General features: G+C 27.0%; 2 protein-coding genes and 2 pseudogenes across 3 annotated transcripts; all 4 read left to right on the top strand.

Moving 5' to 3' along the window:
- Positions 1-193: 193 nt before the first annotated feature.
- Positions 194-4,047, top strand: LOC132934159 (uncharacterized; annotated as a pseudogene).
- A 14,611-nt stretch (positions 4,048-18,658) lies between these two features.
- On the top strand, positions 18,659-19,560 carry LOC132937494 (peroxidase-like). The gene is made up of 4 exons (XM_061004316.1): positions 18,659-18,744; positions 18,863-19,039; positions 19,114-19,303; positions 19,370-19,560. Exons 1-4 carry the CDS (start codon positions 18,676-18,678, stop codon positions 19,558-19,560), a joined length of 627 nt encoding a protein of 208 aa, XP_060860299.1. The 5' UTR covers positions 18,659-18,675.
- Positions 19,561-22,432: 2,872 nt separating this feature from the next.
- Positions 22,433-32,853, top strand: LOC132949219 (uncharacterized; annotated as a pseudogene).
- A 9,813-nt stretch (positions 32,854-42,666) lies between these two features.
- LOC132934858 (peroxidase-like) lies at positions 42,667-55,658 on the top strand. Of its 2 annotated transcripts, XM_061001245.1 has the most exons (12): positions 42,667-42,910; positions 43,094-43,113; positions 49,565-49,672; positions 49,750-50,011; positions 50,096-50,322; positions 50,394-50,558; positions 50,637-50,833; positions 51,116-51,678; positions 54,505-54,658; positions 54,777-54,953; positions 55,028-55,217; positions 55,284-55,658. In XM_061001245.1, the coding sequence occupies exons 3-12, from the start codon at positions 49,582-49,584 to the stop codon at positions 55,478-55,480; spliced, it is 2,223 nt and encodes a 740-aa protein (XP_060857228.1). In that variant the 5' UTR covers positions 42,667-42,910; positions 43,094-43,113; positions 49,565-49,581; the 3' UTR covers positions 55,481-55,658. The 2 variants fall into 2 exon arrangements, with proteins under 2 accessions (XP_060857228.1, XP_060857227.1); XM_061001244.1 differs by lacking the exon at positions 43,094-43,113 and having other exon boundaries at positions 42,667-42,881.
- Positions 55,659-72,089: the final 16,431 nt, after the last annotated feature.

Below are 72,089 nucleotides of genomic sequence, written 5' to 3'. Positions count from 1 at the left end.
AATACCATTATAATACCAAACTTTATTATCTATATAATCTATATTATTAATAAATTAAAACCTACGCTACCTACGCTATCTGCCGACAACGCAATGCCCACTTTGTTCAAGTCGTTTTTTGTAATAAATATTATTAAAATATAATAATATGCTAGGTACCTACCTACAAAATTTACTAGAATAGTACTTCGTGATGAAGTCTGCCAGAAATAAAAGCAAGCTCACCATGAGTGCCAAACAACTTTAAGAATTAAATATATGCGTGACTTGCACAAAGCCTTTAGACACTACTTCAAAATTTTTGAATTGCCTTTATGACGTATGCAACAAGCGTATTGATTTGTGTTTTGAAAAACCAGGTGAGATGTTCTAAATATAGTTTTAAATTTTAATCATTAAACATATTATTATTAATATTCATCATAATATACAATATTAATGATAATAATATGTAAAGTTTGGTCAACAATTTTAATATTATGTAATAATAGTATTAATTCGTGTACCACTAGCTGACCGTAAGCTGACGGAGTAGATTATATGAAATTAAAATGTTGAAAAAATGCCGAAAATAGTGTGAGTAACCTTAAGGGGGCTGAAGCCAATGAAAAAAAGTGACTTTTAGACCAATAAGCTAGACAAAACTGGAAGAATTTGATTTGACAGATTTTCATTTTGAAAACGGATTATGATTGACCAACAAGTTTACTAGGGAATGATCGAGGCGATTTTGAATATATTTTTTTTCATCTGTGATATCCAGGAATAAAAATATCGAAAAAATATGATATTTTGTATTTATACTATTCATTATATGACACTAACAATAATTGGTATATTCAAAATCGCCTCGATCATTCCCTGCAAGTAAATATGTTGATCAATCATAATCCGTTTTCAAAAATAAAAACTGTCAAACCAAATTCTTCCAGTCTTGACTAGCTTATTGGTCTGAAAGTCACTTTTTTTCATTGACTGGAGCCCCCTCCAGACTCCTTATGGTTTATTTTATGATACGGAATTCAAATATATTGAAAAAAATTATAACAAACAAAATTAATGTTTAGAGCGGTCAAATCTACATTAGTTTTGACTTTTGGCAAAACCGGCTGCAGCCCCTTTAACTCTTTATCGGTAGGTAATATTAATTTTTTATGAGTACTTGAATTTAACAGTTTTACGATAGGATACCACTATTCATTGGATATTTTACAATTCTAAAACGAATAAATTCTTGAATTTTCCACCAAATTTGAAAATTATCAATTTTTTTTTTAATTTTATTTAGTTTGATTATTGACGTACATTACAAAGACATGCCCGATAATTACTGTAAAGCAGAGCGCGGTTCCCACTTTTCCACCTTTTTGTTAAATTGGGTGCAGTTTATTTTGAATAATATTCTATATAGGTATAGTAAAAAATACCAAAATATAATATAATTAATATTATCATGTATTCCAAATATGTATACCTATACATAGTACATACCTACTTATTATAGATAGTAAATATGTCATTAAAGAACATATTTTATTAAGTACTTATATAATTCTATATAAATGTATAACTCTTATTTATGGAATTATGTTTATAAATAACTTTTGGAATTTATCGGTGAATCGTCACGATCTATTTAATTTGCGTGTAAAATATTAAAAACACATTTTTAAGGAATGGATTGGAATTTTTTGTTACAAATAATAATAATTATATACTTGTTGTATGAATAATACCAAAGACTGAAGGATGCATTTTTTGTATGAATAACTGCAAATTTAAAAACATAACATTTAGAATATTTCAATGCAATTAATATTGCATTCGAGTTCAAAAAAATGCATAGAATTACTTATATTTGATTTACTTTATAACAGTTGTACCTACAAGTTTATTTATCATGTTTTTATTGTTTATATAGGTCAATTCGTATGCGATTGTGGAGTGGTAACTGACATTTCAAAAAGACTCATAAATTGTACATTATTTTGTGAACAGTTCGATGAAGTAATCACAAGTTTTTTATATACCCAGCTTGTACCTATTGTTTACTCAGGGTATGGGTGCAATTTAATGGAAAACAATAACTAATAGTGGAGGGGTACCTAAGTAGGTAACATTTTAACACGCAGTTTATAACTACATTTAATAATTAATTAATTGATTTATTGAAATCACTTCAGTACTCCTTAGCATTAAGTCACACTCATCCACCACTCACAAATTGCACCTGTATAAAATATTATCTGAATAAATATATTACAATTTATAGTATATCAATATAAATATGGTTTTAATTTTTCATTCATACTATGCTGTTGTCTTTAGAGTATTTTAAGAAATAATTATATGGATGAAGAATACCAAAAAGAAGAGTATGATCAATCGAAAGTCCCATGTCCAAATTCCGATGATGTAAGTACAAGTACCTATATATGAATAAGGAATTGTAATATATATTTGTTTTTAATAAAATACAAATCAAGCATAATTACGTTTGACGCAAACGTCTAAACCAAAATATATGTAACGGTGTGTTATTCTTTTTATAAAAATGCATTAATTGATTTTTTTAAGAATTTTAATGTATTTAAATCAAAGTTCGATTAAGTAGTTCTTAAGTTATATATAATTTAGGGCCGTCGTATTCATATAGTCGAATGCTTAAGAATAAGTATTGCTTAATCTATTTTTTTTTTAAATTATCAAATTTAGCTTAGGCAATACTATTATTCTTAAGCATTGTCGCATTGAGTATAAATAGAATACGGCTCTTGCTTTTTAGTATACTAAGATGATTTTAAAATGTTGGTTATTACTATTCATCTAACAATATAAATAATTTGTAATAATGATACTAATAAATACTACATAATTATTAATTATTATCTACATCTATCTTATATTACATATAGTTTATATTTTTGTAAAATCATTTTTAAGGGTTATTAATTATTATCATTGGCATAAACATTTTAATAACTCAAAAACTATACTCATTAGAATTTCCACTAAATAATTTGCAGTAAAAAGGGGGTGGGGTGTTTAATTTAAAAAATAGATGTTTGTATCGTCACAAGCAGGAGCGGATTCACCCATAGGCCACCAAGGCACGTGCCTAGGGCGTAATATTTTTTGGGGCACAATTTTTTAGTTAATTTTTACTTTTTAATTTTTCATAATTTCATAATTATATTTACCTATATTTATATTTTATGTTAATTTTTTTTTTGTATACAACTTGCATGAAACTGAAGAATGGCTCACGTATAGTCACGTCGCAGTAACGTTTTAGTTTATAAGCTATGATATAACTTTAAAATTAACTAGAATTAACTTTCACTAGATATAAAATTAAAAAAATTAAAAACTATAGTTTAGTAGACAATAATTTATATGTTATAGCCATCCAAGCGAATATACTAAATATGTAGGTCGTATAATACGATATGGTTATTGGTTATTATTATTTCAATGTTGTCAATGGTGGGTGGGTGGGGGGGTGTCCGAATCTTCCGGATGTTTCCACAATGTTTCTACAATATTTCAAAACATTATGAGCATATTTTTCCAGAAAATTGTATTATTTATTTATTATTCATCATTAACTATTTAACTAACCACCTATTTTATAGGTACTAATAGAGAACCTAAATTACCAATTTAAATATGGCTACAATATTGGGAATTTTATTGACATTCATTGATACAAAAAACTAAAACATTTGAAACTAAAATGTCCGTTAACAGTTCAAAACAAAACAAAATATTTTGAAAATTTTATCGTGTATAGAAAATACTAATATAAGCAACCGGTGAAAATTTCATGAATATACAGTAATTTGTTTTTGAGTTAGGTAAGCTAAAAACCGATTTTGGGTAAAAATTCACGTTTTTCCATAATTTTTATTTTGTTTTTTGTATGATTTTAGATTCTGAGTGGAGCGAACAATATACAATGATACTATATCATTGAATTCAAGTTTAATACAATCCATTATACATTGACCCACTTGAAACCTACTGTACAGCAGAGCGACATCCACTTACTTAGATAAATTTGTATAATAATATTACGAATTTACGTTTTAAGATAGTATCAGTTAAATCGTGATAACGAATTACACTGAGATAGATATGGATTTGGGAAGGTATTCCTAAAAAAAAAATGAATTTGTATTTGTGAAACTGATTTTATTGTAAGACAAAATGTTTTTATACATAAAAAACGAACGGTTAGGTTTTTAATGATAAAATAATACATGTTGAAAAATCAGCCAAATCCCTCCTCCCGCCCCCCCCCCCTTGACAAAATCATTTGACCGCCACTGATATACCTAATAAGTGTTATAAAATATACAAATCAAAACACGTAACATATACGTATATACGCCGCAATGACTTCGAGCGTCGAACTCAACCCCGTATCCACGAATACCTACAATTACATACTCAGGTAAATTAATTATAATATTTCATAATATATTTTTATTTATACATCATTATACGATATGAAATATAATAAAGTATATAGTAGAATAATTATACGTATCTACCCTATAGACTAATGAAATAAAATCACTAATCAACGTTAAATAAAACCAGAACGAGTAAACACATACTTATTTAATATGTTCATCCATAATATATCATACATTTTATTACGTAAACCAATATTAATTTATTATACCGTTTAACACATAAACTTTAGTAGCAGAGCTTGTCGTGGGGTCATCAACATCCCCGTCCATACAATATTTTACGTAGAATATCACCTTATAAGTTTACACATTTACATTTACCCTATACACTTCATTTTTCTATAATTGTTATTTTTCCTTTTCCGTTTATCTTTTCGTATTTTTATTCTAGGATATCTAGGGTAAGTTCAAAATATAATATAGTTTATAGAATATATACCATTATATACCAACATATTATAACTAGCTACCTGGTTATAACGCATAAGTAGGTATAGTTTATACAAACGATCTGGCAAAATCAACAGAGTGGTTCAAATTGTTTGCACACCTTGGCTAATACGAAAAAAAATCAAAAAATATAAATATTTATGTTATTTTTTTGAAAATATGTATTGCAATACGTAAAATATTAAACAAATGTTATTTTTTTTGTAAATATGTATTAAAATACGTGAAATATTAAACAAATAGTTTTATTTAACATTTATTTTTAAAATTATAGTCATATATAAGGTGGGTAAGTGGTTACCGCTCTGCTGAACATTATGTACCGTGTGGGTCGCTGTAATGGATACCTATGTTAAATGTTAATTCAATGATATAAAATTCGTAAGTATACGAAAAATGATTATTACCATTGATTGTAGCTATTATAATAGACTATTATTGTGCAGATATTCTAAATCTAAATAAAATGTACTGAACGTTAAGTTAAGGTCATTCGTGTATATTAATCTTAAATTTATATTATAATATCGGGTATAGCCGTATAGGTAATGCGCCGCGCGTCAGTGTGCGACACTTCCAACACCACCGTCCGCACACTCTATCACCTGTGCCCGCAATCAAATTTTCGTAAATTAATTATATTATTAACACTATGTATATTACTGACCTCCCACCAATTATTTCCAAGACCGACGACCGGCTAACGACGGCCGTCGGTTTACGTACTCACTCCTCTTCTCTTCCTGCCACCAACGGTGACACATGGGCGCAAATTATTATTGTATATCAACGTTTTTCTTATGAAAACATAGAGTAGCGATCGTTGAAGTTTTCTCGGTGATGCCCGCGGGAAGAGCGTTTGGTGAAACATGGTGATCAGAAATATGTCGATATCGACGGGTGTCTGATCCCTTTTTTTACTATGCACGTATTATTATTATTTTTTATGTATCTGGCCGGTACAATCCGTTTAGTGAATTATACATTTATATATATAATATACGTCCTAAGCGAACGACCTGTACAGCCTAGAGGAGCTGTTGGGGATTATAATTTTATTCTTACTAGTATTATTACTAAAAATATCATCGTTTTGGTCAAATTTTATTACTGTCTTTGTTATTTTATAAGTCCGAGTTTTACGCCCGTTAAGCTTTCTAGACACCAACTTAATATATTTTATTTTATTTACCTAAATATTGTGTATTGAGTTCTATTTTGTAATTATTATTACTGCAATACCTGTGGTTCCATCCTTTTGTCCCGGGGCCTGTCATTATATTATTACAGTAAAAGAAATCCACGATGCTCCGGCCCTTCGTGCTCGTGGTTGGCGACCTTGCTCAAAGCGGTGGGCAACCACATGACTCTCGACTCGATGAGCAATATGTCTCGAGTTGTCACAGACCTTGCCAGGATTTTCGAAAAACATACAACGAGTCTCAAAATATAATTTATCATAATATAAATAGTAATAATAACATTTTCTCATAGACCACTTATAATGGCATCTGTATAATATAATTATATTATATACAATTTTTCCGATCGCGTAATTAATGACGACGAGAATATGATATTATTTATAATATAAAAGATTATAACGATACCGTCGATGTTCGGTGCAAACTATTTAAGTGCGCACGCTATAGTCACGGCATTGCCGCAGCGTTGCATTGAGAATTATAATGATTATAAATTAGGTATACAATATTATATTATATTAATACTATATTACAATATTATCCGCTATGCATTATGTCGTGAATATTAGGAAACACAGTACGTCTATACTTACGTGCTGGATTGTACAATATAATTTTTTTGCCCAAACGGAATAATGCCTGCTTTTTTTTCAGAAATTAATCCACCCAATAATATTGGTCACGGACAAAATTTCAACCTTCACATTGATTGCTATAGTTGTGATGGCGTATTTGCGTCGCAGAGTTGGTGTAAGCCCGTACTGTCGTCCAGCGTCTACTGCTGTCGCTGAACGGATGCTGGAGTGCGGTTTCATCGATGCGGGTGGTGATTTTCTGTATTGTTTAAGTTAATTTAAGTAAACTGGTACCATGTACATGAATGTTGTCTCTCGAGTAATGACCAATATGTCTCGAGTTGCACAGTATATTATAAAAATAATGTAGGGTACCTATATTTTTTATTTTTTAATTTTGTGCCTCCTGACCTGGGTCAGTCTCGCTAAGTCTTTGCTACAGTTCTGCGCATCATAATGTATACATACTACATAGGTAATCGGTATGAGTATTATACCTACATTATAATATACAGTATTATCAACAAGATTATTTTAAGTGGTTTTTTGTTATTATTTAGTATTATTTTACAGTAAGTATTTACGTTTTAGGTCACACGTAATCGAAATAATTGTAACTTAATTCCGTTGCAATCACAATTTTCTCTCCACAGCTAAATCGACCATAAGTCATAACATTAAACATATTATGTTCTTCCGGCATTCTGTATTTTTTAAACTGCAGTCCTTGGTGTTAGTATTGTTGGGCACGTTCTCAGTAGTCACTATACTCACGATATAGCCTATTATAATATTATTACTATAGTCGGTAACATACGGTTTCACACTTCCACCTTCTTCATCGGTATGTCCTGACATTGTCGTATTCGTCAATTTTCAATCGATCGTTTTTGATCACATATAACTTGTATTATTCGTGAGTATAAAATATATGATATAATATAATATAATATACATTATTATACATTACGTCCATAATTGAATATATTATAAATAATATTATCTATACATAATAATCAATAATAATACGTAAAAACATTAACATGCCATATTTTGTATTAAGCATAGTGTATATTATTTTTCACTATTGTTATAACATAATACAATATAAGTATTGCATATAAATGTATAATACATGCCATTATACAGGGTGTCCCACTGAGATCTGACAAATGAAATAACTTTTGTTCTAATTAATATTTTTAAAAAATTTCTTTTTAAATATAATTCAGACTATTGCGCTACATTTTTAGTATACATTTTTTATTTTTTTATTTTTTAATACTGAAAATAAAAAACTTAAAAACTGATAAAAAAAATGTCCAAAATGTTCATATAAAATAATTTCAAAATGATTTATATTTTTTGAAATTATAATGTTTTCTAACATAAACTAGATCATATATTACTTAACAAGAATATTGATATTAAAAAAAACGGTAAAAAATCAGCCACTTGACTTAAATAAATGTTTTTACGATATAAATTTTTCTGAAAATCAGATTTACAAATTGGCTATTTTGGATATTTTGGAAATTTTTTTTATCAGTTTTTAAATTTTTTATTTTCAGTATTAAAAAATAAAAAATAAAAAATGTATACTAAAAATGTAGCGCAATAGTCTATGAATTATATTTAAAAGAAATTTTTTAAAAATATTAATTAGAACAAAAGTTATTTCATTTGTCATATCTCAATGGGACACCCTGTATATTATACTTATTATAATATTGTTATTAACTTTTTGAGTCAATACTTTCTTATCATAGATCGCTCCAATTTGGCAATTATTCTATCCAAAACCATGAAATGATGATGACAGCTATAGTAAAATTCTAATAAGTTAGGTAGTTGTGTTAAAATATTTCATTGCCAAATTTAAGTCTAAATGCAGCTATTTTTTTTATATTATCATCACTATGTTACGGATTGTTATCTATAACATGTATATGAATATACGAATTAATACGTGATAAACGATAGTTACATTACCAGCTATATCGTATTTCATAATATCAAATATTTCTTAGATTTTTTCGGTATCAGAATAAAATACGCATCACAAGAATAACCTTGATATAAATATTTATCTTCATATATACTATCACTAAATATCCGCTAAATCTGTGTAAACCACTTATCGTTCGTCAAGGCTCACACGGCGTTCGAAACTGTCGTTTTTTAAGGTTTTTTTTTTCTACGTATCTTCAATAGATTGTATATTCGTAAAACTAAAAATTATGTTATGGCGAAGCGGTCGGCTATACGGGTACGGTGGACCTAGCTCGCAAATGGCATAAGTTCCAGTGACTCTTCGGGGTTTCGTGAGGAGAGTGTCCGATAACGCACCCGCCTGGCGTGCAGCTACCACATGGTCTCCAAAATTCCTACAGTGCTAACCCCCGATGCGATTATTTCGGTAGCGACAATGCCATGGAACTACATACGAATCTATTCGAAACGAAAACAAAAAAAAAAACATTTCATCTGTCCGTTGTGGACGTCGTATTTTTTTCCCGAAATGTATAAATTATTATATTTTATTATAATATCTGAATTTCCATAATAAATATAAAATATAAATATAATATAATATATAATATATTATAATTATAATATAAATATAAAAAATAATAATAATATAAATATTATTATTAATTGTGACGTTTTAAAAACATAAACGCGTACGTTCAAATCACCTATAGGGTATAAGTATATACTGTGTGTCCGTAGGTTGTCCATTTATTATGTCAATTATTCTTATAAGTGGCTAGTTATTTTATTTTTCAACTAAATAAAACAATTAATGTATCATAAGCAAATATATATGACAAATTTGTATTTAAATTTAAGTTTACTATCCCCGTGCGCAAAGGTGTGAATTCGAATGCGATTACGCGATGTTATTGGTCATAGACCTTTGTAGTGTATATACATTATGTTTATGTGTTCATAATAAGACAAATAAAATAATTTACATAATATTTTAATTTTTTAAAAAAAATTCTTTCTACTTAATTCACAATGCAGTGATAATAAGCAATAACATGTTTGGTGTATACCAGCTAAATTATATTAAATCCAGAAATGTGTACTGATTTATTTTTATCAAAACTCATTATGTACAGAGTAGCTGTATACAGCGTGATTGAACAAAATAACATATTGATACAGATTTATATAGGTGTTACACAATTATACATTTAAACAAAATTGTATGTGATATGTGCTATGAAGGGCATTTAAATCCGAGCCCTACTTAAAATGTATAACTATTTTCCAGCCCGCTGGGATGGGTTAAAAGTTAGAATCGATATATATATATATAATATATGATGCAAAAACATAATCAGGTAGTCTTTGGTGTAAGGTATAATAAGTGTCAAAAATTACATTTTTGGCTAAAAGTATGATCAGAATCAAACATTTTTATATTTTTATATTTTTTTCGATACACATCACGTAAGTCAACTATAACAACTCATATTAGAGAATTTATTTTGGTCCAAACATTTAAAGTCACATCATATTGGGTACAAAAGTACAAAACACGCATGTCTAGTTAATATTTGAGAATCTGACATAAATAATTTAAAATGGTCTGAATATCTTAAGTTAAGTTATTATTGTCATAATTATTATATGTTTATAATTTTAAATGCATGCCCTGTTAGTGTAGGTCATATAATATAAAAATCCAACTAACCTAAGTCGCTCAAAAACCACGAATAATTCTACGAATTTTACGAACGATTTTAAATTTTTACATAAAATTGAAGATAAAAGTATAGGTACATTACATGTATATGACATCATTATCAACGATTTTGAATGATTTTTCAATGTTTTTTTTCTCTTCCTGAAAACTAGGCGTTTTTGACTTACGTAATTTATACCATATACACCAAATATAATATATTCATGAGGTTGAGCTCAGGTAATACATTTTCAACATATTTTATTTCTATTTCTTTTAAGTTCTAGTAGCAAATACGACAAACCGAAAAAATACGCATTTAGGTACCTATGTAATATTACATCAATCTACCAAGAAATTTATGTTTTTATACTCGCGTATAATAATGCACTTTTACTAGTATTTGACATAACCAATGGTTGTCGGGCTGAATTATCTGTAGAACATTGTTACATAGTTTTATTGTGTACGTCATCGACGATAGTTATCTTATAAAAAAACAATACAATAAACTGGCGAGTAATAATAGCTTAGTAAAATATAATATTTATCAATAAGAAGATAATAAGATATATCGTATATCGTTTAAACACGTAGTACCTATATTATAGTGCACACGAGTGATTACTATTATATAAAATTGTGTGTGGTCTTAAAAGGAAATATTTAAAAAGTGTGCAAACTAATTATTGCCTTTCTGACAGCCGTAAAATGATCTGCAGGCTGTGACGACCAACTTCACGCTAAATCTATAGTAGTGCACTAACACAATAGTAAAAGTATTTGTGTTTAACTATCGTCTATCGGATGAGCAAAAAACACGATAAATATGTTATTTTGGTTAGGGTAGGCGATTAAGTGAGCATATAGTTTTAATATTATACAAAAAAATACTGACACATATAGGTACAATCAATATTGAATACACGCAGATCCATCCAAGATGACTAAGTTTGTAAAAATTTAAATTTTAAATACTTATTGAAAAATAATGTAACTGCCTATGTGACCAGTTCTGGCGCAGTTAAAATTAAATGTTATCGTAACTACGACAATCACAATATTATGTTTCTAAACAAACGACGGCGGCGCACGCGTCTGTATTATCATAACCGCGCTGTCCCACGATGCCATTCACACAGTGGCGCAACTAGGGCTGAAATGTTTGGGGGGGCTGTAGCCCCCACCTGACATTACATGAAAAGTAGCCCGTGGAGGCGATGCCCCCACACCCTCATATATATGTTCACTTAAAAATATAAAAAAATTAATTATTTATTTACTCAAGTATTTAATTTACCTTATTTTTTAATATTTATATTATAATTTTTAAACATAAACAATGATATATTTTGCTTGCTAAAAAATAAGCTACTTAACTTAGATAAATATTTTTACCATCCAAATTGTTTTTATAATCAGATTCATAAATTGGCTATTTTGAATTTATTCAAAAAAATTTATACAAATTAAAAATTTTTATTTTCAGTATTATAAAATTAAAATAATTTTTTTTTTTATTACACGTGTAATGCAAGTGGCCATAAATTATATATAAAAAAAAATTAAAAAATATTGATTAGAACAAAAGTTATTCCAAGTAACACCCTGTATTATTATAAAATATCAATGCACTTATAAGTTATAAGTATAAAAAATAAAATTGTATCACCTATAATAGCTAATACAGTAAAACCAATAGGTACCTACCAGTAATTGGTCTTCTAATATAATCAGTTTGAAAAGCTATAAGAATAATAAAAAAAATGTTTATATAAGTGATTTAATTAGGTATACCTATAGCTAGTGATTCTAATAAAAATTAAAAGGTCAGTTTAACATTTGTCACATAATATGAGCTATTCGGTTTAGTAGTTTTTGAGTCTATTAACTTCGGATAAACAAACACGGGTTAAAATATAGTTCTCAAATTTCAAAGTTTTAAATAAAAATTATTATATCCAATCAATTATATTATATGACATTATGACATTATATTATATTACATTGTATAACCTGTGGCAAAATGTGTATATACTATACTAAGTATTTATAATCATTAATCAATGATAATATATATATATATATATATATATATATTTGATATACGTCCCGTCGTTCAGTATAATAATTGTTGTAGTTCCTATATTCAAAAATCGTTCTTAAATTATATCGAGCAAACGGAAAGATTCATCAATAAAAGAAAAAAAGATTCATTATATTTTGATAAAATGGAAAAATGTTCTCAAAGAAAAGCCACATTAATTTTGTAAGCTCCCCAGCTTATATAAAACAACATTTTTCAAAAATCTTACTCAAATTTATGAAAAATGAAAAAAGAATTTGCCTCTTTTTGAAAACAAAAACGAAAAATTACATATAGGCATGGGTCTTAAAAAAATCAAGAAAAAAAATATTAATTTATAAAATTTGTCTTGTTTGATTAGACAATTTACATGCCAATACGCCCAATTGGCGTCATTTTGGAGGTGGCAAGGTGGGAATTTGTCACTGTCTGATTTTAAAAGCAGCCCGATGTGTCGGTGTCCGGTTTTCTATTATATCATAGCGCAAAAACAAACCTTTATTTATAGGAAAATATTTCATTACGTTGGTTTACTTGGTTCTAACCAATTATTGTCATAATGCGATAAATTGGTAATTACTAATAGTTGGAATATAATATAGACGCATATATGCGTGGACGTGCATGAAAGTTGGTAAGTACCTACCTATGTGTGTGTTTTATGAAATGAAATGAAACATAATTATTATTAATATGTTCTTGCGAGCGAATCGACCGGTCACCTGTTGTTTTATAAGTTACCTATGTTTGGCTGGTCAAAAATGTTGCTCCTCTATTAAAAACTAAAATGACGCTACTGTGCATCCAATTATAAGAATACCAATACGAAGATGGAGTAGGTGATTTGAACACTCACGTGTAAGTATCTATATAATATAATATTGTGTTAGTCATAAAATATGATTATTATTTATTAGCAGGGGTTGGGACTTATCACTTATATCATTTTCTTATTTTTATGGTTATTGACACAACATGTAGCAGAGTGCTATGGAAGTGTATGTAATATTACAACACATTCGATTCACAAATTATGAAATTTGAAAGTGTTTTTTTTTTTTTTAAAATATGCTTATTCCCAATTTTTTTTAAATTATTTTTGCTTTTTTGCATTTCTTTGCATAATTATGATTTATGATGATACACGCCAGTACGCCACTAACAAAAACCTAGATATTTTAGTCAATTTCTGTTTTTTTTTGTTTTTATTTAAGGTAAAACTATAATCTATTCCCCGTAAGTTGACCCACTTTTTTTTTTTGCGCACACGGTGTACATGATGTATAGAATATGTTGTGACAATATTATAGTTCACTATGTATACACGTGGTGTTTCGCGACGTGAAACTGTAGAACTACAGCAGTGAGCTATATTGTCACATAACGTTTTCACCATCATACTCTTGCACCGTGCGCAAAAAAAAAAGTGGGTCAACTTACGGGAAATAGAGTATAGAACTAAAAATAATAGTTCTCCTATACCAAAAGCTTACCATATATACCAACCAATCACAGAAAAGTATTTGTTAAAGAACTCATGAACTTGCATAAAAGTTTAGCATGATTTAAATATATTATTAATTTATTCTTATTAATTTAATTTATGTCTTATAATTTATAAACCTTACCTACATAAAAATCATTATTGTATAAAACTATTAAAACTTTATAGATTAAACTACAAATTGTATGTTTCTATATGGGATACTGTCAAAACGGTGCGCAAACGTATAAAGTTGTTATATTTAAATTTATAAATATTAACTATTGATCTCAGTATCTCACTGTATATAGGTACATGTTAATTTATTACGTTATATAAATTCAATATTTTTTCATGAACATTTTTTTGAGCTATTTATAGACATTTGACATTTTAGGTTCTAAGTGTATCAATAAATATATTGGTTTTATACAATGATGTGTGTGTTTTTTTTCTGCCTGTCGTCAACTCTTAGGGTAGTAAAAATGCTCCGATTTACTATAGTAAGTTCTTACGCATCTTTTCTGATATAGAAAAGTGAATCAAGTTATTGCATTCTGGAGGTCAAAATTGAAAATTCTCAGTATTTTTCGAAATTGTCAAATGGGGGATGGAGAAATTCTCCAGCCCCCCAAATGAAGCCATCGATAAACTCATATACCCTATGAGAGAACTATCTGATAGCTAACTAATCGTTAAAGTAGGTTGAATAGGATGGTACCGACTTAAACCGACTAGTATTATTATTATTTATTGACTATTATAATAGTTAGAAGTGAGTAGTGGTACTGGAGAAAAGGGCGGGGCGTGCCGCGTACCGAACGGCCAATACTGCGGACTGTAATCTAAATAATGAATAATGCTGAAAGAATATAGTGATGATCGAGATGACTGTGCCGAGAACATTATATCCTACATTTATTTTTTACATAATTTTACATCGGTACGGCTTTAATACCATTATAATACCAAACTCTATTGTCCATATAATCTATATTATTCATAAATTATGATAACTGCTGACAACGATGCCCACCTTGTTCACGTAGTTTCTTGTAATTAATATTATTAAATAATGATATGGTAGCAGGTACCTACAAAATGTATTACAATAATGAATAAACATACAATTTTTTAATTACAGAGTACCTTCGTAATGGAGTCTGCCAGAAATAAAAGCAAGCTCACCGTGAGTGCCAAACAACTTTGGGAATTGAACATATATGTGACTTGCGCAAAGCTTTTGGACACTACTTCAAAATTATTGAATTGCCTCCATGGCGTATGCAACAAATGTATTGATTTAGGTTTAGACAAACCAGGTAAGGTGTTCTTAATATTCTGCTTATCGGCTTATCTATAATATTATATACATAGTTTTAAATTTTAATCATTAAAGACATAAGATAATATTTATCATATATACAATATCAATGATTGTAATATGTAAAGTTTGGTCAACAATTTTAATATTATGTACCTAATTGCAATAGTTTTAGCTCATGTAGCACTAATGTAAGCTGACGGAGTATAGATTATATGAAATTAAAATGTTGAAAAAATTCCGAAAATTTGTTAAGTATTTTTCAGTTAAAAATTTATAAAACATTTTCTTTTCATAGGTGAAAGGTTACTAACATTTAAAAATTTAATAGATGATTCCCTACAGATTTAATATTAATTTTTTATGAGTATTTGAATTTAACAGTTTTACGATAGTATACCTTTTTAATGGTAAATTAACGAATTCCCATCAATCAATTTTTTTCAATTTATCAATTGATATTTTACAATACAAAAACAAATAAACTCTTGAAATTTTCACCAAATGTTTATATTAGCATTTATTTTTTATATTATTTAATTTGATTACTTAGTTCTTACGATCATTACAATCACATGCCCGACAATTACTGTAAAGCAGAGCGGTATACCCATTTTTCCACCTTTTTGTTATATTGGGTGCAGTTTATTTTGAATAGTATTCTATATAATATTATCAATCATGTATTCTAAATATACCTGCAGTACATAGGACATACCTACAACTAGACAACCTACTTATTACGGATAATAAATATGTCATTAAAGAACATAGTTTATTAAGTAGATACTTATAATATAATTCTATAAAAAAGTATAACTCTTATTTGTTTTATGAAACTATGTCTACAAATAACTTTTTGAATACATCAGTCATGATCTATTTAATTTGCGTGTAAAATATTAAAAACACATTTTGAAGGAATGGATTCGAATACAACCTTTTTTTTTTGTTACAAATAATAATATATAGTTATACCTACAACCTATGTCTTATTATATGAATAATATCAAAGACTGAAGGATTACATTGAAATACTTGGATTAAAAAAGAAAAATTTTATACAATACAGTAGGAGCCTTGTATTAAATTTTCAAGTATTTTTAATCAACAAATAAAGTTTTATTGACATTCATAGAAAAAAAGTGAGTAAGTGGATGTCGGTTTGCTCTACAGTAGGTTACAAGTGTGTCACTGTTAAGGATGGTGTAAAATTTGAATTCAATGAAATTTATCAAATCAATTATTAGTGACCCCTTGCGGAAAAAGGAAAATAAGTACGGTCTATTGTGTTTTGAATAAAAGAAATGAAATAGGCGGAATATTGGCACTATAAATTTTTTTATTTTCAGTGATTCAAAAAAGTATTCAGAAAAAAGTATTTTTGATACCTGAAATGGCTGATTTGCAACTGTGTAATTCCCAATTAATTCCAAAAATTAACATCAATCACTGGTCAGAGATGGTCGTAACATTTCAAAAATAACTTTAAATTTAATAATCAATAATCAGCGGAAGTACCTTCGCTGGATGGTTTGTTCCCTCATAAAACTCAAGCCATTGCATTTAATTTTATTTAAAAAACAACACAAGGCTACAATTATAATATGATCCAGTAAAAATATTTAATATCGTTTTATAGTGAATTCACTAAGTACATAATCGCTATCAACTAGTATATTTTGATTTGTTCAACAAATATTTAACTAAGCTATTTACAGTTATTTTTAATTGATTGATGTAAATAAATAAATAACTGTTATAATATTATGATTGGCCCCATGTAATTATTCCATAATATTTAGGATTGATTGTGCAAGTGATTGATACATATACTAAACGTTTTATTTTAAAATTATATACGTGTCTAACTTCGTTAAAGATGTAAACAATCTTTGGATTGTGATTGTTAATGTTTTAATGTAGTGATTACATTTAAATTTTATTATCCTTCTATGATTTTTCTTCATAACGTTTTTGTTTGATATTATTATTTATTTTTTTTACCAACCATCACAAATATTTTTTCCATTTGTAACCGCAATACCATTCTTATCAATTAATTTATTAATTATGAATGCTTTATTCATTTTTTACATATTAGGTATAATTTTATTATTCGACGTACCTATAATCGCGGAATCAATTTCGCGGGGATTCTCGGGCAACGCACGTAACAATGTCACATAATAGGTACGAGGCACTAAACAATAAAATAAGACATAAGCATCTAAATATTATAATGTTTTTATTTTAATTATTTAATTTACTATATGTGTAGACTGTAGGTGGTGTTGTTAAAATGTATATGAATGTTAATGTTATTCCAAAAATAATTTCCATTTTAATTATATTGATACCTACAAGTTATAGTACTATTATAATTTTCATTTTGGATACCTGATTTAAATATCTATATTTTTTTTAAATATTTTTTTCCGATGAGTAAATTTTAATTTTAAACATTCCAAGTAATGTGTGTAATGGCAACAAGATCTTTATTATAATATAATAAATCGGAAATTGTATTATAATATGACTATACATTTTAAAATGTCTTAACATAAATTTGAATTAATATTATATTACATTTGTATATCAATGAAAAATAATTATATATAAGAAACATGTTCTGTTGATTAATGTTTCTAAAGAGAATCTTCGCATATAGCCTACTTATAATTATTAATTTGTATGAACCTACGTTTTTGTTAAGTTTATATATGGAAGATACTTAGACTGACTCTATCTAAAACAAATTAAATTAGCGTTGTTGAAGTACGATAGTATGTGCTTGTCGGTTCCTTCTAAATTAGAATTACTCAAGATTCTATATAACATGTACTATTTGGTTTAAATAATCGTATGGGCCACTGTTTTTTTTTAAATGTAAGAAGGTAAAATTGGTGAAATAAAACTCAATCACTGTTTTAGATCAGAAACAAGTTTATTGGTACACGCGAATTGCGGTGTTATAAATTAGAAAAATTCTACTGTCACTTCAGCACAGATTCCTTCGTTGTTTGACCTATCTACATTTAAAAGTTACTAAAATATATTTGCACCTATACTACCTATATTATATTAAATACAATTATATTGACGACTGTCTACATTGTAGACTCAACAATATAATATGACAACAATAAATACATGTGCCAACCTAAAAATTGATAATGTACACAAGAATATATTATTATGTCGATTGCTGTGCTTTTGTTTCTAAAGAGAATCATCGCATATAGCCTACTTATAATTACTAATTTGTATGAACCTACGTATTTTTTAGTTTATATACGGAAGGCTGAATGATCAACGCAAGTCTTTCACTAAAGGAACATTACAACCGACCAACTGGTTTACTATTAAATTAGATGGATCAGCTTGTCAGAGGGCTATCTACGCAGAATACACAAAAAATTGATATGCTATTTACTAAAACGGTTGGTTTTTGAAATACAATCAATATAACGCAATGACATTACATTACATAATCCTTTTAACAGACTATATTATACGTTTAACTATAATTTAACATTAGTGATTCAAATTTTTTATCAGCTTACAAATCACTTATACAGTGTTTATCCAAACCACGCGTTTGGAATGGACATCGTCAGCTTGGATATACAACGAACCCGCGATCATGGTATACCAAGCTACACAGAATTTAGAAAATATTGTCGACTAAAAGCTATCAGAAGTGTACAAGATTTATCCAAGATCATGGTTGAAGGCGTAAGTTTAAAAGTATATTAAATATTAAATAATGATATAGTACTTACTTTATTCCTGTATATTATAATATTTAGTCAACTGATAGACTATTGAAGCAATACAAACATTGGAGAGATATAGAGCTATTGGTAGGTGCATTGTTTGAGAAACACGAAGAAGACTCAATGGTTGGCCAAACGATGAGATGTATTATTAGAGAACAGTTTATAAGAACTAGAATGGCAGATAGATATTTTTACGATTTACCAAATATATTCAATGAATGTTAGTATATCTGAAATATTTTTAATGATTGATCCTGATTTTAACTATTTTTTTATAATATTTAAGATCAACTGACAGAAATCAGAAAAGTGACGCTTGCCAGAATCCTTTGTGATAACAGCAATAATGTCACAATGATGCAGAAAAAAGTATTTTTGATACCTGCAATGGCTGATTTGCAACTCTGTAATTCCCAATTAATTCCAAAAATTAACATCAATCACTGGTCAGAGATGGTCGTAACATTTCAAAAATAACTTTAAATTTAATAATCAATAATCAGCGGAAGTACCTTCGCTGGATGGTTTGTTCCCTCATAAAACTCAAGCCATTGCATTTAATTTTATTTAAAAAACAGACATTAGGCTTATTATACTTTTTAGATTCTGAGCGAAGCGATGAATGTATTGATTTTACAATGATGTGTGTTTTTTTTTTTTTTTTTTTATTTTTTTTATTTTTATGTCTGTCATCACCTTTTAAGACAGTAAAAGAGCTTGGATTTTCTTCAATAGTAACTTTTCTGATAGGAAAGTGAATCTAGTTGGTACTTTGGGGGGTCAAAAAATTTCCCAGTAATTTTCACAAGCGACGTGAAAAACAAAAGAAAAATTAAGGAAAAACGGGAATTTTTACGCAAAATCTGTTTTCGAGAAAATCGATTTTGGTTTTTAGTGTAACTCTAAAACAAATGACCGTAAGGACATGACATTTTGACTGAATGTTTATATTAGCATTTTCTATACACCATAAAATTTACAAAATATTTTGACTCTTTTTGAGCTGTTTACGGCCATTGTCAGTTTTCAATTTTTTTAGTTTTTTTTTCTATAAATATCAATAAAATTTTATCTGTTGAGTAAAAAAGCTTGAAAATTTAATAGAAGGCTCCTAGGTTATTGTTTCAAAGGCAGATGAAAAAAATTAAAAATCCTTGGTCACAGTTTTTATTTATAAGCATTTAAAGTTCAAATTATGACAAAATACGGAAAAATCACAAAAAATAGCAAATTATTTGGAGTTGAGAATTCATAAAAATTTTTCTTTTTAAATCTAAGATTTGAAAATGTAATATAAGATTACTCATAAGTTTGTCTACCTTTATCAAAAAAAAAAATGTCTAGAAGAAACTTAAATTAAATTTTTATGAGCTTCTGAAATTTATATTTTTACAACATTTGATATTTACTCGATTTCTCATGTAACAATTTTCTTATTTTATTGTAATTAAAAAACGAATGACTGTAGATACTTGAAAATTTCACTGAATGTTTATATTAGCATTTTCTATACACCATAAAATGTTGAAAATATTTTGACTCTTTTTGAGCTTTTTACGGACATTGTTAGTTTTCAATTTTTTTAGTTTTTTTTTCTATAAATATCAATAAATTTTTATTTGTTGGGTAAAAAAGCGTGAAAATTTAATATAAGGCTCCTGATATATCGTTCTAATAGTAGTTTAATAATATTAAAAATATATAGGCACAATTTTTTTTTATAAGCATTTAAAGTTCAAATTTTGACAACATTTATCATATTTATAATTAATTAATTATTTTGTGGTTAAAAATTTATAAATTTTATACATTTTTAACTTTTATGGCTAAGGATTGAAAATTTAAAACAAGGCTCCACGTCGTAAATAGGTTATATATAAATTACTTTATTCACAATAATATCATCAAATATACTTGGAAAAATCATAGGCTGACTGACCGTTTTCGCTCAGAATCGTTTTTCTTATACAATGATATTATATCATTGAATTCAAATTTAACACCATCCATTACAGTGACTTACTTGTAACCTACTGTACAGCAGAGCGACATCCACTTATCCACCTTTTTTTAGTATAAATTGCATTAGTTCTAGATTAAAAAAAATAATTAATAATCAGCCTTTAATATAATCTTTTTTTATTTTACCTATATATCTTGTTTTTAATAATAATTTGAGTCTAAAATTTGCTATGTTACACACTTGTAAGACGGAGACAACAAATTTCACTGTAATGACCCATTAAGGCCAATAAAAAAAAATTATTTTTGTCTGGCGCAGAAAAATTATAGTCAGACCAAAATACAATCTTGATAAATTTTAGGTATGCATACTCCGCAACATCTTAAATGACGGCTCTGCTTTTGCCGAATACTGGTTTTTATGTTTTGTATGAATAAATATTGGCTCAACAATATTTAATTTTTAAAGATGGTTAAAAATTGAATAAATCTTAAAACTCATAATTTATTATTCAATCTTTATCATTAATATTCTATCTTTATTTTCTCTTCATTGAATAAAATATATTTATTTCCAATAGTAATTGGAAATTAAATGTATCTTATAATGTAACATTAAATAATTTAACTATATTAATATTTATTTTTTGTTAATGTGATAATTTGCGAACATGATATTTTATGATATTTGTAATTTTGTGTATATAATTTTATATTGACATGTACGTCAATGCTCAATAAGGCATACATATAATATTAGGTACTAATTGCAATTAAAAAGCATTTATAGTTGCTGTAATAGTTTGGTGGATATATATTTTGAACTTAAATATACATATATACACATTATAATTAATAGGTACTTATAATCGACTTAATTATGAGTCTATATTTAATATTTAATAAATTACATTTTTAAATGTTGATAAAATTTGTAAGTATATAAAACTTTCATTAGTTTATTATTCAGTAAAATTTTCATGTATCTGCGGTCATTTGTTTTAGAGTTACACCAAAAGGTGATGACAGACACAAAAATAAAAAAAATTAAGAAATAAACTTTAAAAAAAAATCACATTATTGTAAAATCAATACATTCATCGTTTCAGGGCCGTTTAGGGGGGGGGGGGGTGGTGGAGGACACTAGGTACAACTGCTCCGGGTGTCAGTATTTTGTGAGCACCGAAATTTTGTGGTCATAAATTTGTTGACTTGTGAATTATTAAAATGTTATAATATTAATTATTTTAATAACAGTATTATATAATATAATTTAGAATAATAGTATTATGCTGTTTGAAATTTATTATTCAAACAACCAATGTATTTATAGCAATATAGCTATCAGCGATCGAAAATTATTAATATACCTAATAACAGTTCCCAAATGTGTTATGATAATACAGGTAATTCGGCGTATTTTGCTATCGTGTGCGGCGTGCTATTTTACAGCACAATTATTACTTATTACTTATTAGGTACCTACTAGATAGTTATAAGCAGGGCTAGGATTTGTATGCAATAAAAAACGGTAAAATATGCGTTTTATTTACCAAAATATGCAAAAATATGCATTTAAATTTTTATAAGATAAACACAAAAATATAGTTACAAAAAAAATATTTTTTTGTTGAAATACATCAGTGATTAGCTGTTCGTCTTTAGGGTCACGTTACCAGTTTTTCAAATTTTTCATAATTCTATAAAATTTGAAAATTAAATTTTATATTTTAGTTGCCACTTCAATTATAAGACTTTTACACTAATCTACTACCTGATACCTATTTATGGGGGAGGGGGGGGGGGGGGGTTGATAGGGTGTATTATATCAAAAAAAAACGACTTTACGGGAATAACGCTCAAGCTTTGTAGAATTGTCGGATTCTGATGACTTTTTTTTTATCTGAAAGAAGAAGACTTCCTACCGCCCACACCAATCTCTGATTTTGTATTTTATTTCAAATAATTGTATTAAAAAACTTGTAAAAAAAATGCTTTTTATCTTGTATTTTTTTAGACATATTATAAAGTTTGAGAATGAAATATTGAAAAACAGAGATCGATGCGGGCTGTAGAATATTTCTCTCTAGCAATTAAATAAAAAATTATGAAATTTGGTTGATTCTATAAGGTGGTATAATTATTCCCGCAGAATATATTTTTGGGGACAAAATGGCATCGGCATCGGGCACCTTAATATAATATAATTGAGAAAAAAAAATAATTTAGAAATAAATTTTATAATTCACATTTACTACAAGTGTTACATGCTACGATCACATATTTTTTCAAATTTTCGAAAATGAATGTCAAATTATTTAATCTTTTATCGCATACCTATTGTACCATAGGATTGTATTTATAAAAATAAAATTTATGTTTGACAAAAAACCAAGTATTATGAAATTTACTATAAAACATTTATTTTTCGCATTCTTATAATCAAAATGTACAATAATATTCATTTTAATCAATATATGCAATAATATGCATTTCATCCAAAATATGCAAAAACATGCAAAATAAAAATACCACAATTTATCTCATCATGAGGTGTTCGTGGACATTACTGACTAAATCAATAATCAGAAGTCGCAAAAAAAACATGCTTTTGCATATAAATCCTAGCCCTGGTTATAAGTCATCAAACTTGAGCGTTTCGAGCCACAGTATTTGTGAATGATGCCAATGTGATGACTGATTATTGAATATAAGTCACAATAAATGTTTTTAAACATTAAAACAATTTTAATTATCATTAATACTTATTTAAATGTCTATATTAATTTGAAATTATTAATGTTTAACAAATTAATTATGATTTATGGGTAACATATAAATATTTTCATAATATTATATAATTAGGTACCTAAGGTACCTTAGGTACTATATCATATTATAAATTTGTATTATTGTAGTTTATTTTAAGTCAAATATATGTTAAAATATTAAAAAAATTAAAGTTTAAACTGATAAGTATAATCATAAATAGAATTATAAAGAACTAGATAGTTATTTTGTTTTATAATAAATGTAACTAAAAGGATCTACATACATAATACTATACATATAATATTATAACAGTTTATTTAACAAACCCAATTTTATGTTCTAAACATTATCAAATTTGTTTTTTAGTATATGAAAGTGGGGGGCGGGAATTTTGTGTATTACAACTCCCACAGTTTTTACTATAGAAAACTGTCAGAGCCCAAAAGTAACAGTGAAACTAATAAGTGTGTAGTGTGTCCCCTGAAATCAGATGTATTTTAGGCACTGCAGTCTACAATTCACGTGAAACCTGCCTATCAGTTAAACCACCTAAACCATTTTTATGTAAAAACGTCGGTTTACTACAGTTGTATATTCTTCCGAACTGAGTCCTAATTGGCCGCCTTCGTCCGCTCGGTACTGTCAAAACATTTGGCGAATTAGTATACACGATAACCAACGACAGTATGATTTATTTCAATAGGTCTGCAGATGTAGTAACAAGTATTAAAAAATGTACAGTCTACCAGGGGCTAAAATACTATGTCCCCTGAAAATCAAAGTGTGTCCCCTGAATCTGTGTCCCAAGTTTTATAACGTGTTTTTTTTAGTTTTGTAGAAATAACAAACATTAATTATTTAATATTTTAATTTACTAATTATCTATTCTGTTAAATTAAGTTAACTACCTACTTATTTTATTTCTATACTATGGACAAGTTTGTTATAAAAAAAAGAAGAAATGATAATGGGGAATTCAAAGTGTTCTAAGCTGTGTCTACTGAAATACAATATTGTAAAACTTTTTTTTAGCAACTTTAGGCATTTGTCTCAAATAATTATACCCCTATAATGGTTATGTACATTGTGAATTATAAATATAAATTGATAGTCAAAAACAGCTTAATGAAAAGTACCTATATTTATAATAAATTAAAATAATATTGTTTACACTATACAGTATCCCCTTTCTACCCTATAAATTGTTTTATTCATTTATTTCATCAAATCGGACTTACTTTTCATACATTTTCGTGTTGTTATAGAATGGCACGTAGTTTGTGCACAACCATTTGGAAGCTAGTACTAACGCAATTTTTTTCGCGTCTTTATTACCAGTGCTCTCTAACGCCATAACTGTAATGTACTGAAGGGGGGGGCATGACTTTGGCTGATCCCACTGTTCTTCTAGACAATACCTATTATCCGATAAAGTGAAACTTTATTTCATTCCCCTTACCTAATCGCGTAAATTAGTAACATCCACTATACAATCACTACCCCGCAGTATTATATAACTCGTATTGTATATTAAACTACCTATACGCATTATACTATACGTACCTAATATATAGTAATAGGTACCTATTGTATATCAATAGAAAATAGTAATTAATCTGCACAAATCAATAATATTCTTGAACATTTTTATGAATTATAATACGCAACAAAATTATAAATAAATGGTTAGAAAACAAATAATAATTTAACTTAATTTAAATAAATCTGTATATAATTAGCTCGAAGTTAACACGTTAAATTTGATAAAAATACTACAGTTAAGTTGAAAATTAGTTACAAAAAAAATTAACGAATTATTTATCTTAGTTACTACGATGCTTGGTACGATTTTTAAACTATAAAGAAATGTTCGGAAGTTAATTTGTTTGTTAAGTGTCAAATAAACATACCAAGTAAGTATCACTTATATAGTTGAAGATTTCAGTCTTGACAATATGCATTTGGTATGTATGGAGGTTAAGAAAAAAATGCTGTTACTCTGGTTCGGTGTATCAAAAAATGCTCCTATCAATGTCCGTATTCCAAATCGAAGTGTCAAGAATATTTCAAATCATTTATCGTTATTGTATACCTTTGTACCGAGTGATTTTTCAAGAAAATGTAGAGGGTTAACTGAAATTTGCCGGTTTAAAGCAACTGAGTTTAGATTATTTTTATTATATACAGGACCTGTGGTCTTAAAAGATATTTTAAATAATGAATGTTGTTTTCATTTTTTTGTGTTTACACATCAGTTTTAGAGTTCTCTTATGTCCTGGTTGTTCTGAAAAGTTAGTGAATTTCAGTGAAAAACTTATTAAATACTTTGTTGAAAATGTTAGTAAAATGTATGGTCCTCAGTTTATTTTTCATAATGTGTATGGGTTATTGCACATAGTTGACGATTTTAGAAAATTTAAGTCGCTTGAAGAGTGTTCATGTTTTCCTTTTGATAATTACATAAAAGTTTTTAAAAAAAATGGTCCGGATACATGAAAAACCACTTGAACAAGATATTAAACGCTACCATGAATCTTTATTCTTTAACCAACCAATTGTTTTGAATTCTCAAAAAAAAATAATTTATAAAAAACCTTACAGTTATGGACCTTCAGTATTTAAGCACTTAACCGTTCCACATTTCCAGATAGTTTTTAAAAATAATATTAAAATAAATATTAAGTCTTCATCAGACAGCTATATTGGGTTCACAGATGAAACATGTCTTAAAATTGTTAAGGTTTTTAATATATGTCGTGATTCTACAACAGAAAAATATGTTTTCGTAGTTAAGCATTTTGAAACTAATAGCATTTTTTTTGATAAACCCATCAGTAGTCTTAAATTAGGTATTGCTGTGGTAAAAAATTTATCAGAATTTTATTCCACCATAGACATTGAGAATACTGAATTCGTAAAATATATGATATTGACTAGTGATAGTAATGTAAATGTTGCATACCCTATTTTACATTCATTTAATTTTTGAATTACTGACAGTTTATTGATATATATGTTAATACATTTTTATGTACCTGTTTACTATTTAATATAAAATTTAATTTATAATAATAATAATAATAATAATAATAATAATTTATTTACGGAAATAAATTCCAATTACAAAAATATTGTAGTGACAGTTTGTGTTAAGTGCACATAATATGGGTTACAACTTAAAAGTAATGTGAATACAAATAACATAAAACAGAACAAAGGAAAAAAGAAGAAAAAAAAAAAGTATATGTATACAAATCTTAAATATTAAATAACGATTTAAACTTAAAGATATTATATAAAAACAGCATAGTATGAATAAATAATTATATTGAGAGTATAGTGGTTATAAATATAGGTAAAAAAAAAATAAAAAGGGGGATAATATGATATAGAAAGCAGAGAAATAGAAGAGGATAAGAGATGATTAGATCAAATATTAGACAAATTAAATAAGGTAGTGTTAAATAAATCTAAGTCTTTAGTTGAATTAGCTGCTGACATAAGTATATTTGCAGGGGTATATAGCATATAGTTTGAAGAGAAAGAGGAAAGATAAAAAGTGGAATTATTTCTGGAATTAGATTGGTTTACTCTAAAATTTAAACGTTCGATTATTTCGGGACAATCTATAATATTATGTAATAATTTATATAAAAATTTACAGTTTAAGATAATAAATCTTTTATTTAATGGCATTATATTAAAGAGATTACAAACGGTTTCATATCCAGAATGAGGAGTTCTTATATAATGATATTTATATGATAGGTATCTTAAAAAGTTATTCTGTACAGTAGATAGACTATGGTTTTGGATAATATTATTAGTATGCCAAATTATAGAGGCATAGTCAAAGTTAGAACGAACTAGCGTAAAGTACAAGATTTTTAGGGCTGATTCATCGTAAAAATCTTTACACATACGTTTTACTAAGCCAAGTTTCTTGTAGGATTTGATACACATTTTTATATGTTTTATTATTATAGTAATATTTATGTTAGTCATTTATTGTAATTGTAATTTGTATTAAAGAGTTTGTATGTTTTGGTATAGTGTAAAATAAAGATGTCCCATTATTTGGTTGTTGAATTTTATGAAAACAATTCAATAGAAGCTGTTTCAGCTAGCTGGTTCAAAAAAAAGAAGGCACTTGCGCATAGCCGAATACTAAAAATGCCAACGCATTAAAAAAATGTGTTGAACTAAAAAGCATTCCTAATGATATTGAATACAGTTATCATACGGCCAAAGTGTTGAAAATATCTGGTAAAATAGGTTATTTGTGTAACATATAGTTTAGTTAATATAGATTTATATACAGTGTGTTTCATTCAAATGGTAACACGAAATATTTCCTTGGATTGAATTGGGGATTTTTCGAGGAGCTAGGGAATACTAAAATACACATTTTGTGATCATTTTGGAATCATTTTGTTTATCAAAGTTGCTTAAAAAAAAATAGTGCTATTGAAATCTGGTGTTGAAAATAGGTGTTTCCATTTTAAAAAATGTAAGTTTTATTGGGCATGCGCACAATAAAAGAATTAAAAATTCGAAAATGATCACAAAATGTGTATTTTAGTATTTCCTAGCTCCTCGAAAAATCCCCAATTCAATCCAAGGTCACTGAACGGAAATATTTCGTGTTACCATTTGAGTGAAACACACTGTATACTACATTGTGTTTCGTTGTATCATATAATATAAGTCCTTTTTAAGTTATATAATGTATATTTAAATGTATGTTATATATATATATATCATATTTTTATTAGCCAGTAAAATAATATCTAATAACATTCACAGTTAATATTATGTTAAATTACTTAAATATGGTTTATTTATATTTAATTTATGAAGTGCTGAAAAATCTACAAGCTAATAGTACTCTTCCAAAATATACAGATGGTCGTTATGCTTCAAAGTCATCAATTGTGAAACAATTATCTTTTAGTGATAATAATACATCTATTCATGAGACCTCCAAGAACAAACATATGGGTAAATGTTTTAAAATAATATCATATATAATTTGTATAGTAGTATGATGGGCAGGCAAATCAAATATTGTTTTATTTATTGGTAATATATATCTTGTTGTCAGTGTATTTTTTTTTTAATTAAGTGGCTGTAGCTTCTATAATTTTTCTTGTGTAAGAATTTTAGCTTGTAGGTATAGCAAAAATATCTAATTTTATATATTTATTTTTTTAATAGTTAATCAGACAAATCTTGAACATGATTATCTTGATAAAAACTCAAATAATAAAGGTACTGAAACTACCTGCAGTAATGAGGTAATATCAACTGATCTTGAAATTAGTAATTTCTTCATGCAATTTTATTTGAACTACCTATATATAAACAATCAAAAAAGTTAATATTTCTAATACGATATAATAGCTGATAATGGAAGCTCAGAAGTTATGCAGAGACACCTCAATATGCCATCAATCAAATTACAATCAACCAGACCCCAGAAATTTCTAATTCTGTATCAGTTTCAAAGGGTTAGTGTAATAAATAAAATAATATTAATTGTAAAACATCCATTTCATAATTACTTAATACTTTAACTGCACATAATAATAAATAATAGTTAACCATTTATTTTAGTTAATGCATATTGTGTCAAGTATAGGATATAGTTATATGGAAATGAAACTTTCATATAACTATAGTTTTATTTCTTATACAATCACCAAAACTCCCATTACTTGATTTTAGCTATGAATTATGATAATATATAATATAAATTTAGTTAAAGTAAATTAAATCTTACATTTATTATTTCTCTACATTTTGAATATATATAGGGTTCTCTCCAACAATTTACAAAACTATACTAAAATAAGCATTTTAAACTGGATTTTTATTTTATTGTATTTAATATATTAAATTATTTATATTATTAATATAATTATTGTGCACAATTAAAGTTATGGTAATCTTATATATTTTATGCAATATGTTGCTATAATTATTAAATTAATTAATATTTATGAGATACTATAACAAATATAATTATATATAACCTGCTATATAATATACACCTACTACATTTTAGTATTTTTCAATATTAATTCATTTTTTATCACTAATAATAAATATATTTGTATATGCAAAATAATACCTAACAATATATTAAAAATATGTAAACCGATAGTATTATTTTTATTTTGATCAGAACTACAGAATTTGAAAAGAAGTGCTTCATAGGCTTTCATTTTTAAAATTTGAATTAAAGCGAGCAGTAAATAACCAATGAGATATGGCCCAAAGACTGGAGATAATAGAAACTAGACTTGAAAATATCATATGACATTTCCAATATTAACAACAATGAATCATCTTCTTTAATTGATAAAGATTTCAATATACTTCTTGACAATATAATTGATCTTGAAATCTTTGAAGAAAAAATTCTGCCAGTAAGGAATTCCGTAGTCAGTTGGTAAGAAATTATATAATATGCTGCTGGGTAACCGGTATTATAATGTATTTAGTACTAATGTACTATGTATAAAGAAAATGTTCCTTTTATTTGTATGTTTACTAATTTTTGAGGTAAATGAACTTTCATACATCGGCAGTAAACATGCCAAGGCAATGGTCAAACGGGTGAAGGGAAAATTATTTAAAGACGAATTATTAAAAGATTACTCATACACCGGTAAAAAGGGCAAAAAAAAATTTTGCTGTCTGGGTTGTACTTCTGTGATTTTTGGTATGATATAATTTTTACTATTATATATATATACCTATATATAGTTATTAATATTATTATAATCAGAAATAATGAAATGATTATTCAATTAACACTTGATAAAATATAATTCTTCTTATTTATATAATATATTATATGTACACCTATATATATATGTAGAAGTTAATACAGTGTTGTATAGGTAACTCCAAGTGGGTTGAGGGTGATATTAACGAACACAACAATGTCAAGTATTAAATAATTCTGTATTACTGTAACAACTTAACCTACTCGGTGCAATCACGATCACGGTTCACTCACTACTGACTGGACCGTGTTATTGTGACACAACAATATACTAACAACTTAATACAATACAATAGATTAAAGCACTGATAATAAATATAAATATAATAGTAAATCTGATGATAATAGATAATACAAATAATCCCACGTTTATATATATACATTAATATTGTATTATCTTCTATACCTTTTTAAATATAATACTCAACTTTTATGGCTGTAAATTGTAATGTCTTATGTTGTAACGTGTCCGCTTCAACACTCGAATTTGAATTAGAGGTATAATAATAAAGACACACAAATTTACGTATACTCAAAGTGTTTTTATTAAAAGTAACAAACGTCTTGAATAGATATATTCAAGAACGTACTCACGTCGTCTCCAGTAATCAACTCCCTTACTATCCCTATCGCTTTCCTATTTAAGCTAAACGGTATCACCTTGTAAATGTGATGACCGATAATTTCTAATGAGGTTCTAATCTTAGACATCACCTCTGAACTATATACACTAGGGTGGAACGAAAATATTTATTTTGTAATTTAATTTTATAATAGTAAGGAAAACTTGTGTTCTAGTATGTATAATATGTAAAAAAAAAAATTGTCAACATAGAGTGTTGTTTTGAGGTGCCGCCGAGCATTTAAAATCTATATATAGAAATAGGAAACGAAAAACCTAAGTATCATTATTTTTATTACTTTACGATATCACCAAATTTATTTTGACCATAGTTAATAGTTTAATAGATTAAATAAGGCAATCAGCATTATTATCATTTGACTTACGATTAGTATCGCACTATTTATCATCGAGTGTGGACGTAAACGACGTTTTACAGTGCTAATATAAAGTTATTAACGCATTTATTCGTTTAATTTTCAATTAATTTCTGAAATGGCTGTTTGTACCAGAATTAAGTCAAAATGTCCAATTTTTGGTGACACTCGTGATCTTAGTAATTTAGTTTTACCTACCTATGAAGATGTAATGAAGTTCTATTTACAAGTAAGAAACCAATTAAAACAAAATAGTAATGGAAAAGATCCAACTGTTAAAATAATTTCTGAAATAGTAGTGACAGATGTAGAAAAAATATGGCAGAAAGCCTCTATTCCAATAGTATCGCACATTCGTGCACTTCAACTGTTAATAAATTATCACGATAAGTACAAAAAATAATTAAATCTATTAAAAACAGGAAAAATACATTAACTTTTAAATCAAATCTAGAAAAATTTCAGAATAATGCAAAAGAAACACTATTTGATTTAGCAGCTTGCAAATGTATTGAATTCTATCTTTGCTCTGAAAAATCTGTGAAAAAAAATAGAAGCAAGTCGAATTGACAAACATAATAAAAAAGAGCTGTGTGTAAATAATATTATGGAAACAATAGAAACGGATGAAACATATAATACTGACAATGACGACAATACAGATGAAGATTCCAATTATTCACCAAATTCAATGTCCTCATTGTCTTCAACGTATAGTGCTAATAAACAGTCACAAATGAGACTCGAGTTACCAGCTCTAGCATTAGCGTGTGATAGAACGGGAATATCTGATCGAACTGCTGCTACTATTGCTAGTGCATATTATACACGCTTTCCGTATATCTGGTATTCTTACAAAGTCAATGCATGTTATAGATAATAGAACTTATACACAATAATATATACATATATAGATATAAGAGTATTAATTTATATACTAATAATAATAATGATGATGAGGATTATTACACTTAACACTAATTTTGCAGCTTTATAGAGCTAAAATACCCAAACATCCTAAATATTTTTGCTACCCTAATTATTCATTTTAAATATTTTTTAGATGCTGTCAAGAAGCAAAATAAATTTAAACATTCATCTCAAAATGAAATGGAGGATATCATCAAATATGTTCTCGCTCAAGCTGTGATAAATTTTAAAAACATTTTATTTTATATAATTTAAATTAATATACGAATATAATATATATTATTTAGGTAGTAACATATTCTCACAAGATGTGATTAAATTTAAAAATATTTTGTTTTATACCTATAATTATAAATAAAATATAATAATATATATTATATACAATGTATGTATTATTTATGTAATAAGATTCTCATAAGCTATGATTAAATTTAAAACTATTTTGTTTGTATAATTTAAATTAATATACGAAGAAAATTATTTTTTTATTTTTATTAATTTGGAATAATATAGTTATTGTTTATTATAAATAAACCTATATTAATAGTTTAATTTTTAATGAACATTAGTCGATAATAACAATTAAATATTTGTTTAGAAATATAGATTGCAAAACTCCAAATGGTTCAAACGTAGTTTATTAAATATTGAAATTAATATTTAAAAATTTTTAATCAATAAAAATTAAATATTTATTATTCATCAAGATTTTTTATCAAATATTTATTGTACACAAAATAAATATATGTGTGTTGTGTGGGTATGAAACACTCATATATTTTCTTTGTTGAAGTTTAGATTTCGAGTTTGAGTATTATAGTTTACAATAACAAATATACCTACCTTCTACCTATTAGGTACCTGTATAAATGTTCAATATAATTTATTTTATTTTACACAATTAAATTCAAAATAGAAAGTATATAAACTAAAAATAATAAGTATTTGATAATCCTATTTTCTTTTAAATACAGATACTTTAAGAAAATATTTAAAATAATTGATCCAAGTACTTTTACTCAAGTACTTTACTTGACTGACTCCAAGGTATATGTTAAATTATTAAGCTTGATGTTTTGACTGCAGGTTGGGAAACGTCATCGTAATAATTGCAATCGAAGACGACTCAATGGTTGGCCCAACGATGAGATGTATTATTAGAGAACAATTTATAAGAACTAGAATGGCAGACAGATATTTTTACGATTTACTAAATATATTCAATGAATGTTAGTATATCTGAAATATTTTTTAATTAATGATCCTGATTTTAACTATATTTTTATAATATTTAAATCAACTGACAGAAATCAGAAAAGTGCCAGAATCTTTTGTGATAACAGCAATAATGTCACAATGATGCAGAAAAAAGTATTTTTGATACCTGCAATGGCTGATTTGCAACTCTGTAATTCCCAATTAATTCCAAAAATCAACATCAATCCCTGGTCAGAGATGGTCGATACATTTCAAAAATAACCTTAAATTTAATAATCAATAATCAGCGGAAATACCTTCACTGGATGGCTTCTTCTCTCAAGAAACTCTTGGCATTGCATTTATTTTTATTTAAAAAATATACATTATGCTTATTGTAATTTTTTTTTTTTGGTATAGATTGTATAAGTTCTAAATTAAAAATAATAATTAATAATCAGCATTTAACTATTTTTTCATTTTCCCTATATATGTTGTTTTTAATAAATATTTTTAAAATTAATTATGAGTCTATATTTAATATTTAATAAATTACATTTCTGATTGTATAAAATATATTTTTAAATGTTGATAAAATTTGTAAGTATATAAAACTTTCATTAGTATATTTAAACAATACAGCTAAAATATTTTTAGAAATTTAAAACAAAAGATAAATTGGGCAAGGTAAAAATTAGAAATGGAATTCTAAATATACACGTAATGTTGTTGGGCCCCAGGGAACTGCCCAACTTTTCCCAATGACAGCTACGCCACTATTTTGCCTCCCACGCCTATTTAAAAATAGAAGACGGTCAGTCAGCCTATGATACCTAACCCATAGCTATATAAGTTGAATATTTTATACATTTTTAACTACAGAATAATTTATTATTAAATTTTAAATTTGATAAATTTTGTCAAAATTGTAACTTTAAAAGAAAATTGTGATTATGTATTTTTAATATTTTTCAACTGCTATTGTAACAATATATCAGGAGCCTTGCATTCAATTTTCACGCTTTTTTCCCAACGAATAACATTTTATTGATATTTATAGAGATACAAACTAAAAAAATTGAAAACCGACAGTCCGTAAGCAAATCAAAAAGAGTCAAAATATTTTAAAAATTTTATGTTGTAGAGAAAATTAAAATATAAACATTCCTTAAAATGTTCATGTATCTACGGTCATTTGTGTTAGAGTTACACCAAAAACCAAAGTGCTTTTGAAAACTATTTGAAAATTTTTACTTTTGACACCTCCCCCTCACCACCACCCCACCCCCCTAAAGTTCCAACTAGATTCACTTTCCTATCAGAAACGATACGGGCGCCGAAATTTTGTCGTCATAAATTTGTTTACTTGTGAATTATTAAAATGTTATAATTTTAATTATTTTAATAACGGTATTATATAATGTAATTTAGTATACCTAATAGTATTAAATATATAGTATTATGCTGTTTGAAATGTATTATTCAAACAACCAATGTGTTTATAGCAGTATAGCTATCAGCGATCGAAATGTATTAATGTATTAATATACTTACCTAATAACAGTTCCCAAATTTGTAATGATTATGTCAATAGACATCAGTTATTTTATAATAATACGTGCAATACGGCGTATTATGCTATAGTTTGCGGCGTGCTATTATACAACAAAATAATTAATTATTACTTATTAGGTACCTACTAGATAGTTATAACATTATAAGTCAACAAACTTGAGTGTTTTGAGCCACAGTATTTGTGAATGATGCCAATGTGATTACTGATTACTGAATATAAGTCACAATAAATTTTACTAAACATTAAAACAATTTTAATTATTATTAATCCTTATTTAAATGTCTATATTAATTCGAATTTATTCATGTTTAACAAATTAATTATGATTTATAGGTAACATTTATCTTTAATTTTAAAACCATATATTTTACTTTGATATATTTAATATTACTGTAAATCTTAATTACTAACAATAGGTACCTATATAATATATTCCTATCATATTTCTTGAACCACTGAAAATAATAAATTTTATGCTACTTACCAATTTTCAGCCAATATATATTTTACTGTAGTGTAATTACAAGAAAAAATTTAATTAGAATCTTTAAATATTATCCATGTAATAATCTAATATATTATGAATATTGTATATTATCTAATAATTCTAACTACTTAGGTAGTACTTATGTATTTAAACTTAAATATATATATTTATAGACAGTAATTTGTGCCTAAACACATTGACATTTTTTTTTCAAAATAACAATAAATAATTTGTGTGGGAGCCCAGTAGTTCTAAATTATATTATAAGTACATAAATAGTGTACTTATATAAATGTATAAAACAAAACTTTGAAATCCTCAATCACAGATAAAATATTTTTTATAAACCAAACATTTTTATATTTCATTTAAACAGTTTAATAATACATTAATCATAATATCGCATAGCCATATTTGACGATACTTAAGGGGACGTTACAGCGACATTTATTGTATCTGTCTTATAGCAACTTATGTTACGCACCAGTTATGTGTATTTTAAAATTGTAAGCTGTTTGAACATCTTAAAATATAATAAAAAGCCTATGTCATTGTCTAGATAATAATCTTACCTTTAAATTTCATAATATCTAAATTTTAAACTAACGGAGATGAACATGTTCTGCTGAGCGTAAAATTTGCTATGTTACGCACTGGTAAGACGGAGACAACAAATGTCACTGTAACGGCTCATTAAGACAAATTAAAAATTAAAAACAAAATTTTTTGTCTGGCGCTGAAAAATTATAGTCAGGCCAAAATACATCTTGATAAATTTTAGATATGCATACTCTGCAACACTTTAAATGACGCCTCTGCTTTGGCCCTAATACCGATTTTTATGTGTCTTATATAAACTACAACGTATCAATATGTAACTATGAAACACTCATCTGTTTTCTTTGTTGAAGTTTAGATTTCGAGGTTGAGTATTATAGTTTACAATAACAAATATACCTTATACCTACAATATAAATTTTCAATATATTTTATTTTATTTTACACGATTAAAATCAAAATAGAAAGTATATAAACTAAAAAGAATAAGTATTTAATAATCCTATTTTCTTTTAAATACAGATACTTTAAGAAAGTAATTAAAATAATTGATCCAAGTACTTTTACTCAAGTACTTTACTTGACTGACTCCTATGTATATATTAAATTATTAAGCTTAATGTTTTGACTGCAGGTTGGGAAACGTCATCATAATAATTGCAATAGTTGTTATTGGACATTTGGACCAATTATTTACACTGAAATGTTACTATCGTGTTGTATACTATTGTATTCATACAGTATATTTTATTATTCGTTTATAGTTGCTTTCATAATATTATAATATAGGTCATACACTCGTTATCAAATAGTAGTGTTATGGACTATAATTTATTGTTACAAATAGTGTTATAATGCAGTAAAACACAAACGCCAAATTATATTATGTGACAATTAATATTTAAAAAAGAAGATACTTCATGTATTTGACTGTTTGAATATCTTATATAAGGTGGTATAGGTCAGTGGCGTAATTATATTAATGAGAGTTAATGAGAGTGGGGAGTGGTCACATAATTTCCGCAACACAAAGCTACATTTATAATATGATCCAGTAAAAATATTTAATATCGTTTTATTTTAATTTTAAATGTTACCCTTCATACATCCTCTTTCTGATTAATAATAAAAACATTTTTAATTTCTAGGTAATAATGTCTAGATAATAATATGATTCAAAACCATTTTTACAAAGGTAGATAATTTTTTCCTAATTTTAATATTTCTTGGTAAATATTCTCACATAAAATATGAAACTCGCTGTATGTAAATAGCTATTGTTAATGTGTTATCACTTATTTTTTAGCTCCAATTTTAACTTACTAATTTGGAAATGTAGAACAAATTAAATGACTGATTCAAAAAATATTTATAACAAAATGTTAAATTATAATTAACAATCTTTGACTGACGTAACATTTAAGTATTCTAAACCATCCACAAATAATCATAAAAAAATACATTCTTAAAAACTTTAAATTACTCACAACTATACGCTAACTTTTCATTTAAAATCAAATATTGACAGACTATTACTATTGACCTAACCTACTAAAATTATCTATAATAATACCATATTTGTTTATTCGTTGATTAATATTATACTATATTTATAATATAGGTTCAACAAGTAAGCTGGAACAAAATATGGATGTACTTATTAAAAATACAAATTTAGAGTTTTCTTCCGATTGTATTTTGAGTCAAGGTAATCAAATGCATTGTACGTTTTATATGTGCTCCTACAAAAATCTAAAACCAATGTTATTAAAATTCTATTACAATATAAATTATTTATAAAATTAGAAGAATATATTTCATGTTATTATTGCCAACGACGGTATTACGATCAAGGATGGTCATTAACGATTTAAAAAGTTAAAGTTAAGTTAAAAAGTTAATTTTATTTTAAATTTTTAACTTAACTAGTTACTTTTGGCTTTTCATTAACTTAACTGTTAACTTACTAAATTTCTTTCTTTATTAACGTGAAATTAATGAGTTAATTTTTTATTTTAAGAAGTCAGTTAAGTTAATTTATTTTGTTTTTAATTTTATAATATTTCACTATTTCAGTCTATTTCGTTTTCATGTCAAAAAATATGTATCGTTAATTGTTTAAAATTAAAAATGTACCTATATATCATTCGAATCTAACTTTTATGGAAATATTGTATGAAGTATCGTTCTCTAGTCTCTACTATCCATAATGAGCATATTAAAATTAATTAGGTATAGGTTTATTTCCTTATCCATTTTAAAAATAAATAAAAAAAACCTTGTTTTAAATTTCCAATTCTTAGCTATAAATGTTGAACATTTGATAAATGTTGTCAAAATACAAACTTAAAATACCTTTTGTATCAGGGTTAATTAAAATTTTTAATTTTTTTTTGATTTCTCAAAATGTATAGAATTAATTTTATTATTAATTTATTGTTTTATAAATATTTATAAAATAATATTGGTTTTGTAATTTAATTCGTTATTTTATATTTAGTTATTTAATATTTAAATTGAATTTTAAATTTTAAAAGTTAGGTATTTTGATTTTATATATTATAATATTTTAAATTTAAATTATTTTAGGGATAAGCTTAAAATTTTTATATAATAATTTATTTATTTTAATAATTTATAGGAATAGAAATTTTTATTTTAAGTTTGTACAAATGTATTATTTATTTAGTTTTAATTTATTATAAATTTATTTTTTTTTTTTTATTAAATTTTATTAATTAATATTTAATTTTTAGTAATAATGATTAAATTAGTATAATTTATATTTATAAATTATGAATTCGGCAAAAATTATTTTCATCTGTTTAACAAAAACATTGTATTAAGTTTAATTTAATATAGGATCTGCTCAATGATTTATTAAATAGCTGCAGTATTTTGACAGTGCAAAGTAGCATATTAATAAGTCTTTTAATTTTTTATTATTTATTATTTATATAATTAAAATTTTATTTTTAAGTAAAAAAGCTTAAATTATTTAAAGGGACGATAAGACCCTATAAAACTTTATAAATATTAATTCTAATTTTTTTGGATTATAAATATTTTATTTTATTATTTTTTTTATTGGGGTGATAAAAAAAATTATTAAACTTTTTTTAAAATTTTACATTATTTAGTGATTATTTGAATTAAAATTTTTAATTATAGGAAAAAGTTACTTTAGAGATAACAGCGTGTTCATTTTTTAAGTTCAAATTTAAAAATTAGTTTACGACCTCGATGTTGAATTAAAATTAATCTTAGGTGCAAAATTTTAAGTATTAGGTCTGTTTGACCTTTAAATCCTTACATGATTTGAGTTCAAACCGGTGTAAGCCAGGTTGGTTGATATCTTTTAAAAATAATTTATTTTAGTACGAAAGGATTAAATAATTAAATTAAATTTTTTTATTAAGTGAATTAAATTAATTTAACTATTTTGGCAGATAATTGTGTTAAATTTAGAATTTAATTATAGATAGTAATTTTTATATTTATTATAATTATTAATTTTTGGATTTTATTTTTAATAGTTTTTATAAGAGTTGCTTTTTTTACTTTATTAGAACGTAAAGTTTTAGGTTATATTCAATTACTTAAAGGGCCTAATACATTTTTTATTAAAGGTGTTTTTCAACCTATAGGTGATGGTTTAAAATTATTTTTTAAAGAATTCAATTATCCTAGAAATAAAAATTTTTAAATTTTTATAATTTCTCCTATATTAGGTTTATTAATTTCTGTTTTTTTTTTATTTTTTTATTTTTTAAGACTGTAGATAGGTACTTGAAAATTTCACTGAATGTTTATATAAGCATTTTTTATACACCATAAAATTTTGAAAATAATTTGACTCTTTTTGAACTGTGTACGGACATAGTCAGTTTTCAATTTTTTTAGTTTTTTAGATTCTGAGCGAAGCGATGAATGTATTGATTTTACAATGATGTGTGTTTTTTTAAAAAATTTTTTATTTTTTATCTATTTAATTTTTTTTTTATCTTTGTGTCTGTCATCGCCATTTAGGACAGTAAAAGTTCTTGGATTTTCTTCAACAGTAACTTTTCTGATAGGAAAGTGAATCTAGTTGCTACTTTGGGGGGTCAAAAGTAAAAATTTCCAATAGTTTTCAAAAGCACTTTGCTTTTTGGTATAACTCTAAAACAAATGACTGTAGATACATGAACATTTTACTGAATGTTTATATTTCAATTTTCTATAAACCATAAAATATTTTGACTCTTTTTGAGCTGTTTATTGACTGTCGGTTTTCAATTTTTCTAGTTTTTTTTTCTATAAATTTCAATAAAATTTTATCTGTTGAGTAAAAAAGCTTAAATATTTAATAGAAGGCTCCTAGGTTATTGTTTCAAAGACAGATGAAAAAAATTAAAAATCCTTAGTCACCGTTTTTATTTATAAGCATTAATAGTTCAAATTTTGACAAAATACTGAAACATCACGAAAATTAGCAAATTATTTTGAGATGAGAATTCATAAAAATTTTTCTTTTTAAATCTAAGATTTGAAAATGTAATATAAGATTACTCATAAATTTTTCTACCTTTATCAACAAAAAAAATGTCTACAAGAAACTTAAATTAAATTTTTATGAGCGTCTGAAATTTATATTTTTACAACATTTGATATTCACTCGATATCTCATGTAACGATTTTCTTATTTTGTTGTAATTAAAAAACGAATGACTTGAAAATTTCACTGAATGTTTATATTAGCATTTTGTATACACCATAAAATTTTGAAAATAATTTGAGTCTTTTTGAACTGTTTACGGACATAGTCAGTTTTCAAGTTTTTTAGTTTTTGTTTTCTTTAAATATCAATAAAATTTTATTTGTTGTGTAAAAAAGCGTGAAAATTTAATGCAAGGCTCCTGATATAATGTCACAATTGCAGTTGAAAAATATTTAAAATATATAGGCACAATTTTTTTTTATAAGCATTTAAAGTCCAAATTTTGACAACATTTATCAAATTTATAATTTATTAATTATTTTGTAGTTAAAAATGTATAAAATGTTCAACTTTTATGGCTAAGGATTGAAAATTTAAAACAAAGCTCCACGTAAATAGGTTATATATAAATATTACTTTATTAACAATAATATCATAAAATATACTTGGTAATATCATAGGCTGACTGATCGTTTTCGCTCAGAATCGTTTTTCTTATACAATGATATTATATCATTGAATTCAAATTTAACACCATCCATTACAGTAACCCACTTGTAACCTACTGTACAGCAGAGCGACATCCACTTATCCACCTTTTTTAAATTGTTCATTTCGATACATAGTTGATCAATTTTGTTTTTGTAATAACTGTCTATTCCTTCTAATTTTGTATTTAAACGTTTAATTTCTTGGTTGCTGTCTTTTGTTTCGGTATTTAATTGCATTACTTGTTTGTTCAAAATTTCTGTGTATTCGCTAAGTCCTGAGCTTCTTGAATTAATTCTAAATTGCATAAGTTCATATTTTTTTAAATTTTCTTTTAACTTTTTTAAGTTACTGTGGTCGTGAAGTGAAATTGCGTGTAATATAGGTTCCCTTATGCCTTTTAGTATGTAAACACAAATATCTTCCTTCCTTCATATCCTTGTCTATTTGACTACATAAATATTCTATTTCCGTAACAAAACTAGAAATTGAATCTAAGTCGTTTTGTTTCCTATTTTCTAATTTGCCTTTCAGTATTATAGAGTATCCTATTGGTTGAAATTCGTTTATGAACTCGCTTTTTAGATTTAGGATTAATGTCGATTTTATTGAATCTTCTTGAACTTTGTGTTTTTGTAATTCGTTTAAGGTTTCTTCAAAAATAATAGTAGTCACTTAGTATGAGTATATTATTGTATATATCATATACGACATAAGTATAGGTACTTGATGATACAAAAATTCACAAGGTGATAATTATTTTTATAAGATTTATTATTAAGTCTCATGAATTTGAACGCGGAAATCGGCTCCAAATAATCGCTTGGCTAACGTTTTTATTATTCGGCTTATAATAAATATATGCTCCAGCTCGAACACTATAAATTATATAAAACACACACAGCACTACCGTTAAACCGGTTTGTGAATTCCTAATTTCCGATAATAATACAAAACTCATCGTCTCAGTGTCGCATTCCCCTCGACTAAAATTACAGAGAAAAAACTGGTCACCGCCATGGTTGGGAGGGGGTGGGGGTGGACCCAATACGATCGTCGTTCGCCCGATACCTCGGTGGCCGACAGTGGAATCTAACCACAAACATCGGTGCATCGACGACGATTCCACGTGACACCGACTCCACTCACCAAGACAACAGGCAGACTTCCAGTTATTAAAAGTTATTTAACTCATCGTTAAACGTAATTGGTTAAATAATTGTAATCTTCGAATGAGTATTTTCAGTGTTTCACGACACAATTAAAACAAAGTAAATGACACGATAACAGTCAAAAGATAAGTATCTGTACATTAAACAATATAATTCAAGTCATGGTGAGTACCTACCAAACATTTATTTAAAGGTAAATAAGAAGGTTCTCCCTTATAAATTATAACAACATTCATCGTTAAAATTTAAAAACAATAACTGCATTGATATTATATTACCATCCATATTTAAATTGTTTTTATACTATAGCGTTCCCTGCTTAATAAAATTGTTTATTTTCAAATTTTTTTTTTAAATGTTCAACTCGCTGATCAAGTCTAAGGATCATATAGCTTTGTGAGTATCATGTGTGGCTGCGTTATCAATAATGTAATAGTAGTTTTTAATAATTTAATCATAATAATAGTAGGTACTATATTATTGTTATAATTATAATCAAAACACCCTAAATCATGTAGTTTATTAGCAGTGTTGGGAATAGATAACTAAAATATTATCTAGATAAAGATAATAGATTTTTGGTAGGAATTTATCTAGATAAAGATAATAGTTAAAAAGTTTTAAGTATCTGGATAAAGATAATAGAAAAATGTGATTTATCTAGATAAAAAAAATAGATAAAAATTTTTTTGCTGTTTTTTTTTCATACTTGGCAATAACTATTCAGTGGCATATTATCCAGAAATCTTTTAATGCGGGGAACCTTAGATTCAACACCATAATATAATTTACAGCATCACCTGTATTAGGTGTACACCTGTACATTTTGGTGCACATATTACCTACATCATTAATTTTATCATTTAAAATTGATGCTTTTACTTAAACTCAATAAATATACTTACCTATGTACCTATCACATACCTAGTAACTCTTAAGTAAAATAAAAAACAACATTAATATAACTCTTTTAAACATCAGAATGTGTATTTAGTTTTGATTTGTATTAGCACATAAAATAATGATGCTTGATTAGATAAGATATAGTATATTTACATATTTTGTTTATTTAGTTATTCGAAAAAGAAAACACATATTAAAAACCAATTTATACTTTATTAACCAATTAACCAATGTATAACAAAACCAAATAATTTTAAAATTCTCTGTTTTATCCAAATAGAAATTAAAAATTAGTTACATGGCAAAAAAAAACAAAACATAAACAATATGATACTCAGTCAACAATTTGACCAAAGTATATAACAAAACTAAATAATTTTAAATTTTCCATTTACACAAATATAAATTAAAAATAGCATTGTTAATAATAAAAAAATGAAAAACATACCTCATCAGGATTATAAAAAGTCAACAACATTATTGAAACAAATAATAATTATTAGAATATTTTTTTTATATGGTTAGTAATAAAGTTTTTATTATTAATTATTATATACAAGGTAAGTTTAATACAATATACAATACTTTATAAATATAATTATAATATACTATTATACTTGTAAATTCAAACACCTACAACAGAGTAGCATTTCAAATGTTTTATCATGTAATCTATTTCTACTGGGAGTTAAAATTTGTATATCACTGCTGAACAATCGTTCAACAGGAGCAGACGAAGGCAATGTAGTATTATACTTTAAAAATACTTTTTTTACAACAAGAAAATTATTTAATGTATCAATATCTTTTTTTTTTGTACTCTAAATAAGAAAGAGCCTGCACACTTGATATATTATTACTTTTTACACTATGCGAAAATTCAGTAGACTCTTCAAAACATATATTTTCATTAAGGATTTGATAGAATTCACTATCACTGCCATCAGTTTCATCATCAGTATTGTTAAAACCAGAGGTCGTACTTTCAATCAAATTTAATATTTCACATTCAGAAATAAATAATTTTTTACACAAACTTAAGTATCTTACTGGTGCCCAACTAAGTTTGAATTTGGGATGACTGATGGAAGCCAAGATGAAAGCTTTACTCTTTGGGTGTTCTAAGTCAAATAAGTAAATGAATCTTTTTTTCGAGACTAACAATTAATAAATGAGCCAATTTTTTATAATATATTAAATGTGTTAACTGAATTAACTTGAGCCTTAAAGCAATAATTGTAGGTGCAACAAATCCTAAGAAACAAGATTGTTCACCTTGTAACTTGTCAAGGGCTAAAGCTAAATGCTCCATGACTAAGCAATATTCTTCAAAAAACTTCCATTCAGATATTTTAAGTTTCTTTAGTTTTAATTCCTCAAATGCATTTAAAAGTTTATCTTTATCAGTTAAAACTTTTTTAACTGCAAAAAATAATGAATTCCACCTTGTCATAATGGGCACCGGAAATTTACAGTTACATATATCAAAAATTTTGTCTGATGCAACAGAGCTCCTACTGACTAAATTCCAGGGGGGGAATAATTTTTCAAACACAGGCTTAGATATTTGTTTATAAGAATGGTCATCAATTTTATTTACATCGGTAGTCGCGATTAAACTCAAAGTATGAGCAGAACATGTAGATGATCTGGTAAGCAGATTTCATCTTCATTATCAGAAGAATTAATTACATTTGGACTTGAAAATATGGTTGACAATTCTGTAATATCAATATTTTCATAAGTATCATCAACCTCTAAATTATTTTCTTCATTACTTGATTCATCGTTATCACTACAAAACCAGTTATTTGTTAAATTATTTGAGTTGGAAGAATTTGACTGTGGCTGAATTGAAAATGTTCTAAAGGCTTTACCAAAATTTGATGCATTATCGGTTACACAATGAGAAATTTTAGAACTATTGGTGTTGAATATTTTAGTAATTTTATTTATAACCTCAGCAATATTCAAATATGTGTGACTACCTTTAATACGCGTACAACCCAATACGTACGAATGTCTATTAAAATCTTTTTCATTAATGAAATGACAGGTCATGCCTAAATAGCTTTTATTATTACATGACCATATATCAGCTGTTGTACAAATAAATGATTGCTCTGAAATACATTTTGTCAATATTGTAACATAGGACATGTACCTTAATTTCAATTCTTCGCTGATAACTTTTGAGTCTGGAAGAAATTATGTGTCTGATATACCAGTGAGACCCATCATTAATTGCCTGAATGCTGGTTTTTCACAGGTAATTATTGGCCTCATTTCTTGCACGATATAATCAAAGACTAAATTGATAATCTGTAAATAAAAATATATGATTAAATGAACAATTTATTTATAATACTTATAGTATACTCACATAACACTTTGATAAGACTTTCATAAGACTTTGAAGGAGATAACTGTAATTTTGGCTGAAACATAGATGCTAATGACACATCTCTATTCTGGTTAGACTTTTTTGCTTTTTTCTTCTCATTTTTATACTTTTCTAATTTTGATAATATTGATGCATGCTTAAGCTGAAATATTAATTAAAATTTATTTTAACGCTAATATTATACTTCAATAGGTATAGTAGATATACTATATATAAATTAAAATAAATACATTTTTATATTTTCTTTAATTTAAAGAACAGCTGTAAAGTTAAAAAATAATAAAAATTTGTCAATTATATTATTTTTCTTGTATACATACATTATTACATTATTAACATTAAATATATTATATTATATTATATATATATAATACCTTACCTACCAATATTATAGATATTTTATATTATTAGTGACCAAGTATTTTGTTAATTCCAATCAAAATTAGCTAATGATAGGTATTTAAATTGTATATTATTTGTATTGATACCCAACAACCCATTATATAAAATATTTTTTTTTATACAAATGTTCCAAGAATCTTTTTATAATTATATTTTTTTTAAATAATATTAATGTAATTTATCCATCATTCGTTAAATATGAAGAATGACCACCCAAAGTACCTACCAAAAATAATGTTTTAATTTTAATACCTACTTAAAATGGTTAAAATAAAATCAAAAACTTACCTTTAAATGACTTAGAAAATTGCTAGAAGAATTATTTTGGCCTTGTAAAGTTTTTTGGCAAAGTACACATTTTGCAATTAATTTTGTTCCAATATTTGACACAATATCGTAAAATTTGCCGTCATATAAGTAATGGTTAGACAAATTCCCTCAAAACCATCCGCTATTCCGCTTCTGTTGTTGGTGCACAAGCGTCATCGAATTGACCTGGGTCGTCTATAGTTACTTGAGCTAAATCAATTGCTGTTGATACACTTGTGGATTTTTTAGAATCATCCATATATGGTGTAGTTAAAAATCGCTTCATACTTAAATATAGCTGGTCAAAAACCGAAATAAAAATAATAGGTAAAAACAACAAGAACACAAGAAAATCACAATTGACGATAATTACTGTCCACGTTGTATACTTGTATAATAAACTGTGACGGTGTTTTGTCGTTCTGAATGTTCTGATAATCAAAACTCTGAAGTAGGTTTAATCATATTATTATTACCCAACAATAAAATGTATAGATGGATATTATTGGTGGATCATAAATCATAATATATATTATATATAATGTATAATATATTTACATATATATATAATCATAATCGTATATATTAGATAAGACTCTATTTATAACTGCAGTAACGCAAGCGGGTCTTGTACGAAACAGACCCGTATGTTTTTACGGGTAATCCCGGGACTATAGGACATCGACACGGTCGATCAGAAATAACTAATTAGTAATAAGTAATAACCTGCAGAAACATTAAATTAATAAACGGAAATAGCACAACAGCCAACGACCATTAATTATTAGATTCAAGATATATTTTATACTTTATGACTGCTTTAAATTTGTACTATATACCTTCTGTTACTTTATATTGCTATGGTTTTTGATTTTGAACAAAAATGTAAAAATGTATACTTGTATACAAAAATATTAAAAAATACCTATGTATAAAAAATTATCTAGATAAATTGATATAGATAACTGAAGTTTTCATCTAAGATAAAAAAATAGATGACGAGTAGATTTTAATCTAGATAAGATAATAGATAATGGAATTTTCATCTAGATAATTATCTAGATAAGTCCTAATACTGTTTATTAGTAATCTATTCACATTGTAGTACTGCAGGTGTAAATCAGACACAGAGTATGCGTTTTTATTTTTATAATACCATTTACCATATTATAATATGTATTGTATAGTGTAGCCGGTAGACGTTGATTTATATTACTTTATTCAATTCGTTATTTAATATTCGGTGTATGGTGTTCAAAATTAATCTTGAATTTTCTTTTGCCCGGAATAATAATTCTGATTCACAGCAGTATATTAACAGGTAGGCAATCTACCTGTTTTAGATCGCGGACCCCGTGCAGATTTAACTCTAAATTATCAAATAGTACCAAGTTTTATATAATACGGTGGATTAATATATACAATTATTACATAACCCTAACCTAACCGTACTTACTAAAATGCGATGAATAAAAAGAAACCAAATTTAACCCTTTTTAAAATAACCTATCTCCGTCCCAGAGGTCTAATCTGCACAAAAACATTCATTTTATATTGATAAAAAATAATAATACAAATCATCAAACATAACTGATTAACCAATAGCAACCAATATGTACTCCACAATTATTATTTTAATCTGCAACAATAAGCTAAATTTTTATTTTATTATTATAAGCTTTTTTTCTGGACAGATAGCCACTGTTGTATTTTTGACATCCAGATTTCCTACTTTTCCAGTGGATTTTCCTAAAATGTTCTTTCATAGATATTTTCTCCGTGGTATACACTATTTAAAAAAAATCAAGAAGTTCTGATAGAGTAGTTCCTGTAGAAATAGTTTCATTTCACATTTATATTGTTAGATATATCCTATTTTATTATTATTTACCTTTAACTTGTGTAGTTTAATACTTAACATGATATCCTCTTGTATTACAATCACTTATTAATATGCTGTTTTTACAAAATTAATTACCAAGCTGTTAGTTTATAAAACATGGTATATGGTCTTCCTATTAGTGTGTTCATTAAATGCTCCACTTTCCTGCACAATTATATTTGTTCCATTGGATTCCACCAAATAGGAAAGATTTTAAATATATCTCCAGTAAAATGGCCTCTTATATGATTTAAATGTGAGATTATTATTCAGGGTATCTCATAGGTTTTTTATATTAATAATTTTAAAATTTTCATAAGTTTTACAACATTTATCAAATTTAAGGTTTTAAAAAAATTTTGTAGATAAAAATGTATAAACAGTAGAAATTTAATAGCTAAATATTGAAAATTTGAAAAAAGGTTTCTCGCAAGTAGTTTCAAGAAATATAATAACACAGTTTTTTATTGTTATTTTATGTTTGAAAATTACATATTAAATAACCAAGAATAACAAATTTAGTTATACTGTTGTAATTTTATAATATTTACTCTACTTACTGGCTACCGTATTATAAATAAGTAATAACAATTTAAATATAACAAAAAATATCTACACTGACAAACTGCCACAGCTCAGAATCGTTTTTCGTATTCAATTATATTATTATATGGTTGAATTCAAATTTAATACATAACACATTATTAGAACGTTATATTTTAAATTTTTTCGCAGTTGGCTCTTCCGCCTTTCTTCTTGATGAAAACTGACTATCAAGTGCACATCTAGCCTTTCTCAATACGCAAAATAAGCCCAACTACACTTCAGAATACGCCCTTGTAAATTATTTTTGAGTGAATTCTATAAAACAGCTCTTTAAATAGTTAAAATATATAAAGTAAAAGTTATAATTGATGATAAAATATTTTTTTTTTAAATTATTACAGTTCATATAATTAGCAGAATGAGTACCTCGATATCTATACATCTGTGGATTTGTATTTTGGTATTCTTACCATCGTGTTACAGAGGTCGAGCTGAGTTCTACTTTAAAGGTATAAACCATAACTATACCTTCAGTTTTGATTATTTTTCATACGAAAGGATATCAATGATTAAATGTTCTCTATAGATGATGGTTTGATGATAAAAAGAACTGACTGGTACAAACATCTCAAAACCAAAGAATTAGATGATCATATTAAAACATTTATCAGCAAAATTGGGAGACGTGAGGAGGATAAATTATGGTTTGGGTTAATTATGGATATTGGAAGCCCGGAGCATGGACTATTGATCGATTCTCAGCTTTCAGAAGAACTGTATTCATTATATAGGCATGCTGAAATTGTTTCTGAAGCTTCCTCATTTATACGCGATAGAGAATGTCAAGAGTATATACCTACAATATAAATCTCATTAAAAAAAAATATTCTTAATATGCATAAATTCATTGACCATTTAAATTATCTTGATAGTGCTGGAGGACAATGTGCCATAGACTTATCGAAAGTGAAACTAGACAAGACATCTTTGGGTAAGATTTGTTTGTCCATGTTTTACAACAAAACAGCATGCATCGGGATGAACTTGAAGTATCGTAGTCCTGACGGTTCTTGTAACAACTTGAAACGTTACTACTCGGGAAAAGCAACCACGGCTTATAAACGTTTGCTGTTTAATAACTATATTGATAGTTTTTATGGTAATAATTATAACATTATAATTTACCTTTGTGCGTATCTAACGATGTGTTTTCATTTACTGTCCATACAGAAGTTAGGGAAGATTCTTTTTCGTCATACAGACCCAGTCCTAGAAGTCTGAGCGTTGAATTTGTCAAAGACGAGCACTCACCAGATGACTTCAAAACGATGGCAATGGCGTACTGGACGATTTTTGTAGGCCATGATCTATCTCACACTGCAATGTCTAGAATGCGTAGGATTAACACATAACCATATATTATATTGATTGGTCGTAATTATTAATGCATGCAAATTAATGTTAAATCCTTAGTGACTAGTAATAAATCCGTGAGCTGTTGTGCAGAAGAACGATCGGAGCTCATGCCTCGAAGCATATACCACGAGTTGTGCTTGCAAGTTGTGATACCGGATGGAGATCCATTTTTCCGTGTCCCTCATCGTTGTATGCACTACGCGCGTTCGGTGCCAGCTGTGCGTTCCGATTGTACTTTTGGAGTCAAGGAACAAGTAAGAGCCATATAAGATAATTCCATATCCATAAACGTATATTTATGTTGGTTATAATACTCAAAATTACGTTAATACTTACCAACTTGGTAAATTTATATACTGTCATTATAATTATAATTAAAATTTTAAAAGGGAATCTATCTACAAAATAAGAAACAGTGTCTATTTGCAGTGGTGCACATTTTTGATACCCCTATTTAGTGTTGAGAACTAACTTTTCAAATTCCCCTATAGTCATAGATAATTTCAAATTGAACGTAACATGGTTATTTTTCGCAGATGAACCAAGCTACTCATTATTTAGATGGGTCGATGATATACGGTTCGTCGGCGAAACGGACGTGGTCGTTGAGGACCAACTTGGACGGCCAACTATTGACAAGCATGGGCTGCGATAACAAGAACCATGGCGACCAGCTACAGCCGCAGTATATGCCGCTGGAAGACACCGAACCAATCGCCTGTCAGTATGGCAGCGGCACGTGTTATAGAGCTGGTGACATCCGGGCAAATGCGCTTCCCCAACTGACGGTCATGCACACATTGTGGATGAGGGAACACAACCGGTTGGCCAAACTACTGTCCCACGTCAATCCGCACTGGGACGACGAACGTATTTTTCAGGAGGCCAGGAAAATCGTTACGGCATCCATTCAGCACATAACTTACGCTGAGTGGCTGCCAGCGCTGCTCGGGGAAAACTACACCAGGCGGAACGGGCTTGAGCTGCCGACAAAAGGCTACAGTAACGCGTACAACGAGACCACCGACCCGAGCGTCAGCAACAGCTTTGCGACCGCAATATTACCATTCGCTAATTCCATGTTAAGCGACACCATCAGGTTCGTGCAAACCTGGTATAAATATATTATTATTATTATCGTCTATATGTAAGTTATTTCGGGTTGAGGATTTGATATACATAAAACTATGAACAATTCTAGTAATTTAAAAACATTTAAAATCAGTGTGCAAATGCAAGAAAGGGGGGGGGGGGTCACTGAAAATTTCCTGAAACCATAGATCAAATACAACAGATAAAAAAACTTATAATTGAAACTGTCCGTAAAAAGATCAAAATGTGTCAAAATATTTATAAAATAAACATCATATAGTGAAAATTTCAATTATCTAGAGTTTTTTAATTAAATCGCTATCTTAGAACTCAAGTCAATATTCAATCTTGTAAAAATTTGAACTTCAAACGTTCATAAAAATTTAATTTAATTTTCAGGTAGCATTTTTTTTGATAAAAGTAGAAAAATGTATTAGGAATTTTAGTTAAAATTTACAAATCTGAAATTTATGGAGAAAAATGTTTATGTTTCTTATTCAAAATAAATTGCACATTTCGTAGTTTCTTATATATTAAGAGCTATGTATTAAATTTTCAAAATTTTTGACCCAACGGATAAAATTCTATTGACATTCCTAGAAAAAAAACTAATAAAATTGGAAACTGTAAATGTCCGTATACAGTTCAAAACACATCAATATATTTTGAAAATGTTAGTTTCTAGAAAATGCTACCATTTTTGTTTTAAATTTCCCTGCGATTTTGAAAACTATAGAGAATTTTAAATTTTGACCTCAGGAATGCACCAACTAGAATTACTTTCCCTTCCAACAATATACTTTATGTTATACTTAGCAATATACTGAGATGTTTAAGAAAATCAAAGCAGTGGTACTGCCCCAGGCGGTGATGACAGACACAAAAATAAATTAATATTTAAAAAAAAAAAACATCATTGTAAAGTCATTACATTCCTTTCAGAATCTAAAATATATTGTACATTCAATAATACATGTAATATGTAATCACTTTTCTTTTTTTATAAATAATAATTTTTATTTATTAATAGTTTTTCCTTGTGATTGTGAATCTTAACACTCAACATTAATTTTAATCATTAGACTTGTATGATTGTATTGAAAAATTGATTATAAGGACTGGGTAGGTGTAGTGACTTAAAAAAGGACACTGAGATTAATTTTCTAAATTGAGATTAGTTTTGAGTTAGTGAGTCTTTAATAATTACTAATATTATTGTAAATTGAGCAAAGCCCCCCACAACTTAATTTGGTACACAGACTTCTTGCATACCCTTACATAAATGTTTGGCTACGCCTATGTTTAACACCTATAATCAATACAGACTTCATTTAACTATTAATAGTTACTTAAATAAAGAAATTACAATGGATATTTTTTTAAATACCATCGAGAGACTATTGCAAATATTATGAATTTATATTTATACTATTGTGACTATTGTGAATTTATATTTTATTTAATTTTGGAGAACTTTTAGACAATGTAGGACAAAAAAGACACTGAAAAAAAATCCACGGAAAAAAAGTTAAATAAAAATTAATAAATATATAAAAATAAATATAATTTAAGTATTAGTAATAATAATAATATTAGTAATATTTTAAAAATATATTAATAAGTTTCAAATATGATATTTAAAAAAAAAAATTATTCAACTTAACCAACTACCGTATTCATAATAACAATAAAAATAGACTGTAAAATATTTTAATCTTACAAACTGTCAAATCATGTAAATCTTTTACTGCTCCAAAAAGCGATGTCAGACACACCAAAAAAAAAGACACATCATTACTATAGAATACTATTGATTTTATTATAAAATTAATAATATAATAATTGACAACAACTGAAATTTGTAAAAATTTGAATTTAAATAGCTCATAAAAATTTAATTTGACTTTTTTATAGACATTTTTTTTTTTTTTTGATAAAAGTAGATAATCTTATAAGGAATCATGTATTACATTGAAATACTTGGACTAAAAAAGAAAAATTTTATACAATATAGTAGTAGCCTTGTATTAAATTTTCAAGTATTTTTAATCAACAAATAAAGTTTTATTGACATTCATAAAAAAAAAGTGAGTAAGTGGATGTCGGTCTGGTGTACAGTAGGTTACAAGTGTGTCACTGTTAAGGATGGTGTAAAATTTTAATTCAATGAAATTTATCAAATCAATTATTATAGTGACCCCTTGCGGAAAAAGGAAAATAAGTACGTTCTATTGTGTTTTGAATTAAAGAAATGAAATAGACGGAATATTGGCACTATAATTTTTTTTATTTTCAGTGATTCAAAAAATCCGTTGATTACGTGCTGTTGGTAATACGTTGGTTCCTTCTAAATTAGAAGGACTCAAGATTTTATATAACATGCACTATTTGGTTTAAATAAACGTATACCCATCCACTGTTCATTTTTAAAATGTAAGAAGGTAAAATTGCTGAAATAAAACTCAATCACTGTTTTAGATCAGAAACAAGTTTATTGGTACACACGAATTGCCGTGTTATAAATTAGAAAAATTCTACTGTCACTTCAGCACAGATTCCTTCGTTGTTTGACCTATCTACATTTAAAAGTTACTAAAATATATTTGCACCTATACTACCTATATTATATTAAATACAATTATATTGACGACTGTCTACATTGTAGACTCAACAATATAATATGACAACAATAAATACATGTGCCAACCTAAAAATTGATAATGTACACAAGAATATATTATTATGTCGATTGCTGTGCTTTTGTTTCTAAAGAGAATCATCGCATATAGCCTACTTATAATTACTAATTTGTATGAACCTACGTATTTTTTAGTTTATATACGGAAGGCCGAATGATCAACGCAAGTCTTTCACTAAAGGAACATTACAACCGACCAACTGGTTTACTATTAAATTACATGGATCAGCTTGTCAGAGGGCTATCTACGCAGAATACACAAAAAATTGATATGCTATTTACTAAAACGGTAGGTTTTTGAAATACAATCAATATAACGCAATGACATTACATTACATAATCCTTTAAACAGACTATATTATACGTTTAACTATAATTTAACATTAGTGATTTAAATTTTTTATCAGCTTACAAATCACTTATACAGTGTTTATCCAAACCACGCGTTTGGAATGGACATCGTCAGCTTGGATATACAACGAACCCGCGATCATGGTATACCAAGCTACACAGAATTTAGAAAATATTGTCGACTAAAAGCTATCAGAAGTGTACAAGATTTATCCAAGATCATGGTTGAAGGCGTAAGTTTAAAAGTATATTAAATATTAAATAATGATATAGTACTTAATTTATTCCTGTATATTATAATATTTAGTCAACTGATAGACTATTGAAGCAATACAAACATTGGAGAGATATAGAGCTATTGGTAGGTGCATTGTTTGAGAAACACGAAGAAGATTCAATGGTTGGTCCAACGATGAGATGTATTATTAGAGAACAGTTTATAAGAACTAGAATGGCAGATAGATATTTTTACGATTTACCAAATATATTCAATGAATGTTAGTATATCTGAAATATTTTTAATGAATGATTCTGATTTTAACTATTTTTTTATAATTTTTAAGATCAACTGACAGAAATCAGAAAAGTGACGCTTGCCAGAATCTTTTGTGATAACAGCAATAATGTCACAATGATGCAGAAAAAAGTATTTTTGATACCTGCAATGGCTGATTTGCACCTCTGTAATTCCCAATCAATTCCAAAAATCAACATCAATCACTGGTCAGAGATGGTCGATACATTTCAAAAAAAACCTTAAATTTAATAATCAATAATCAGCGGAAGTACCTTCACTGGATGGTTTGTTCCCTCAAGAAACTCAAGCCATTGCATTTAATTTTATTTAAAAAACATACATTAGGCTTATTATACTTTTTTTTTAGTATAAATTGTATAAGTTCTAGATTAAAAAAAATAATCAATAATCAGCCTTTTCTTTCATTTTACCTATATATCTTGTTTTTAATAAATATTCTTAAATTAATTTGAGTCTAAAATTTGCTATGTTACGCACTTGTAAGACGGAGACAACAAATTTCACTGTAACGGCCCATTATGGCCAAAAAAATAAAAAAAATTTTTGTCTGTCGCAGAAAAATTATAGTCAGGCCAAAATACAATCATGATAAATTTTAGGTATGTATACTCTGCAACACCTCAAATGACGGCTCTGGTTTTGCCCGAATCCCGATTTTTATGTTTTACATAAACTACACCGTATTAATATGACAATATGAACTACCCACTCAGCATTTGTCAATCAAAAAATTGTATAAATATTGAATTTGATATGGATTTAGATATTTAAATTTAAAAGTTAATGAATTATTGATAAAATATATTAATTTTTACGCTGTAACCAAAACATTCTATATTTATGAATAATATTTATAATATTTTAAAAATGATTAAAAATTGAATAAATCTGAAAACTCATAATTTATTATTCAATCTTTATTATTAATATTCTACCTTTATTTTCTATTCATTGAATAAAACATATTTTATTTCCAATAGTAATTGGAAATTAAATATATCTTATAATGTAACATTAAATAATTTAACTATATTAATATTTATTTTTTGTTAATAGGTACTCATAATTTATTTAATATTTATAATTATTATTCTATTTTTATTTTTTATTCATCGAATACAATATATATTATAATTTTATTTTAATCTTCATTATCATAATAATAAAAAATAATATAATATCGATTACAATATAAGATATTAATAATATGCTTAGCAGCTATAGTCGACAATAAAATAATATATATATTCATATTATAGTAAAACCAATAAACGCGTGCAATCACAGTTTACAACATAATATATATGTTATAGACTATAGTTATAAGTATATATTATATATTTGTGATACGAAAAATAAAAATTAAATTACAAACTTGAAACTATACATATAGAACCGAGCGAACATGATATTTTATGATATTTGTAATTTTGTGTATATTTTTTTTATATTGACATGTATGTGAATGCTCAATAAGGCATATGCCATATAATATTATATGGTATAATATAATATTAGGTACTAATTGCAATTAAAAAGCATATATAGTTGCTGAAATAGTTGGTGGATATATATTTTGAACTTAAATCACCTAATACGACATTTTATTAATCTTTAAATATTTTGGTAAGTGAAACAATATAAATTAGTTATACATAATATTATATATGAATATAGCGGTACCAATTATAGGCACTAACACTAAACAATTTTATGAATCTTCTGTTTTTTTTTAATTAAGCTTGACGTGTTATTGCCAATTTTGCTGCTGATACTGACGACTGTCTACTGTACGTATTATTAACTTATTGTCTTTGCCACTATACTTTCAGTAATTCAAATATGTCAAACAATAAAAATATTAGTAGGTCTACTAAACATATACGATTTTTGGAGGATCTGGAAATGGTAGATTATTTGTATGACAATGATAAAAATGTAGAATGTGAATTACAACCAAGTACATCATATGAAGTAGATAATAATTTAGCCAATGAAAATACTAATTTATCAGTATCAAATGCCAATAAACTATTTACCGACATAAAATTACCAGGTAGTATATCTCATGCAATGGGTTTTCGATTAATTCTTTAAATGAAGCAGATAATGAATTTGAAAATAATTTATTTTCTTCAAATTCTGATTTTGACTAGGATTTTGATACAAATGATCAGCTTAAAATTAGTTCTCTGTTTGATATGTATGAGGACGAAGATTGCATTTTAAAACCATTAGCAAAATGGTCAGTAGCTCATAATATCACGCTTAATACTTCGTCTTCATTACTGAAAGTATTAAAATGTTATAAATGTTTTAAAGATATCCCAGTTGATGCTAGAACTGTATTAAAAACAGATAAACCTAATCAATGTAATGATATTCAAATTGTGTCACCTGGTTTATATTATCATTTTGGGGTTGCTAATGGCTTAAATTGTCTTGATGATATGCTGGTGCATTTTGATGATGTAATTAAAATTGTAATAGAAAATGACGGATTACCCCTTACAAAAAGTTCCTCAAGTACATTTTGCCAAATTTTAGAATATGCTCTGTACCCAGCTATTAATCCTTATAGTCAACATAATATATTTATAATAGGGTTGTACTGGGGAAAAGAAAACCCTCAATCTTGTAATGATTATTTAAAATATTTGGTGTCTGAACTTAAAGATTTGTATACAAATAGCATGCGAACAAAGTTTGGTAAAAAATGGTGATAGTTGATACTTTTTGTTGTGACTGCCCGGCTATGAGTTTTATTGTTTAATTACTTAAATATGGTTTATTTATATTTAATTTATGAAGTGCCGAAAAATCTACAAGCTAATAGTACTCTTACAAAATGGTCGTTATGCTTCAAAGTCATCAATTGTGAAACAATTATCTTTTAGTGATAATAATACATCTATTCATGAGACCTCCAAGAACAAACATATGGGTAAATGTTTTAAAATAATATCATATATAATTTGTATAGTAGTATGATGGGCAGGCAAATCAAATATTGTTTTATTTATTGGTAATATATATCTTGTTGTCAGTGTTTTTTTTTTTTTAATTAAGTGGCTGTAGCTTTTATAATTTTTCTTGTGTAAGAATTTTAGCTTGTAAGTATAGCAAAAATATCTAATTTTATATATTTATTTTTTATATAGTTGATCAGACAAATCTTGAACATGATTATCTTGATAAAAACTCAAATAATAAAGGTACTGAAACTACCTGCAGTAATGAGGTAATATCAACTGATCTTGAAATTAGTAATTTCTTCATGCAATTTTATTTGAACTACCTATATATAAACAATCAAAAAAGTTAATATTTCTAATACGATATAATAGCTGATAATGGAAGCTCAGAAGTTATGCAGAGACACCTCAATATGCCATCAATCAAATTACAATCAACCAGACCCCAGAAATTTCTAATTCTGTATCAGTTTCAAAGGGTTAGTGTAATAAATAAAATAATATTAATTGTAAAACATCCATTTCATAATTACTTAATACTTTAACTGCACATAATAATAAATAATAGTTAACCATTTATTTTAGTTAATGCATATTGTGTCAAGTATAGGATATAGTTATATGGAAATGAAACTTTCATATAACTATAGTTTTATTTCTTATACAATCATCAAAACTCCCATTACTTGATTTTAGCTATGAATTATGATAATATATAATATAAATTTAGTTAAAGTAAATTAAATCTTACATTTATTATTTCTCTACATTTTGAATATCTATAGGGTTCTGTCCAACAAATTACAAAACTATACTAAAATAATTTTATTTTTTTTTGTGTTGGTAATTACCTCAAATAATAATATAAAGAGGTATAAATTATACATGAAGTACAAAAACTTTCAAAAACCAAGTGTATTTTGTTTAAAAAAATATCTGGAAAATCTAACTCAATATAGCATTTATGAATTTATGGGTGTAGCTGTGAAGGCTGTAGACCGCCTGAATTTAATAGAACATGTTTAAAATGTGTTTTATTTATGCATACCATTACGTTATTTATTTCAATTATTATTTTATTATTACTCGTACTTAAATATATTTATCTGAAAAAATTCCCCAAAAGCATGCCTGATAAATAATTAAAATATACCATAATATACCCAATATATCACCGTCTAAAACGTGTTTTATTTATCTTAAACATTCAAGTTACTCTGTATTTTTTTGTTTGGGTGCATTATCATTCAAAAAATCAGTGGCAAGTTACAACTAAATGCGCTAAAGATAATAATATGATATAATCACATATAATATAGAGTATAGGAGTGTATCTAATATTATGGATCACTGCAATAGTATATGAAATAATATGATATATTTATATTATAGATAAATAGGTATAAATAAGTAAGTACCTACTATGTATAATAGCGCATGATTTATAACGGAAAAAATAAAATGTAAAATCTTAATTTATGCTATCACCATTCACCACAATAATGATAATAACAGGTCATAAAATACTTACAAGTATCCAATGTTCTGCAAGCCTATTATTATTCTATAATGTGCACACGGGATATTCTACAACACACGCTCCGTGACTCCGAGGAATGGCCATATATAACATTGTACGTAATTTATAAAATTACTCATTATTAATAAATTTATATCATTGAGTTTAAATGCAGAATGATAATACATCTATTAGATTTTAAATTTTGTTTTAAATATTAAACAAGTTATATACCTAGATGGCTAGGTACGAGTAGAATTTATTCGTTTGTACCCATATTTTGTTATATGAGCGTCTAAAGATTAAATTATGAAGAAATTCGTCAATATTACAAAAAAATTTAATTATTTTGTTGTTAAAATTAATGTATACAAACTTAATTTGTGTAGGTAAGACATTAAAATTGAATACGGATTTCCTCATAGATAGTTCTTTAGAGGACTTGAAACTCTTACGTAGGTTCGTAATATCATTTGACTTAAGGTACACAATGGAATTTAAAAAATCATTAGATTAATTTTAAGCTAACTGTTACTTATTTATTTATTACTATACTAATTTAATACTATTTTAGTAAACCTTGCTAAAATTCAAAATAATTATTTAGTCATATTTCAGATTATTTTTTGATAATCATTATATTATTTTCAATACAATTAAAATCGAATAAATTGTTTATTTTATATTTCATTAGGTAAGAACCGTTCATTTTATAATTAATAGGTATTAAAATATACACATTTTTATTCATTTATCTGTATTTTTAAATACAATTATTATAAAAGTGTTTTTTATAAGACTGATGTGCGCTGCAGTTCACATACGCGACCAGTATCAGTTCTTGTGAACCCATTAAAAACAAAAATATGTCCGTATACCAAATAACGTTTAGTAAAAAATTTTGCGTCCGCTGTGAAAAAAAATTGAGTCCTTGACCTGGAAAATTTTAATTCTGTAAAAATCTTAAGGTTGACTGACATTAACTTCTAGAACTTAATCGAGGCGTGTTTTTAAATGTAAGTTTCTGACTTAGATAATATAGTTAAGTAACATTGTGTACAATTTGCACATATTGTTTATTACGATATTTTTTTGACCGACTTTATAGGAACACCTTAAATAAAATACAACATCATTGAAAACATATAACGATATACCTATTGCTGTAATATTATTTTAATTGTTATACTATAGAGCAGTGGTTCTCAATTTTTTTTGTACCGCGACCCAAATTTCCTCCGAAAAATTTTTCACGACCAACGTGGTTTAACTTTTCAAAAAGTAGTTATAAAAAACAAAATTTGTTTATTACTTTTATTAGGTATTTATTATTTTGTAGGTTTATAATCAATATATTTTTACGAAATAATGTACTTTTAATAATGAGGCGTATTAATACCCGTCGTAATAAATAAATATACGACGAATTATTATTTATAGAAGATTGTCTTAGATTGTATTTATTATAACTTATTATTAATAACTATCAAAAACAATAATGCAATGAAGTTATATCACTTATATGTGGCATGTGCACTACTATAGGTCTATGTTCGTTAATTAAAAAAATTTTGGTGAGAATTAGGTGTGCAGTAGCAAAATATCTTCATTTTAGACCCTGGAGCGTGTGTGTGTTGTCAATAATATTATATAAGTTCGGAATGTAAAACTGATGAGTACTGAATGGTGTTTGATATTGTATATTATAGTTTGTAAGTGTATGGTCATATCATATTTGTATGTATAAATATACTTATGTATCGTATGCTAACGATGTGTTTTATTGATATGTAAGTATATATTATATACATTTTAAGTATCTATGTATATTGTATATAAACTATATTATAATATATTTGAATGTGTGTTTGTTTGAGATGTATAACGTGTATATATGTATGTATGTATGTAGATATGTATGTATGTATGTATATGTATGTATGTATGTATATGTATGTATGTATATATGATATAGTCGATAGAAATGTACATCAGAATATTATATATATATTTTTTTTAACGTGTAAATAAAAGGGGAAGTCATGTATTTGAAGGGGAAGGTGTAAAATATATGTCGGTCACGTGTCGGATCGGGTGGCGGTTGTGATAAGTGACGAGTTATGTGTGTTGCGGGTTGCCTATACTTAATAATTTATACAAGGTTCGGAGAAGCCTGTACTACGAATTGCCTATACAGAGGAGCCTATGCTTTTGCATGTAAAATTTAAGAGGGAGGAGCTCCAGAACCTACATATTCATACTACTTATGTAAAAAATGACTAAAGCATTCATAATTAATAAATTAATTGATAAAAATGGTATTGCGATAAAAAATGGAAAAAATATTTGTGATGGTTGGTAAAAAAAATAGAAAACAATATCAAATAAAAAGGTTATGAAGAAAAATCATGGGAGGATAATAAATAGAAATGTAATCACCACATTATAAAATTGACAATAATAACGAATATAAAGATTTTTTCATATCTTTAACGAAGTTAGACACGTATTTAATCTTCGAGTAAAACGTTTAGTATTTAATATATATCACTTGCACAATCAATCCTAAATATTATGGAATAATTACAAGAGGCTAAACATAATATTATAACAGTTATTTATTTATTTACATCAATCTATGAAAAATAACCGTAAATATCTTAGTTAAATATTTGTTGAAAAAATCAAAATATACTAGTAGTTAGCGATTATATACTTACTAATTCACTATAAAACAATATTAAATATTTTTACTGGATCATATTATAAATGTAGCCTTGTGTGACCACTCTCTCCACTCTCATTAACAGTTCATAATTACGCCACTGACCTATACCACCTTATATAAGATACTCAAACACTTTATATAAGAAAGAACACCGGACTTGCGACGGCACATACCAATCTATCCGCCGCAGGATTGCTTATTTTTGTTTTGTCTTAGATGGGTAATGACTGATTTGCTGGACACTCTAACATGCAGATTTTCGAATTAACATTTTCTTACACGTACAAAAAAAGCACCGGACATACGCTGGGGGATTAACCTAACCTAACCTAACCTAACCTAACCTAACCTAACTATATGTACCTACAACTTTTATAATATATTTTATCATTAAAATTTTTCATTAAATTAGTGATATCTTATTATTTTTTAAAACACATGATATTTTTGAAATAAAATAAACTGAATTATAGACAAATATTTTTATTTCTATACTTTTTGTTTATATTTTCTCCCACTAAAACGCTTTAAATAAATTAAGGAAAAGTGGTCTTAAAAAGAAAAACTTTTTTGTGAAGACTGAAGAGTATATATTTTGTTTCAAATTTCATAATGTTTAAGTAGTTTTTATCGTAGTAGGTATATATTAGCAAGGTAATAAGACTCATTTGACACAAACAAATTAACTTCCGAACATTTCTCAAATCACCTTTAATGTATAGCTCTGAACAAATATGTTAAATAACATTATATCGTATTATTTCTTTCATATAATTACAAATTTTATTTGAGCATTTGTGGCCTTCCTATTACACATATTATTACTTAATTATAACTATTTAATAAATTTGATCCAAACAAGTTTACATAAAAAAATCTTGCATCTAGTCATATAATACAATTTCCGATTTTGTATATTATAATATGGATCTAATATGTACCTACTGCGTATTCGTGTACCTATAAATATTATTAGGTAGTGTTCTTGTCGCCATTACACACATATTACACACACACACATTACTTGGAATGATTAAAATTAAAATTTACTAATAGGAAAATAATATTTAAAAATATGTAGATATATAAATCGGATATCCAAAATGGAAAATTATAAAATATATTAATATAACTAGGTACTATAACTTGTAGGTTCGGTTATAATTATACTATTTTAGCTGACCACTTCTTTAATTATTGGGGGAATAGTTCACTGAATAGTTGATTTGTCAACTACCGGCCCTAAATTCTCTGTAAATACTACTTGCGACTATGTCTCATATTATATGGGCCCTAATCATAAGTACATTATGAGTTAAATTATTTTCATCTAAGTTAATTCGTCTAAAATCTAAAATCGTCCAAAAAATATATTAGTTGTTTTTTAGCTTTACTTTACTTCAGGGCTTGCAAACGTTATAATAACGTTATGATTATAACGTTATATTTGACAAATAACGATTGAAATTTGTAAACGTAATTATAACGGAAAACGATAATCAAAAATAATTAAATACTGCAAAACAAAACATAACGATTAACAATATGTATAATATATCATTAAACAAAAAATATCGCAAAACGTAATTTATAGAATATCATTACGAAAAATAACGCAAAACAAAATTATTTAAAAATTTAAAATCCATTTATTTAAAGGTATTTAAGGTATATTGGTTTCGTAGAAATATATTTTATTTCATGCTATTTATTTTTGTCTTAGAAAAAAATCTAAGAATTGATTATATTATATTCCGTATCTGGGACATTACCAACCCGCACTTTTTTGGAGTTATTGGTAACTTTTAAACTGAATTGTCAATAGCTAATACCTAGTATAATAATAATAATAATAATGATTAATAATGCCCCGATAATTGCGCTGTAGAAGTATAGAGTATAGACTTATTTTGTATTCACTATTCACTCTGTACTTTGTATACTCTGTAGTCTGTACTACTGCGATCCTCTTAGTATACTGTTATTAAAACATCCGTTTTATTTATATTACCTAGCTAAATATTAAAACAAAAACGCTATCATGGGTAGTAAAGGTAGTATCATATATATACTTGAATACATTACTACTTACTTACATATTGGTGTTAGTATTTATTCCATTATTTGTGTATATAGTAATAGGAATACTATAATATTATAGTCTATACTCAATATTTCTATAATTTATTAGGCAATTGTAGCAAGGTATAAATACATTTCAAGTAATGTATTTCATGTACATTTCAGGTATATGTCAAACTAATCAGTGCAAATGTGTAAAACATAAATTACTGTCTAATTTTAAATGATATTTACATAATATGAAATGTTGTAAAAATGACTATATAATTCTAACACTTATAAAACTATAAATAAATAATAATGATTGATGATCAATTAGGTATAAATGTATAATACATTTAAAACAATAATAATTAATGGTTTTATTTTTGCTATTATAGGTAATATAATGTGTAGTGATTTTATATAATTCCTAGGTAATTTATTAAATTAAAATATTAAATAATAATTGGTATAGTATAGGTACCAACGTAATTATATAAAATACCTGGGTGTTTGGTATATAGAATACCATTTATACCAATATTGAATATTAATAAGATAATAAATTATAAGTTTCTGGTAACGATGTTGAAAAAAATTAAGTAGTAAATTATTTACTGAATTGTTGGAAAATGTTGGGTAAAATAACGTTTTTATTCTTAATAATGATAAATTCAAAACTTGGATAACGTTTTAATTCTGAATAACAATAAACGCAAAAATTGTGTAACGTTTTAATTCTGAATAACGATGAACGCAAAAATTGTGTAACGTTTTAATTCTAAATAACGATAAACGAAAAAATTGTGTAACGTTTTAATTGTAAAGATGTACATCCTCTCCTTTAAACTTTCCTTTCAGTATAGTTGCTTCTATCACGTTGTTCAGTAATTTTTTTATCGCTAACCGTGTGTCGTTGCACAGACGCGGTTGGTTGATATTTCGCAACATTATAACAACCGATCCAACCTTTAATTTAAGATTGTGAGGTGGAAATCCTGGTAAATCCAGCGAGCTTAAAAATTCCGGTGGATAGTTGACTACATCATCTTGGTTAGTTGCCGAATCAACTGATTTATATATCCTCGATTCACCTGTAATTTGTTCTTGAATTTTTAAATTTAATTCATTTACATCTATGTTTTTTTGCAGCCAATATAGCTCGTTCGCTCAACCAATCATGGTTTCTGTAATTGCGAGCAATATCTGGATACACCTTTTGAATAAGTTCATATTTTGATCGAGTTAACTGACAAAAACTTCGAGGAAAGTTAATGCAGCCGGTCAATATGTCTACATGAAATTTGCCATAAAAAAAATAATAACCAAACACTATAAAATAAAATAAAATAAATAAGCAACTATGTTATATAAATTTATGGATTGTCAGTGTTCAAACTTAAATAATATTTGTTCTTAAAAATATATCTGTCTCCTAATTTGAATGACAAAATTATATTTAATATGATTATGTACCTCAATATGTAAAATTTAGTTGTAACAAAATTGAATAAATGCAATTTAATGTACATTTCGAGACGAATCGAATAAAAAATTTAAAACCGATGAATATTTAAATCATCAAATAATTATATTGTGTTTCAAAATAATTAAGGTGTCACTAAAACTGAATCTATAATATAAAAATGATCAACAAATAATTATGATTAACTGCTATAATACATACCTTGAAAGTTGGCATAAAACTTTCACGAACTACATTGAAGTCATTTGAAAGCAATTGCTATATTGTTGGATATTTGTCAAAAAGTGTATGGAATCAGTTCCTATTCCTGAAACCAATGAGTACAACGGCTCTGGTGGTGGATCCAATGGTATCAATTTCACTTTACCATTAGCGCAACACAAACCATTGGCCTCGTTTTTGTATTTCAAAGCCTTACAATATGAGCAAACTGAGTTCATAGAACCAATAACAACACACTGGTAGTTACTGTAATCAATTGACACATCGTAACTAAAAGCAGCTCGATTCAAGTTTGCGCGATTATTAGTTGAATTTCGCGTTCGCACTTCACGCGTTTGTGATATCCGAATTCTTTCACGTTCATTTCTGTCGTCACGTTCTTGTGGACTTTGGTTAGATCGGTAATTAGCTTGGTTGGTAGCATTTCGGGTTATTCTACCTAAATTGCTTCGTCGTAGGTATAGGAGGCATATCAAAATTAAATTATTATGTTTTTTTAATACAAATTTTTTTAAGGTATCCCAGTAATTTTTTTTTATAATTTATTCAAACAATTAAATTGAATAAATATTGTCTTTAACATTTCCATGGCAACAAAAAAATATTATGGTTTTAATTTATTTTTTATATTTTAACGGTATCGGGTTCAAATCACAGACATCAAAAATATTTTTTGCACTTTTTCTACTTATTCGGTAGACTTTTTAAAAATTAAAAATCGTTCATAAAAACCTTCTCCTGGCAATTCAGAACAGTTAAAAAAAAATTTCAGCCAAATCGGTCCAGGCGTTGTTGAGTTATGCACTTACCAACACATTTTGCGATTCATTTTTATATATAAGATTTAAATAACTCATGTGATCTGCTGAGCGTAAATTTGCAATTTTACATACTTGTAAGATGGAGATAACAAGTATCTTTGTAGCGGTTCTTAATGTAGTTACATAATGTTGATATTACTTCAATGGGATTTAAATTGAGATAGATTAGTTAAAAGTTACTCGTATTTTTTTCGTTAACTCATTAAGTTAAAAGTTAACTTTGAAAAAAAAAAAACTTAGCGTTAGTGTAAAGTTAAAATTTGCTAATCAAAAATAAAAAATTCTAGACACATAATAATATGCTTTATTATAATTTAAAATGATACATCAAAGTAAAAACCCATTCAAAAATTGTCATTATTCTTCGAACAAAAATTAACTTACTTTAGATACTTTTGAAATAAAATTAACTTGAAATTAACACGTTAATCTTGAAAAAAGTAACTTATTAAGTTAAAAGTTAATTTGAAAAAAAAAAAATTAACAAGTTAATTGATTTAATTAAAATTAATTTCACGTTTTAACTTAATTTTAACTTTAACTCGTAAATCCCCAGCCTTGCTAATATATACCTACTACGATAAAAACTACTTAAACATTATGAAATTTGAAACAAAATATATACTCTTCAGTCTTCACGAAAAAGTTTTTCTTTTTAAGACCGCTTTTCCTTAATTTATTTAAAGCGTTTTAGTGGGAGAAAATATAAACAAAAAGTATAGAAATAAAAATATTTGTCTATAATTCAGTTTATTTTATTTCAAAAATATCATGTGTTTTAAAAAATAATAAGATATCACTAATTTAATGAAAAATTTTAATGATAAAATATATTATAAAAGTTGTAGGTACATATAGTTGTATTTCTGAACATTTTTAAATTTTCTAAAAATGGGAGTGAAGTTGGCATGTAAATTAACGCAGATGACGAATTAAGCTTGGATAAAAATGTATATAATATATATAATTGCGCGTCATAAATAAAATGTAAAGCATAGCTTATATATTTTTCGTCGCCTTCAATAGGCTTTTCTGTATATTACAATATTTTTAACTAAAGCATTATTTGCCTAAGCTTGTTAGTCTTAGACGGTGCTGACTGACTTGCTTCGACAAGCACTCAAACCCGAGCATTCGGTACGGACACGGCACCCGGCAAAAGAAAACCGTACCACTCAAAAAAGATCGCATCGCGTCAGCGTAAGAAATGCCCCGGTGTCGATGCTAGTGGGAAAAGAGTCGTTGTGAGTACTCTGGATAACGGATCCTTCAATCTCATCCCGTGGGCGACGAGGACAGCCCCACTGAAAACCCGACTTAGCTAACGCCCGAACGGTAACAGTGCCCGTCGAGCTGTGTGGCGTGCGTCCGGCCGACGCGTGCGTGTACCTCGCGTGCTCGCGCTCGCCGGCCGCGCGTTCGCGACATATGTGGATGGCCTCGCGGGGGCTGTCGGGAGTAGCACCTTAGTAGAAGGGGAGCTATTTGACTGGGTCGAATCCAGCGCTCGCCGACGTGGTTATACGAAACCCACCGATCTATCTCGAACGAGAGCAGCCGGTGGGGGACCGTCAGCCTGGCGCCAGGGCGCCCTGACGTAACCCGTCGGAGGGATGTTTCCGCGTCACCCAAAGGCGTGAAGGAGCCGCCCTCGCGACATATGGCTAAAGGTGTAAAAACCCCCGAGGGAATGGTCTTATAACTCCCCGTCACACAGTGGTTAGTAATGACTTGCTTAACACTTAAACATGCAGGTTTTTACATTTTTTTTTTTGATATAATTATATATACAATACAGGTACATGTTTATATGTATTGTATTGGTTAATATAATATTATGTATCTATATGTTATTTTTTTTATGAATTATAATAAATAGGTACAATATATTATAATTGTTTGTATTTATATTGTATAGTTATATAGTTTGTATTTTTCGTAAATTATTTCATAAGTTGTGTAATAGGGTTTTCACTTATAGGCGCCCAACGTCGGGTCTGCAATCCACCGCAGGTGGATTGTCTACTTGATATGCTGTAGCACATTGTCCGCGATCCGACGAATTCGGATTGCCTACCTAGGTGGCTAATTGGATGTTAATCGATTTTGACTTGAGATGACTGACTTGCTAGACAATCCAACTCGGGTTTTGACTTTACGCTTTTTACATAAGAAAGAGCACCGGACATGCGACGGCACTACCACTCTATCCGCCGCAGGTGGATTGCTTATTTTTGTTTTGTCTTAGATGGGTAATGACTGATATGCTTGACACTCTAACATGCAGATTTTCGAATTAACATTTTCTTACACGTCCAAAAAAAGCACCGGACATACGCTGGGGGATAGTATCATCATTGAATTGCCGGTTTTCATGGGCCATGGGAGATTTCTAGACACTGAATCTTGACTGTCAAACGTTCCCACCTTCGAAACGAGCCAGGCCATTTCAGAAATTCTTATCACCTTCTATATGTATAAGTGCGGCATTTATAATTCGAATGTGTCTCCAAAATCGGTACTCACTTACAACTAACACGGTCAAGGGGTCCAACTATTTTTTCAATTATTCACCTATCTACGCAACTAACAGGGTCCGCAATCCACCGCAGGTGGATTGCATACTTGGTGATATACGCTTCGTATATAGTATATAGTCCGCCTACCTATGTGATTTTATGACTGATAACTAGACAATCAAATAAACCTATCGACTCTACACTTTTTAACAATTTTAACAACCAAAAGCAGCGGAGAAACGGGAGATGATCCTGGAGAACGTATCCAGCCTATCCATTTACAACGTTCGTGACGGATTGCTAGACGCTCAAACTTTTAAACATTCCCGCCAAAGCGCCAAGCCTTATCTCCAATCCATATCACTAATCCTTATTACAAATCCTAAACTGTCGTCTTACAGCCTTTGCGAGTTTTATATTCCAAAATTGGTACCCACTCTCAGCGAGTCCAACTTTCCCAGAGTTTCACTTAGAGCTAGTTATTGTTATAAAACAAAATAACTATCTATTTCTATAAAATCCTATTTATGATTAGAATCATCAGTTTAAACTTTAATTTTTTTAATATTTTAACTTATTTTAGACTTAAAATAAACAACAATACATATTTATAATATGCTATAGTACCTATACATAATTATACAATATTATTAAAATATTCTATAAATTACTATTCACTTACTAGTTAACTTTTCAGTAGGTATTACTGTGAACAATATTGTATTTCAATAGACACAGCTTAGAATACTTTGAATTCCCCATTATCATTTCTTCTTTTTTTTTACAACAAACTTGTCCATAGTATAGAAATAAAATAAGTAGGTAGTTAACTTAAGTTAACAGAATAGGTAATTAGTAAATTAAAATATTAAATAATTAATGTTTGTTTTTTTCTACAAAACTAAAAAAACACGTTATAAAACTTGGGACACAGATTTATCATTCAGGGGACACGCTTTGATTTGCAGGGGACATAATAACCTAACCTATTTAAATAAATCATATTGTCGTTGGTTATCGTGTATACTAATTCGCCAAATGTTTTGACAGTACCGAGTGGATAAAGGCGGCGAAATAGGACTCAGTTCGGGAGAATATTTAATCCAAGATGGGTTTGGCTGGTCCAACGGAATCGTGTTGGAATTTCTCCAACTATACAATTCTACAGTCTCAGTACAAAATTGGGATGTAACGGCAAAAAACTGCAGTGATGACGTATTGAAGAAACTAATCAATTCAAATAATAGTAATGATAATACAAAAGTAGATCATACTTGATGTAAATACAAATTAAATAATAAAAATAAATAATATAAAAAGTATAATGCATTTGATTACCTTGATTCAAACTAAAATCAGAAGAAAACTCTAAATTTGTATTTTTAATATTATATCCATATTTTGTTCCAGCTTACTTCTTGAACCTATATTATAAATATAGTATAATATTAATCAACGAACAAACAAATTTAAAATTATGATAGATAATTTTAGGAATTTTAGGTCAATAGTTATAGTCTGTCAATATTTGATTTTAAATGAAAAGTTAACGTAGAGTTGTGAGTAATTTAAAGTACCTAATTTAAAGTTTATAAGTATGTATTTTTTATGGTTATTAGTGGATGGTTTAGAATACTTAAATATTACGTCAGTCATAGATTGTTAATTACAATTTAACATTTTGTTATAAATATTTTTTGATTCAGACATTTAATTTGCTCTACATTTCCAAATTAGGAAGTTAAAATCGGAGCTAAAAAATAAGTTATAACACATTAACAATAGCAATTTACATACGGTGAGTTTCAAATTTTATGTGAGAATATTTACCATGAAATATTAAAATTAGGAAAAAATTATCTACCTAAGTAAAAATGGTTTTGAATCATATTATTATCTAGACAAATTACCTAGAAATTAAATATGTTTTATTAATCAGAAAGCGAATGTATGAAGGGTAACATTTAAAATTAAAATGGAAATTATTTTTGAAATAACATTAACATTCATGTACAGTTTAATTTTGAATGCACCACCTACAGTCTACACATATAGTAAATTAAATAATTAAAATAAAAACATTATTATATTAAGATGCTTATGTCTTATTTTATTTTCAGTGCCTCGTATTACGTGACATTGTTACGCAAGGCTGGGCATTAACGAGTTAAAAAGTTAAAGTTAAGTTAAAAAGTTAATTTTATTTTAACTTTTGAACTTAACTAATTACTTTTGGCTTTTCATTAACTTAAATGTTAACTTATTAAATTTCTTTCTTAATTAACGTGAAATTAACGAGTTAATTTTTCATTTTAAGAAGTAAGTTAAGTTAATTTATTTTGTTTTTAATTTTATAATATTTCATTATTTCAATCTATTTCGTTTTCATGTCATAAAATATGTATTGTAAATTGTTTAAAGTTAAAAATTTATATCATTCGAATCTTACTTATATGGAAATTTGTATGAAGTAATAACACTATATCCTATAATTTAG

This window comes from Metopolophium dirhodum, chromosome 1 (genome assembly GCF_019925205.1).
Source record: "Metopolophium dirhodum isolate CAU chromosome 1, ASM1992520v1, whole genome shotgun sequence".
Taxonomy (NCBI): Eukaryota; Metazoa; Arthropoda; class Insecta; order Hemiptera; family Aphididae; genus Metopolophium; species Metopolophium dirhodum.
Note: the sequence above shows the minus strand (reverse complement) of the source record. Positions and strands in the feature narration are given on the sequence as shown.

Coding starts and splice junctions, on each gene's coding strand:
- LOC132934858 (XM_061001244.1), top strand. CDS start 49,582: ATGAGTACCTCGATATCTATACATCTGTGGATTTGTATTTTGGTATTC. Junction 49,673..49,749: donor AGCTGAGTTCTACTTTAAAG/GTATAAACCATA, acceptor TGTTCTCTATAG/ATGATGGTTTGATGATAAAA. Junction 54,659..54,776: donor ATATGCTATTTACTAAAACG/GTAGGTTTTTGA, acceptor ATTTTTTATCAG/CTTACAAATCACTTATACAG.
- LOC132937494 (XM_061004316.1), top strand. CDS start 18,676: ATGGATCAGCTTGTCAGAGGGCTATCTACGCAGAATACACAAAAAATT. Junction 19,040..19,113: donor CCAAGATCATGGTTGAAGGC/GTAAGTTTAAAA, acceptor TATAATATTTAG/TCAACTGATAGACTATTGAA. Junction 19,304..19,369: donor ACCAAATATATTCAATGAAT/GTTAGTATATCT, acceptor ATAATATTTAAG/ATCAACTGACAGAAATCAGA.